This window comes from Manihot esculenta, chromosome 12 (genome assembly GCF_001659605.2).
Source record: "Manihot esculenta cultivar AM560-2 chromosome 12, M.esculenta_v8, whole genome shotgun sequence".
Classification (NCBI taxonomy): Eukaryota; Viridiplantae; Streptophyta; class Magnoliopsida; order Malpighiales; family Euphorbiaceae; genus Manihot; species Manihot esculenta.
The window spans coordinates 1198467-1259414 of record NC_035172.2 but is presented as its reverse complement, the minus strand read 5'-3'; the positions used below and the strand labels follow the sequence as shown (position 1 = coordinate 1259414).

General features: G+C 37.7%; 5 protein-coding genes, 1 non-coding gene and 1 pseudogene across 11 annotated transcripts; 4 read left to right on the top strand and 3 right to left on the bottom strand.

Moving 5' to 3' along the window:
* Positions 1-3865: 3865 nt before the first annotated feature.
* Positions 3866-7343, top strand: LOC110628757 (probable arabinosyltransferase ARAD1). Its single transcript, XM_021775556.2, has 4 exons — positions 3866-4510; positions 5469-5765; positions 5843-5938; positions 6583-7343. Exons 1-4 carry the CDS (start codon positions 4028-4030, stop codon positions 7006-7008), a joined length of 1302 nt encoding a protein of 433 aa, XP_021631248.1. The 5' UTR covers positions 3866-4027; the 3' UTR covers positions 7009-7343.
* Positions 7344-12949: 5606 nt separating this feature from the next.
* On the top strand, positions 12950-17646 carry LOC110627891 (ELMO domain-containing protein A). 5 transcript variants are annotated; one of them, XM_021774270.2, is made up of 9 exons: positions 12951-13159; positions 15248-15357; positions 15920-15988; positions 16223-16338; positions 16431-16485; positions 16583-16703; positions 16934-16981; positions 17196-17290; positions 17378-17646. In XM_021774270.2, exons 1-9 carry the CDS (start codon positions 13060-13062, stop codon positions 17474-17476), a joined length of 813 nt encoding a protein of 270 aa, XP_021629962.1. In that variant the 5' UTR covers positions 12951-13059; the 3' UTR covers positions 17477-17646. The 5 variants fall into 5 exon arrangements, with proteins under 5 accessions (XP_021629963.1, XP_021629962.1, XP_021629965.1 ...); XM_021774273.2 differs by having other exon boundaries at positions 13120-13159; positions 15248-15433; XM_021774272.2 differs by lacking the exon at positions 12951-13159 and adding an exon at positions 14393-15072.
* A 2317-nt stretch (positions 17647-19963) lies between these two features.
* LOC122721409 lies at positions 19964-20058 on the bottom strand (annotated as a pseudogene).
* A 2336-nt stretch (positions 20059-22394) lies between these two features.
* LOC110628881 lies at positions 22395-22497 on the bottom strand. The gene has a single exon (XR_002490132.2). It is a non-coding gene; the product is annotated as a U6 spliceosomal RNA (small nuclear RNA).
* A 1957-nt stretch (positions 22498-24454) lies between these two features.
* On the top strand, positions 24455-28597 carry LOC110627883 (65-kDa microtubule-associated protein 8). 2 transcript variants are annotated; one of them, XM_021774259.2, is made up of 11 exons: positions 24455-24966; positions 25056-25259; positions 25507-25764; positions 25842-26054; positions 26359-26514; positions 26588-26747; positions 26834-26985; positions 27081-27168; positions 27482-27555; positions 27705-27779; positions 27953-28597. In XM_021774259.2, exons 1-11 carry the CDS (start codon positions 24883-24885, stop codon positions 28274-28276), a joined length of 1788 nt encoding a protein of 595 aa, XP_021629951.1. In that variant the 5' UTR covers positions 24455-24882; the 3' UTR covers positions 28277-28597. The 2 variants fall into 2 exon arrangements, with proteins under 2 accessions (XP_021629951.1, XP_021629952.1); XM_021774260.2 differs by lacking the exon at positions 24455-24966 and having other exon boundaries at positions 25120-25259; positions 25511-25764.
* Positions 28598-29094: 497 nt separating this feature from the next.
* On the bottom strand, positions 29095-29676 carry LOC110628830 (dr1-associated corepressor). The gene has a single exon (XM_021775644.2). It carries the CDS (start codon positions 29600-29602, stop codon positions 29183-29185), a length of 420 nt encoding a protein of 139 aa, XP_021631336.1. The 5' UTR covers positions 29603-29676; the 3' UTR covers positions 29095-29182.
* An 18872-nt stretch (positions 29677-48548) lies between these two features.
* Positions 48549-51303, top strand: LOC110627849 (transcription and mRNA export factor ENY2). The gene is made up of 5 exons (XM_021774224.2): positions 48549-48769; positions 48870-48966; positions 49093-49187; positions 49937-50013; positions 50826-51303. The coding sequence occupies exons 1-5, from the start codon at positions 48759-48761 to the stop codon at positions 50894-50896; spliced, it is 351 nt and encodes a 116-aa protein (XP_021629916.1). The 5' UTR covers positions 48549-48758; the 3' UTR covers positions 50897-51303.
* The last annotated feature ends 9645 nt before the right edge of the window (positions 51304-60948 follow it).

Here is a 60948-nt window from a genome sequence, read left to right as displayed (position 1 = left end):
TAAAATATTGTGCTGGAACATGTAAAATATTGTAAAAGGTTTAAGTATTATTTACACTTTATAATTCTGTAACCAATAATGACTGCAAAGCTATAAATACAGTGAAAGCAGTGCAAAAAGCTCTCGATTTTGGCGTTGATCCAGTTGTAATGATTGATAATAATTAATTGCTTGCAGTAGAAGTGAATTGTCGTTAAGCTAATTTTAGAAAATCATTTATAATGGCATTGTTGTAATATTTATAAAGGATTTGGGTACTTACCTCCCAATGGCTGAGATCCATGTGGCAGACTTTGTGTACCTTAAAGTAACTCATGTCGCCAGCTCCTAGTTATGCCCTTTCTTGCAGATGTTAGGCTTCACGTGTAACCTTGCATGTCTGGCGACTTGGCCGACCTGCCCAACCAGGCCGTCGTTCTCTACTAAATTCCCCCCAGAATCAAGCCCTTCTAAATGAATGGCCCACTATAACAAAACGTTATCCCCCCGGATAAAACTCGGCTCAGAATCCACAAAGTCCATTTCCAGTCATAGCGCCCCCGTCAGGAAGGCGTGACCAGTAACCACCGTGATTTCACGCTCTTTTTCCAGCTTTTGAGGTCCTAGCTCCCAACAGATCTCTCTCTCCATTTCTTCTACTCTTTCTCGTGTTTTCTGAGTTGTTAAGCATCGACCACAAGCATGCATTTTGCTTCTCCATCTTCAAGCTGGCCAACACGTATAACCCGAATCTCTCTTCGATTAGTTTGGGCATCTGATAATTTTGTGTTGTCTCCCTGTCGCCCCGATGCTTTCCATCTGTCCTGAAATGCGAGTCCGACCTCAAACATGGCTTCGACCTCGATCACATCTAAGCTCGCGCATGGGTCCGACCTCAACGAGCAACCTATCGCTGTGGTCGTCGGGTTTGCCGAGTTCCTTTCTGTCTTGCTAAACACAGCTCCGACCTCCCTTTTTCTCACGGACTCCTCTTCTCTTTCTCTCGCCTTCTTCTTTCTTTTTTTTTTTAATATATATACGGCCGACCTCAGAATTTCAATAAATACATATATTACTCACCCTTTTTTCCTTTTACAGAAAATATTCACCAGACTTCAAAGAAAAAATCAGCCGTAATAAAATCTAATAAATATTAAAATAAATTATCTGAAAGACCATCAAAATATTCTTTAGCACAATGAACATTTCTTTTCAGCTGGGTTATCCGCTCAAACTTTCGTACCTTATGTGGATCTCAATGGGTGGATCTGGAAACTTTAGAGATAGTAAAATCTCTTTCGTTTTCCCACAGACGGCGCCATTTGATGACGTTGAGTCATCTGGGTCCTGGGTCCACACCAGTGAATATTGTCCGCTTTGGCTCAAGGCCGCACGGTTTTGCTTAAAACACATCCACTGGGGTTTCAAGGATAGAGACTTATAAAGCCTTCTTCCTTTCAACCTCTTTCCGATGTGGGATACCTTTTTTTGATCCACCCGCACAGGGGGCCTTCTCCCATACAGGACTGAGCGTGCTCACTCAGCGCACCATACTCGTGAGGACCAGGATTATGTTTTCCCACAGACGGCGCCATTTGATAACTCTAAATCTCCCTGGACTCCATATTTGCTAGATCTGGTCCTTCCTCGTCCCCTATTATATGGATCTGATTCCTTTTTGGGCTCCCTGACGGATCTGTTGAATGGGTCTCTACATGTTCTATCTGATGAAAGGGCCTACAAAATAAGAAAAAATGGTCAGGGGTCCACCGAGAATGCCTCGGCGGAGACCCTCCGACGTTTTAGTCAGGTTTCATGAATAAGAATAGTATATCCAGGCAAGAGTTGCAGAGAGAAAATAAAAATGGAGTCCAGGCAGGAGGAGAGAAAGAAGAAGATACCCCCTTGCAAGAGAAGACCCCCCGGTATATAGTGCTTCCTGTCCTTGTCACTCAGGCTCGTACGTACAGGCGTGTCAGGCACCTGCTTCATGCATAACGGCCATTTAATGCTCTCCAGAACGCATGCGGATAGGGCTGGTGAGTGATTGGGCCTACTCCCTTATGGGGCTTGTGCTCATATCTGATCCGGATCATCCTCGGTTGCCGGCCCAGGCTCGTGAAGTCGAGCCGTCTCTCGAGTGTATGATCTGATGGACTTTGGACCTGTGGCCTTCTTTTGGACTCGACCTTATTCCTGGGCTATGAAAGATCTGGAGATTATCACTTTCAAATTTACTTAAATATTTAGCTAACTCGTAAGTGCTTTAAATTATATGTCCATACGCACTAAATTATCCTTTATATCATTTTTTTTCTCTTTAACCGTACAAGTTATCTTGCATTAGAAAACCCATTGAACAATATCAACACCTATCAAGACCCATCAAGATCTAGTGGGCCACAAAAGACAATAAACACAAAGCCCATAAGATCCAAGAAGCCGACATAACAGCCCATCAAATTTTAGAAAGACACTTGCATACAACCATCCGCCATTGACTCTAGAGAAGCAACAAATCCGCAAAAGAAGATAGTAGAAGCAAAATGCTTGGCAAAATCGATAATTAATAATCAAGCCCATACACTCAAAAACCAACAAAGGACAATCAAAATGAATCTATAAATCTCATGAGCACATCTAGCAGATTTAAAATTTTTAAACAGCGCTATAAAATTATTAATAAATTTGGATATGAATTCAATGTAATCTCCTTCTAATCTATCATGTATAACAAGTCAAATACTCTCAAAAAGTTGATATGTGGCAATTTAATATTTTGACATGTAGAACTTTTTAATTATAATTTAAGTTTTTATATTTAATTTACTAATTTTAATTAATGATAATTTACTTTATTTAATTAGTGGGAAATCAAATTATCAGTATTAATATTTATTTTAGATGATCAATTGGGAAAATAAAATTTCAAAATTATTATATTTTTATAATTACTGTTGATAACATAAAAAATTTTAATAAAATATAAATAAATTTTAATTTATAAGTATGTTTAATAGATAATTTTCTAAAAAATGATTTATTAAGTTATTAATTATTTTCCTTTCTAAAAATTTATAAATAGTGAATAATTTATACAATTACTCAATTTCTAATTTATATTTATATAAATAATTTTAAATTACTCTGTTTAATCAATAAAAACTATTTAAAACTGTGAATTAAATAAATATATTAAAATTAGTAACGCATTATTGACAGAAATATAAATCAATGTAATTACATAATAAAATATTAATTTTTATATTTATTATAAATTTTAAATTTTAATATATATTTAATTATAAGTGAGATTTAAAAATAGTTACAATACAATATAAATATTTAAGTTTTAATTGCGATAAATAATTATATAACAAGATACAAATAATTGTTTAAAAAATTCTCATTAAGAATATATATTTAAACAAAGTAGAAGATAATTTTTTTAAGAATTTATCGCTATATATACACATGTATTTTAACGTTAACTGATTAAAACAGTGAAATTTAAATTGCTTTAATGAATAATAAAATTTTTACTATATTTATAAATAAATATGCATTAAAATATAATTAATTTGTACAAAAATTAAATAAGATACTTTTAATTAAATATCTCAAAAACAAACTAAAAAACTTAAATATATATTAAAAACTAAAAAACTAGATAAAAACTTAAATTAAACTAATTAAAAACTAGATAAAAGTTAATTTAATTATAACAATAATACATTTAAAAATAAAAATTAAACTATAATTAAAAATATTATATTAAATACAATAAATATATATTAATTTGTGCACCGGTATTCATCTAGTATTAATGAAAGAATCAGATTTTAATTAATTTGATCCCATTTTAGATTTAACTGGGGACTCGCACCCCTGCTGTTCACTCCATTAAGCAAGGCTTTGCTTTTGATTCCTTGCTTTAGGTAAACGGGTAGTTAATTTTGGAGCTACTGAAATGACGTATTAGCAGCTGCAGAGGTCTAAAAACGACACCCAAAACAACTGGAACGGCGATGGCAAGAGATCTTCCAAAATGTATGGAAAAGTGATTTTCTCTATAGGATTCATCTTCCTGCTGGTGTTCTCCTACTCCATCTTCATTGGGACCCTTGATTTCAGATCATATTTCTTGCCTGGTCTCCAACAGTTGCCGATTGGTGCTGTCTCCGTGTGTGCAACTGGGCCTCGTCTTAAGGTTTACATGTATGAGCTTCCGCGGAGATTCCACGTGGGGATGATGGATCACAAGAGCAAGATTGATGATGATGTGCCGGTGACGGCGGATAATTTGCCGCGGTGGCCGAAGAATGTTGGGATAAAGAAGCAGCACAGTGTGGAGTATTGGTTGATGGCTTCGCTTTTGTACGATGGTGGTAAAGAGGAGAGGGAGGTGGTTAGGGTTTTGGATCCGGAGGCGGCTGATGCGTTCTTCGTGCCGTTTTTCTCGTCGTTGAGCTTCAACACGCACGGCCATAACATGACTGATCCAGAGACCGAGAAGGATCGCCAATTGCAGGTAATTCTATCGTTTATTCAGTAGGTTACGTTTATATCTTAGAGATTTTTCATTAATAGCAATTGGGCATTGAGTTTTGATATAGTGTGTGTTTAGCAGCTTTAGAAACTGAAGCGAAGAGAGTCTAAGTAGCCGAGTTAATGGTGTCAGCTTTTAGGCACAAAGAGTTAACAAATGCGACTCTAGTCGTATTTTTCTTGAAAATTAAACAGATCCATTTCTGATAGTAGGGAAATTCAGAACTCAATGAGGCATAGATGCCATTACTGGCTGATGTTTGATTGATTAGTGTAAATTTGGAAACATGGAATGTGGAAACCATTCGGTGGATACTGAATTGTTGAAGCAGTTTTGCGTAGTGAACTATTTACGTCTGAACTTGTGGAATAGTGTGGTATGGTCTTCATAGATCTCCTAAAGAAGGGAGAGAACTACTATAACTATATCAAGTAATGGGACAAATACAAGTGCTCTATATGTTTATAGTTGGTAAAAGAAAGAAAGAAAGGGAGGGAGGAGGAAAAGAGGAAATCAGGTTACCATTTTCTGCATCAGTCAAGTTGAGATGTTGAGGCAGATATATAATCACCATCCTTCCTTCACGATATTTTAGTACAGTGTTTATATTGTGAGAAGGGTTCCAGATACGTTGAGAACTATAACAAAAAAGAAGGTTCATGTAGGGTGCAGGGGTCTCTGAAGGGATCAGAATTTAATCTCCTTTATAATTATGGTCACAAGGATATCATAGATGTCTTCCTCTTTTCTGCTTATTATTTTCATTTTTTTAAATGTTCTTTTGAAATACAATTCGTCTTCATATTAGAGTATGGAGACCTTTTCCTCTTCCTATTAGAGTCTAAAAGTGTTGCAACAGGGTATATAAATTTTCTGCTTGATCATAATCTGAACTTCAGTGACATTATCGAGGTTAACTGTGGAGTGCTTCTGATTTCAGGTTGCTTTAATAGAATTCTTGTATAAATCCAAGTACTGGCAGAGGTCTGGAGGCAGGGACCACGTGATCCCCATGACACATCCTAATGCTTTTAGATTTCTGCGACAACAGTTGAATGCATCTATTCTTATTGTTGCAGATTTTGGCCGCTATCCTAAATCCATGTCAACTTTGAGGAAAGATGTGGTGGCCCCATATGTACATGTTGTTGACTCTTTTACAGATGATGAAATTTCTGATCCATTTGAATCTCGCACCACCCTTCTTTTCTTTCGTGGGAATACAGTTAGGAAAGATGTATGCTACTTCTAATTCATTCTAAAACCTGCTGTTGGATGTCAAAATGGTTGTTAACAATCTTCTTGTTATTGCAGGAAGGCAGAGTTCGTGCTAAACTGGAAAAGATATTAGCTAGTTATGATGATGTTCATTTTGAGAGAAGCACACCAACAACACAAACAATAAAAGTGGTATGTACTGGGGTTATGAGGATGATGGAAATTGATTATGTCATTGCATATCTAAGTCTTAAGTAGTCTTTATAGTACTTTCCTATTATGCTTTAAGGGCAGGTGAGCACGAAGTGGAGGGTTGGGCCCCCGATTTCCTGCACTATGTGCAACTAACCATCTGTTAGTCTACCAGTCCAATTTCAAGTTTATCATCCTTTATAATCCTTAAAAGTTAAACATTTTGAGACAGACACAATTGTAACTCTTATTCCTTGCTGCAGTCTTTAGACTTTTTATTTTGTTGTTGGCTTTTAATAATCCCTGAACATTCAACCTTATCAACACTCCATGCCTCTTCCTAGTTGTCTGGGATTTCTACATTATATAGATGAGTTTTACAGTAATATGGTGAACTTGACATTTAGTTAGCTATAAGTATCACGTTATGTTTGCCGTCAATTAAATCTTCTTTTAGGGCTGGAAGGGAAATTGGGTTCCCCTCGAGGGCACAGAAAGTGCAATGCCATACTTGAGAAACTACTTTTAGAGGAATAGTAAATGGATGCCCTAAATAGCTACTGTACTTTTCAACTTATTTATCACCATATTTTCATGTAATTGTTTTCCTCCTGTCTCATTTGTTTCTTCTTTTGACATACCAGTCAACACAAGGAATGCGTTCATCAAAGTTCTGTCTACATCCTGCGGGAGACACTCCATCTTCTTGCCGGCTTTTTGATGCTATTGTAAGCCATTGTGTCCCTGTCATTGTGAGTGATCAAATTGAACTCCCTTACGAGGATGAAATTGATTATAGCCAATTCTCAATTTTCTTCTCTGTAAATGAGGCAATTCAACCTGGTTTCATAATTAATCAACTACGGCAATTTCCAAAAGATAGATGGATTAAAATGTGGAGACAGCTTAAGAACATCTCTCATCACTTTGAATTCCAGTATCCGCCAAAGAAGGAAGACGCAATTGACATGCTATGGAGACAGGTAAAACACAAGCTTCCTAGTGTCAAATTATCTGTACATAGAAGCAGGAGATTGAAAGTTCCTGACTGGTGGCAGAGGAGAAGATGATTCTGTAGCTTCCTTGTATGATATAGAACATTCATGATTTTTTTTTCATCATTTATAACAATAACCCTTTTTAAAGGGAATAATTAGAGGTAGTTGTAATGCCACTTCATCACCTGACTTGATAGTTTATATCACATATACTCTCCGGCAACTGTAAGTCAAAGGGGATTATTTTCTCGATTATGTAAGAGCTGTGGCCTGCATGCACAAGATCCTTTTTTTTTTTCCTTTTTCGTTTTTCTCTTATTGTAATGCTACAGAACTAGTTCTCAAGTATGAAATGGCATGCAGCTGTACACATACTAATAGCAAGAGTAGATTACTCAGGTTTGCAATTGGGTTCTGAATCTTTATAGTTCAATAGGGGAATGATGAAAGATCCATTCACAAACACAAAGTTGATTGCGATTTCCTTTTTTTTATCGAGTTTTGTGCCATATCAATATGGCTGAAAGCAACCAGCTCAATTAAAATAAAGTTGCAGGCTGGTGGAATAATGTATTGGAGTAGCTTCGTGGAGAAACCCCTGTGAAGTGAAAAAAATGTAAAATCATTCTTCCAGGGACACATGCTGATGCTTCAATCTTTAATGACAAAGGGTGGAAGGAATATCAGAAGAGAAGGTTGCAGGGGATCTCTGGATTGGGATCAGCGATTTCAGTCCATATGGTTGAGCCTATTTGAAGTTGATTTCAATTTTTCTACCTGTTTGGATAAATAACTGGGGAGGAAGGAAAATATTACTTTATTTTCTAGCTATATGTTCGGATGGATAGAAAATAAAATAAAAAGTGAGAAAAAGATGACAATCAAATAAAATAAAATAAAATAATAATACTTTATTAAAATTATCATTTTGCCCTTATCACCTATATAGAATCTTTCGTATAAAACCAAAAATTTCATACAATAAAATCATTAGAGAACCAAATTATTATAAAATAATAATATATTCTCATACCATCAAAATTTTATAAATTATATTTTTATTATATAATTAAAATGAAAAAAAAAACTAAAAATTAACCATGTAATAATAACATTCATAAAATTTTTAAGACCTATTTATTTTTATTTTTTAATAATGAAAATCAATAAATATATTATAGGATACTAAAAAAAGTACAAGTAAAGCATATATTTGAAAAAAAAAAATTTAAGGGATATGCATGTCATTTTACAAATATCAAAACACTTTTTACTTTAATTTTCTTACTTTCTCTCTGTTTTAGAGAGGAAAAAATTGATGAAAAAGAACACATATTTTCCTGTCCTAGTTTATTTTCCACTATCTTTTTAAACAATGAAAAGTAATTTTTCCCTTGCTATTTTTATCGGCTTATTTTTCATTTTCTCATTTTCCACAAATCCAAACAAATAAGTTCAATCCACACATTTTGATCAATTTAATGATTTTTTTTTGAAAAAGATAAAAATATCATTAACTTAAAGCGATCAGAGAAGGACATAAATTTAAATTTAACATAAACTCAAACTTTTTCATCTTTTTATCTGATTTAAAATGAGTCGATATTACTAGAATATGAATAACATCATTCGCAAATCTAAAAATAAAATTATTATAAAAAAAAATTAATTTAAACAGCACTAAAATCACCCGATCTAGTTCAAAGGAGGTGAGGGAAGCAGCTCCCCCAATTGGGTTACTGAAGTGCTTCAAAAGGGGAGCTCAAGCTGAATACAAGCTCTGGAGAACAAAAAAAAAGGCTAAATACACAAGTAATTTCAGCTATTATTTATTTTTTTTCGACAAGAAAACAAACTGCCAAATAGTAATTTAATAATTATTATAAATTCGTAGAGGCCACTTATGTGTACAAATTTGAAAGGAATTATTCATGGGTCGGGCCAATCTCCAATGTTCCATTCTACCGAAATTGGACACCTGTGAAAGACCCGTGCTTTCCGGAAGTTTCATTCCCTAAAAGTTTCTAGCCACTGGACTTCTGAAACAGTGCTTAACTGTTCATTGACAATTCAAAGCATCCAGGTAACTGTTTCTCCAGCAATATGCTCTTCCTCTTATGCACTCAATTTTGGTTTTTGTGATTAGAGCCATATGGAGGGGACCGTTGCTTATCCTATTCTTTATCTTAATATATGTTATTCCCTTAATTAAACGAAATCTTCATAGGCATTTCAGCATAAATCCTTAGTTTACTGTAATTAGCTCTCTCTTTTTTTACCTGCTAATGATACTGAATAACAAAGGATATGTAAAGTTAATTTGTAATCAGAGATAATTAAATCTTGTTGGATAAAGAAATCAAATTCATATAAAATTCTCACAAGATTAATTTAATCAGGTTAGGAATTGAAATAATATATACTGTATTAGAATTCAATTCAGGGATGGAATGATTTACAATTGAGAGATCTAAGTTCTTAGCCATCATCAGATTATTTCGGCTGCAATTTTCAAATTTTTAAGATTTTTTTTCTCTAAATGCATGCTTCATAATCTTTAAATGGTAGTTATTTTTATTTATTCATCGGAGGTATTGTTCTGGACGCTATCCACCTAGCGCCAAATTTATGGAATATTTCATTTCACTATGTTGATAGGAGAGGTGGACAATCGGTCGGATCAGTCGGTTCAGTTTAAAATTGAATTAAATTAAATAAATTAAAAATTAAAATTTTAGTATTTATAAAAATTAAATCAAATTGATTTTGATCAGAAATTAAATTAAACCAAACCGATTTGATTCATTTTGATTCAGTTCGGTTTGATCAATTTAAATTTTTAATAAATTTTTTATTTTTTACACTTTATTTTTAGTATTTAAAATTTAATTAAAATTTTTTAACTATTTAATCTTTCTATAATATTGAAAATAATATATTATTATTGATCGATTTGATTTAATTTTTTTAATTTTTTATGATCAAAATCGAATTGAGTCGAAATAACTGAAAATTTTAAAATTAAAAATTAAATCGCAATAAATAAAAAATTAAATTAAAATAAAAAAATTAAATTAAAATTTTAAATTAATCTGATTCAATTAATTTTTTTAATTTAAATCGAATAATATGCGCTCTGATCGATCGATGGGATAAAAAAATCAATTGCACTTTGTTTTTTACAGCAATATCATTTTTTTTTCATAAATTTACAATTTCCAAATCGTCACTTACTATTACTTTTTTATCCTTCACTTTTGTCTTTTTATCTTTTTACATCTAATAACTAATCAAACAACTCTTTCCACTCAATATTCCATTTTAAATTATTATATAAATAATTAATTATTAACAATTAATATTAGCAATTAATCGTAGTAAAATAATTAATAATTATTAAAATAATTAATTATTATAAAAATTTTAATATGTCGAACAAGAATATGAGCTACGGAATTGCATTCTGAGACCTTATTGGCTTATTCAATTTTGGCTCAACGCCATGCAGGCAGGTACTATTTTATAATAAAAAATTTTAACCTTTTGATTAAGAGCTAAAATCTTTTGGATTAAGATTTGTTTAACCATAAATCTGTGAGCCACCTACTGTAATAGCCATGTGGCTGTTGCTCAAAGCAAATTGGACCAGCATTATAGATGGTGATGGGGTGGGGTGACACTCCCTTGGAGTATTTTTTTTTTTTTAATTTTGCATTTGTGGCCACGTGTAAGTCATATCGAATCTAAAATAGTTTTGGACCAGTAGATTGACGTACCACAATAAAGTGATTAGCTAACTCCAAAACATGAGCCCTTTTTCTTAGCTTTTGTCGTCAGATCAGAATTCCCATAATTAATTTCTTCTTAATCATATGCCTTTGCCCATGCGCTGTTCTTTTCTACAACCTCTCAACAACCAATGGCATTTTCATGGTCCAAAATAAAATTAATAGGAGATATTATTTTTGTCTAGCAAAATATCCACCAATAAATATCTTGCAAAATTAGTGAAAATTTATTAAATTAGCAATTTAATGATCAATTGGGTCATGTCATCCTGTAAAAAATATGATTATTTTTAATTTTATTTGATATAAAAATAATTTCATTTTTTAATTATGTACAAATTTTGATGTTCGTTTGATCCTTATGAATGTAAAAGTTTAATCATATTACACTGGTTTAATATTTTATATTAGGAAATAGTTAAAATTAATTTTGTTAATTTCCAAATAATTAGCATATAATATTTCCATCAATGAACAAATAACTATTAGGTGATATATGCAATTAAAATCTAACGTTAATAATAATTAATTTTTTTATATTTATTTTTAATTAAGATTTAATTCATTCAATTGTATGAACAGCCAATGTGCATGTAGTCTACGCCTATAAAAGTATCAAGTTAACCTTGCTTGGAAAAAAAAAAAAAATAAATCTTTCTTTATTTCATGAAAAATATTTTTTAAATAAATATTTTTATAATAAAAATAAATTATTTTAAAAAATAATAATTTTTTAAAAATTATTTTTTATATTTTAATATTTTTATTAATATCTTTATTGAAAAATTTATTAATAAATTTTGTTTTTTAAATTAAAATTAAATAATAAAAAATAAATTTATCTTATTAAAAAAATATTTTTCATATAAAATATTTTTTAAATATATATGTATATTTTTTTACAAATAAAAGTTAAAAGAAAATAAAAAAAAATTATAAAAAGAAAAGGACAAAAGAAGGTACTATCTGGTGGGGTGTGGTTTACAGTGAAATGTGGTGATAGCGTCATCCAGCCGTTGATCGTTCGACGTTCATTGACTGGTCGGCGGCTCCACTCTTGGGGTTAGAGTTTTCTGTAGACGGCCTGCCATGTGTGGAATCTGAAGACTTTCTGTCACCGAGAACCTACACATGTCTGCTTCCATTGGCAATACTACAAAACACTCAGGTTCCTATTATTTATTCGAATTTCTTAAATTAGTTTAATATTATATTTATTGAATTTTATTTAATATAATTATTCATTGTGTATTAATACTGAAAAAAAATTTGTTGGAAATCGATCAAAATATGAATACAAGTGATTGAGTTATTAATTTGATATATAGATTAAAATCTTGTTTTTTAATTTAATATATGAATTAAAGAGTTGTTCTAATTACAAAGTGGTTTTTTAAGAATGTATTTTCTTTTGTATTGCCATGTTAAAAAAAATTATGTAAGAAGATTTTAATGGAATAATAAAAATTTCAAATTTTTAAAAAATAAATTTATTTTCATTTTTCTTAATGTCTTAAATATTAAATATGTATTTTCTTTTCAAAAGAATGTTTCTAGTATAACAAACGAGACCTTAGATATATAAACAAAAACTTCATATTTCAAAGTTTAAATGAAAATCAGTTTTAATTATTTCCATTTCATATTTTAAAATTTTTATTAAGAACTATATATATATATAAATCTATTAATATATTTTATTTTTTAAAATTAAAATTAAATAGTAAAAAATAAGTTATATTATTTAAAAATATTTTTCATTAAAAATATTTTCATAGAAAATATTTTCTACATATAAATTATTTTGTACAAATAAATGAAATTTTATTGAATTATTAATTTTATATATAAACATATTTAATAATTTTAAACTACATAATTATGTCAAATTTATATATTTATTTATTTATTTAATTATTTTACGCATGTTAGTTAAACGTGCATGCTTTGATTTTCTTTTTTCCTCTCTAAAATTTATCCTTGATTTTATTTGTTTCCCAAAGTCATAAAATCAGTATCAAAGACTTCCAACTCCAAATATATATTTAATAAAATATTTCTAAAAATTTTTTGTAATTACTACTAATATGTATCTTAATCAGAAACGCGACAGCTGGCGCTGGCCTATGTTTGGGCAAACCAGAGGCTTCCTACAGGAGCCAAACGTGACTAGAAACAGGGGCATTCTCGTCATTTCCTTCTCCCTTCATCACTTCCACTCGCTCACAAAATCCGGGACCAGGGACCAGGAACCCACTCTCGCCCTTTCTCTCTCTCTCCACTTCCCTCCTAACTCCTTTCTTCTCAGCATCTGCAACTATCAAGCGTATCTGAGATGAGCGTCGTCAGAACTCAGGGGAATTGCGTCGCGATCCGTGCTCTCTCTCATCAATCTTCCATCCCCCGGTGCCCTCACGGCTCTGCTTCCTCTTCAGGTTCTCTCACTATCTCTCGCTCTCGCTCTCTGCAAATGTGATTAGTTTTTTATTCCTTTGGAACTGAAAACGATCTTACTCAGCTCTAGTTTCTAATGCGCTGTGTTTTCGATGTATATTAGAGCATTAAACAATTTGTTTTCTCTCCATATGTCTTCTGAGATTTGCATCCGTCATTTTATTGTTCATACACTCTGATTCTGTTATAGGAAAAGAAAAAGAAAGTTAGAGTTTTGGTTCTGCACGAAAACAGTACAATTTTTTGGTACTCTAGATATGGATCCATGTTTACTGAGAACAAGACCTATGTGTTATATCATCCAATTACTGGTGGGCATGGTTGCACTGAATCTGTATGATTGGCGATATATCTTCTACAAGTGTTTATTTATTTACTTTTTAAAAGAAAAATATTTCTATTTATTAAATATTTCGATTTTGGGAGGATGGAGAAAATATAGGAGTTAATTAAGAAGCTTTAACATCGGCGCAAATGAGGGGAACTGAACTGTGGGGAAGCAAAATTCAAGTACCGGTTCAAATCCATCATTGTGACATCGCATTCTTCCGTCCGATCGTCCGTTCTTCTATGTTCATTGTCTAGCAGGTCCCACAGGTCTTACTTGATAATCATATGAGTTCCTGACGGTCCTTGATTGGACTGGTGGTCCAACTGTACCTCTGGGTTTTGTTAGCATTAGGCGAAACCACCATGGTTTACCTATCAACGCCATCTTCTATCTAACATCAAGCATCAGCCATTTGTTTCTTTTTTTTTTTTTTCCTTTTTTGGTCTATTAAAACATTATATTTTAACATAATACTAACCCTTCTCTTGGGATACACACGCATTCATTTATATGTTTTTCTCATTCAGAGATTGCTAAATTTCTAATTATTTAAGATAAAAAAGGGCAAATTATATTGTGCAGCTGGTGTACCATGTGGCCATATATATTCTCACAAAAAATTCAGTTTTTCAAAAAATAGATGGTGATGACGGTCCATTGCTAGTGAGGGTGCATATAGACCACGGCACCTAATAATACCTAAAAGATTTATGAGATGGGAGGACAATAGCAAATTTTACGTTTTAGTAATTACATAAAATTATAATTTTCTAAAATTAAAATATAAAGTTTTCTTGTGCAGTCGTTTTTTTTTTTTGATAATTTTGGTACGAGGGAGGAAAGCAACAGTGAATCAAGTGAACTGACCGGCTTTTTTTTTTTTTTTGGTTTGTCAACACCGTCTGGGCTTCTGACGAAAAATATGAGATAAACACCGTCTGGGCTCACGCTACTTGAGAGTGCGTGTGCTACGCTGCCGACCACATAGGATCAAGTTCTCACAAGGATGCCATATGTTCTCATGTGGTCGGATTGTGGTCCCACGTTACCAGCTCAGCGCGTGTCTTCACTCTCCTTACTTTATGTTTGTCGGGTAAACGACGACACCACCACTCATGTTTAGAGATTGTCTTCAAAAGAAATCACTACACTACACGCAAAAATACCTAACTCTCGACTGTGTCTGGTACAACTACAATATATGCTCTTATACGTATAAAATAAAATGATGTTTATCTGTATTCGCGTGCACACTAGATGAAACCTCCCTCACGAGGCACGGGGCCTTTATCTCCAGACGCTTCGTCGGATGGCTTCGAAGGCCCCCATCACAGCTTTCTCGACAAAAATTGGTTTATAGAAGCAAAGGCAGACAGGGAGAGAGGGAGCTCCTCAATCCACCATCAGTCCTCCACCGCCACAACCACCAAAAGTGTCTCCAATTGTGCGATCTTATGTGAACCTAAGACCACCTGATTTGTATTTACCTTGTTGGGATTGATTGTACCTTGCTAGCATTTTCATTTGCTGACATGAAATGCTTTGGTGTAGTTATAAAATCAGGTGGCTAAAATATTATTCCATTTCCTCTGCTTGTTTGTAGGTTCTTGTTTTAATCTTTCTTTCTTTCTCTTCTTTTTGCGCGGGAACTTTTTTGTTAAAGCATTGACTGCAAAGTACCGTGCTAGCAAGTGGTTGACGAAATGGTTAACTTTAATGGTTGTAACTTTATATGCAGATGATGCAACTAGTGGGACGCCCACTTGGATTGGTAAGGGCCTCACTTGCGTATGCTTCAAGCGAAAGGGAAGTTACGAACGTATCTGCATTAACTTGACACCTCTACAGGCAAGTACATTAATCATAAAAGAACATTGCCGGAGGACATGGAAGCAAGATGGTCTTGAAATTATTCTTCCAAAACGTAACCACTTCTCAATAAGTCCTCAGGACTATTATAACGTATTATGATTACATATGCCTTGGTGCGTGCGTAGGCCAAATGGTGCTGAGCTCAACTTTGCTCAGAACAGTCCGGTACTGATAACTCAGCTAGAGTTGGGTATAGATAACGGCATTTCCGTTAGTCCCTATGGCATAGATATATAAGTTAATTGCTTTTGGAGCAATTTTAAAAAGTTAGAATTTAATTAGTAAAAGAAAATTTGTACGGATTTATTTGCAACACACTACATGGTTTTTTTGGTAATTTTCTCTAATAATATTTTTTTTTTATTTGATTTTATTGGGAATACAGAAATGGGCTGAATTTACCACTGCTTAATTCTGTAACTGGAAGCCAGTTTGTAAAAGATTCAAAATTGCCACATCATTCAAGTTGAATATTATTTTGTAGTTTTAAGATGTCGTTCTTTCCTCTCCTTACTAATGATTATTCAAAATCTTTCAGGAAGAAAGATTGAAAAGGTTGAAGCATAGGATGAAGATTTATTTCGATGCTTCCAGGCCAGATCACCAGGTGTGGCACTTTTTGCATTCATTTTTTTGCTGTTTTTATTACGTCTCCTATTTACCTAATTCCAATCCAGACTTACCGCTGCAGTCCATACGCTATTTCTTACATAAGTTCAAATCTCTCATGACACAAAGATGCGATTGTTAAAGCTAGAAAGCAGTGGAACTTGCTATCTTACAAATTTTCTGGGTTCTATTTATACTTAGGCAACTAATACTGAAATTTTCACGAGGGCAGGAAGCTTTAAGAGCACTGTGGTCTGCCACATATCCTGATAGGGAGCTACATGGATTGATATCTGATCAATGGAAGGAAATGGGATGGCAAGGAAGAGATCCATCTACTGATTTCAGGTAGTTTCCATTACTAATCATGTCCTTTGAATGATCATAATTGCCAATTTGTCACTTATGCAGTTGCACTCTCTTCTGCCCATAATAAACAGAGGAGCTGGATTCATTTCTTTGGAGAACCTATTATTCTTTGCCAAAACATTTTCGGTAAGTGTCACACGGTGTAAAAAGAATATCTCTGAACCTAATAAATAAACAATCCTCTAGCTATTTTGGCTGATGATTTCAACCTTTTCCTTTTCAGATATCATTTCAGCGTCTACTAAAAAAGCAGGGAGGAAAACGCTCTGCTTGGGAGTATCCATTTGCTGTTGCTGGTGTAAATATCACTTTCATGATCATGCAAATGCTTGATCTTGATGCCAGTAAGTGCAACATGAACATTTCTGTTTCCCTGTACTTTCAATTTACATAAGATGATTATTCTCATCCCTTGGGCTGTCTGTCTAAATGTCAAGCTACTGTGAGTCTGTAGACCCATTGCCACAGGATTACCTAGACGATCCAAGCATGGTCTTTGGTTGTCCCAAAATCATTTGTATTCCTTTGAGGAGAATGCTAGTTTAGCCAAATCATTATTTTTTTTTCTTTGCAGCAAAACCTAGGACATTTGTCAGATCAGTTTTCTTACAAATGCTGTCAGGTAAGAAGCAGCAACCGTATCCAATAATCATTTTTCTAAGTTAATACATAATCATGTCTGAAGGCATCTGGAGCAACTCCAGTATTAGATAGGAAATGGGTGGGGAAAGTTATTCCTAGTGAGTACCATTTTGGCTATTGCTGGTGATATATATGAATTTGTAATATGCTCTGATTCTTTATGGCTGTCTTGTGGTTCACAAATGTTATTTCAGAAAATGAATGGGCTTTTGACTTGCTCTATTGCGTGGCTTTTGTGGTCATGGACAAGCAATGGCTGGAGAAGAATGCAACATACATGGAGTTTAATGTGAGAATGAAATCTACATATAGGTTAACTGATCCTTTTTATGAAGTACGTCAATATCAGACTAATGAAATGAATATACATATGCAGGATGTTTTGAAATCCACGAGAGCGCAAGTGGAAAGAGAACTTCTAATGGATGATGTCCTAAGGATAGAAGACATGCCTTCTTATGCCCTTCTCTCTTAACAGAAACTATCTAATGCTCAATTTGCTTTGTCTGCTCAAGTTGCACTTTTTCTTTAATTTTTTATTTTATTTTATTTAGAAAAAAAAAAAAAAACAACTTTAGCAAGTTAACCAAATGAAAAAAATTTTCAGGCTGGATTAGTTTAAAACCACTGATATTTATTTTAGCCTTAATGTTGTATAATCCCTTCCCTCCGATCTTGTTTCTTTTTTACAGTTCATGTCCCTCCTCTCTTTCTCTAAAAGTGAATCCAGGATCTCATTTCTTCTTTATTCGTGCCAAAATATAAGGGCATTCCGTGCCACTTTAACTAGCATATTCTTTTTAAAAATGCAGTACCGAGTTTGATTGAGACTGGTGGAATTATTAAGTGGATGGGCAATTATTGTGTTGTCTTTGGCGTCGGTTCATAATTCCCATTTAAGAATTTCAAACCAGAGACCAAAATCAATGCTAACTTGAAATGAAGGAAAAAAAAGGATTGAAAACAAATTTGTGTATTACTGTTGCAGGATGAAAATCCATTGCAAATCATCAGGGATCTTGTTACTTGGAAATAAGCCGTTCTGAAACTAACCTATTAATATCAAACAATTCTGATACATAACTAAAGAGATGAGGATTAAAAGATTTATTCCAGAAAACAGATTTTTTATCTCCTCAATCTGCAGTTCATTCTTGCAACATACTATTACCAAGAGATGGTAGGGGACAGGGAGCGCAAAAGTATGTACAACTTGCCGGATCAAGAACTGTGTAGTTGTTTGCCTCAATCAAAGCTAAACATTTTCCACATAAAATTGTGTAGTTGTGTTTCTCGTTGTCACAATATGCATAATTTAGCTACATTGAAGGTCAGTTAGCTACTATTATTATCCTTGTTTTAGAATTCAATATGCTTCTGGACCAATAAAAACCAACTTTGTCTCAAGATCTCAAATGAAGTCAGAATCCATAAAATATTTGCCAAGCTCCAAGAACTTTGCGTTGATTAGTTTATACAAGAGTTTCAGGGATGATATAGCCTGAACTTTAGGATCAAGAACAGAAGATATAGTCTTGATGTTAGGCTCAAAATGGGGAAATCTAAAGTCACAGAAAACACATACTTCTATATCGATATTGCATCTCTTGCCCAAATTTTATGCCAGGATTTACTTTTCCTTAATAGAATCAATTCTAAGAATATCTAAAATGGCATTAAATTTTGCTTTTGGAATGACAACTGCCAACACTTTTCCCATAAGCCAGCAATTTTACCATATAACCATTATCTATATAATGATTTTATAATAGCCATTGATCATGGTGGATCTTGAGTAGATCCCATCATGATCAATGGTCAACATTTAACATTTATACATACAATTATTATATGCACTAATTTTCCTCCGGTAACCCCCTTAAATCAGACAAATACATGTAATTTTGACTTTTTAAGGCCTTAAACTGAAATGTTGCTCAAACATAATATACAAAGTTTCATACAACCAAAGACAAACTATTCCAGGACCTCAAAATTTCATTATTTTTGTCTAAAAATACTTCTACATAATTATACTCAAAGATGGTCTACCAATAGCAATTGCTAATGCAGGGATTAATAATTGAAGTAACACAAAAGTCGGAAATCAATAAAGAACATTCCATGTGGGCTGTGGCTAAGTTATCAGGAAATGTTGGTAACTAAGAATCCTGTGAAATGAATGACCACAATATCCTATTTAGCCTTGCCAACCTTTAATTTCATCCCATTATATGAGTGAACTAAAACCAATAACACGAACCTATTTTAGCAAATATGAAATGGAAAATCCTTTTCCACATATCAGCCTATATACTATTTGAGCTTTGACCCACGAAAAACAAATTTGTTCACTTAGTAGTACACAGAATTCCATCTAATCACTGTGCTAAAGCTAACGAATACATCAAAACGATTGGCTTAAAAAACTATGTGTCAAAGACACTTTTCTATAGGAAACCCAGATAAGGATGGGTAGGTGGTATAATTCCTCCACATAGTTTCCACAATCCCAGTTAGAATCTCATATACACATGGCTATTACAAATTGCTTTCGGATGAGCTGGAATTCTCAGCTCTTCACTATACTTTTATGGCACTTACTACTACAGCTGCTTAGTTGATAAACGTCCCTACTACTACAGCTGCTTAGTTGATAAACGTCCCTTTGCAATAAAAAGGGAAGAAAAAAGCCCCCTAGAATCCAATATCTCTCCTCTCATGAGTACCGGCAGGGACAGTATCAACAAGAATAATGTTAAAAAAAAAAAAAACAAAAAGCATAACATCGAACAGAAAGAATACGAGAAAGTTTTATTAGAAAATGAAACCAGCTCACCTGTTTATGCATCAATTTACTGAAGCAAAGCTCGATTGTGGGCTGGAAAATTAATTTCAGAGAGAAGAGAAAGGGAACGGCATTGAAGAATAGATTCAGATTGAGGGTAAAATCGTTGGAAAAAAAAATTTAGACCATTTCTCCATTAGTAAGTGTCATCCTTGTCAAGGGCCATGCTAATCTTCTCGTTCCAATTTTATCGGATTCCCCAGAAAGGACTTGGGTGCTCGCTTCGTTGCTTACCATATTGGCAAGCGAATGCCTGAAAACTAGCGATGTAGGATTTAGTTCTATTCTGACTGTAGGCGTCGGCATTCACTAACAAGACCGCACCAAGCAAGTTTTAGACTCTCTATGGGCTACAGCCTATTCATCATGAGGCCCAATTGCTAGCAATTTTCGGCTTGCTTTGTGCAGAATAATGTTTGGATGAAGAATGCTAGAATGGGGAGATCAGAACCATGACCAGGCCGAAGAATCTCAAACTTTGTTTAAGGAAAATATATTTTTCAGAAAAATATTATCTGTATTTTCTAATATTTAAAGCATTCAAGAAATTTAAATAATAAAAAATATTTTTTTAATAAAAAAAATTCATTTTTAAAAAAATAACTCTCTTTTTTTTAAAAAAAATTTACATATTTAAATATCTCATCAAAATTTCTATGTATAAATTCTTTAATATATTTTATTTTTTAAATTAAAATTAAATAATAAAAATAATCTTATAAGAAAATAATTTTATTAAAATATTTTTTAAGTACAAGTTGTTTTTTCAAATAAATAAAATTTTAAATTAAAATTAAATAATAGAAAATAAGTTATATTATTAGAAAATATTTTTTATAAAAAAATATTTTACATGAAATATATTTTTTAAATACATTTTATTTTTTATAAATAAATAGAAGCGTAATTTCTTTTTTTTTTTTATTTTCATTTGATCTGACTTTAATTAAGTTTAATAATTATCTTTTAAAAAAATAAATCTTATCAGAAAAATGGAACTAGCTAGTTTATATTCAAAGTTTAATTAATCTAAGATTTATTACGTTAAATTTTAAGTTAGATCCACTCGAATTAAGTCCTAAAATAAACATATGAGCTGGTTTCATTTCTTTTGAGAACCTATTATTCTTTGCCAAAACATTTTCAGTAAGTGTTACACGGTGTAAACTGAATATTTCTGAACCTAATGAATAAACGAGGTCGAACCTTAGCTATGTTGGCTGATGATTTCAACCCTTTTCCTTTTCAGACATCCTCTCAACGTCCACTAAAAAAGCAGGGAGGAAAACGATCTGCTTGGGAGTATGCATTTGCTTTTGCTGGTGTAAATATCACTTTCATGATCATGCAAATGCTCGACCTTGATGCCTGTAAGTGCAACATCAACACTTCTTTTTCCCTGTACTTTGAATTTACATCATGATCCAATAACCCTCTTGAATCACACAAATACATGGAATTTTGACTTTTTAAGTCCTTATACTGGAATGCTGCTCAAACATTGTAGATAAAGTTGCACATACCCTCAGACAAACTATTCCAGGATCTTCACATCTCATTGCTTTGTCTATAAATGCTTCTGGGCAATTTTACTCAAAGATGTCTACCAAATACCAATTGCTAAAGCAGAGACTAAGAATTGAAGTGACAGAAACACTCGAAGATCAATAAGAACATTCCATGCACAGATATTCCACGTGGGCTGTAGCCAAGTTATCATGAAATGATGGCAATAAAGAATCCTGTGAAAGAAAAGAAAATTGATGAATGAACCAATATCCTATTTGGCCTCACCAATCTTTTTCATCCCATTAAAATTAGTCAACTAAAACCAACAACAGCAACCTATGTAACACATATGGAATGAAAATCCTTTTCCATATGTCAGTCTAGACTATTCCTGGCCTTGAGCCACTCAAAATAAATTTGGTCTTGAAGAAAGCACATTTAGCAGTTCACAGAATTCTAGCTAATCACTGGGCTAAAGCTCATGTACACAAGAAAAAGGTTGGCTTAAAAACTATCTAGATTGAGAGATACAGACTGACCATAAAATTAGTTGGAACACCTATCCACCAGGAGTATTTACACAGTTTTTCTATGGGAAAAAGGATGGGTAGGTGGTCTCCTTCCTCCACAGAGTTTCAATAATCCCAGTTACAATCTCACATACAGCGCTAATACAAATTGCTTCTGGAGGAGCTAGAATGCTCAATTCTCCATTATAATTACTACTGCAACTGCTTTAAACGTCCCTTTGAAATAAAAACGGAATAAAAGAGCCCCACAAGAATCCAACATCATTCATCTCATCAGTACATGCAAAGACAGTATCAAAAACAATAATGTAAAACAGAAGCATAAGATCGAACATCAAAAATACAAGGAATTTTTCTTAGAAAATGAAACTTTCAACTGACCTGTTTATGCAAGTGCATCAGTTTACTGAAGCAAAGCTCGATTGTGGGCTAGAAAATTAATTTCAGAGAGATGAGAAAAGGGGAGGCATAGAAGCATAGTTCAGATTAAAGGTCACAGTGGAGAAAAAAATTTGGACCATTTCTCGATTTGTGCGTGTCATCCTTGCGCAGGGGCCATGCTAATCTTCTCTGTATCGTTCCAATTTTATCGGATGTCCCCGAAGGGACGCTGTCCTCTGCTTCGCGGTTTCTTATAAAGCTGCCAATTACATGTAATCAAGCGATGTGGGATTTGATTCTCTCCTGACGCGCGTTCACTAGCAAGGCTGCACCTAGCAAGTTTTAGACTCTCTATGGGCTACAGCCCAATTTATCATGAGGCCCAATTTCTAGCTATATTTGTTTAGCCTTGTATAGAATAATGTTGGATGAAGAATGGGGAGACCAGGACCAGGCTGAAAATTCTCATCTTTAACTCAAGATTTTTTTTTAAAAAAAAATTGATTTGTGCTGATTTCGATTAAATTTAATATTATTTTTTAAAAAATAATTTGTTGCTAAAATGGAACTAGCTAGATTACATTCGATTGATTTCCCAAATTTCACTTATTTGGACATCAAGTAGAGGAAAAAAATATAAAAAAATATAGGCTTTTTATATTTAACCCAAAACATTTCTCTAGTAAATAATGAAAAATGCGTGTTTATAATATTAAAATATTTAAATGTGCTCTTGTTTTTTTTAAGTTTTTCTTACTCAACTTGTGAGATTATATTAGTTATAATTTCTATTATTTTCTTTCCTTTTTCTTCATTTGTCTTACTTAATTTCACTTCATCTCTTCAAGCATTCAAATAAAGGGTAAATGAAGTAGCTAAACCCCAGAAGGTCTACGCCATAGCCTCTTTTGCGACAGAAACTGAGAAAAGGGCGACAAGGTGACGTTCTCTTTTGGTTTAATTTTAAACTCAGCTACGGTTCCTTGGTAGATGGGCTATGGCATGAAATGATTTGGTCCTTCACACTCTAGGAACCTTATCTTGTGTTCTACCTCCACTCTTCCCACCTATACTGAATCTTATGATTACAGCCATGTGACCAGAAAAGGACTGCTTACCACTGAAAGAAAATTTGCTACTTCTCTCCTTTTCTTTTTATAATAAATAAACAGACGCCTAATATGGTGTTGGAAAAGGTAAACAAGGTGTGGGTTCTGTTGAAAATGATTCATTACCAATCCTCAATCAAATGATTTAGAATTTCTAATAAAGTACAGCATAAAAAGAAAATAAAATAATAAAGACAGAACATACCTTTCGTTTTGCTTTGGTTCGCTTAATTGGTAAAAATACAATTTATTTAGCCTCAGCTACCTTTGAAGTAAAATATAAAATTGCTATTCGTTTAGATGTTGAAAGAACGTCTTTAAGAATTTTTTAGAAACCGGAAGATAAATTATTTTTACTTTCAAGGAAAATTGGCAACTAGGAGAGAGGTAGCCCTTCAAAGAAGTTAGCAACTATTAATTTTAAAACGTATCATCCACTAAGTGTGTGTGTATATATATGTATATGTACCTTAAATTTCTATTTTTCTGAATTCTTAAATAACAATATATATGTTGAAGTTATTTCTTTAAGGTCTTAATTTCAAACTAGATGGAACCAAATGGGAAAAAAAATCCCATGGTGAAAGAATTTCCTAAAGAAATAATAACTAAAATTAAGATTCAAAATTATCTTTTTGTAGTTCACTTGTTTTTAGATGAATTTCCTAGTTAACTTAGTTATCCTTAAATTGAATATTGAAATTGATATCACATCTACATCTGTACGTATTTTTTCTTGATAAAATAATATATTGAATATTGCTTATGAAACAGTAAATCCTAATCATCATTGGAAGGAAGAACACAAATTGCTTCTCTTACCAAGCTATAATGCAAATGATATGTACGAAGAAAATCTAGATTAATGATGATCAATCAATCAGAAGCCAAGCCATTAAATTATCTATTTATTACAACTCATTCTCGATATCCTTAGCAGGCTACCCAATTAAAACAAAAATTTGATGTCTATGTGGGCCCAGTTTATCAGGCTTAGTTGTTATTAACTCTTATCTGCAGATTGATTTAAACATGACAACCTTCATAGATTGCTTAGAAATCAAGTTCACTCAAATGCTACAACACACACTTGTATGCTGCCAAAAAAGCCATACATCTGTGAATGAGATACTCTAACTTCATGCATAAATTAAGGTAATTTTTTTTTCTTGGATGTCTAAAATTTAAGTTAGAGAGGAGAGTGAAAGGTAGAACCTGGGAATGGATCAATACTTGATATGAAGGGCAGATACTTGAACCCAAAGCTTCAACTTTACCAAACTCTGTACCCTTTTCTTTTAAGCAAATACTCGCACCAAAGTTCCCGACCATCATTCTCTTTCTCTCTCCCTCTCTTTCTTTCTCTCAATACTTAGTGGCTTCGCTGTGAACTCAAACCAAATGCCTTCAGCTACCAGTAGCCGAACTATCTTACAGAGAGCTCACATATTCTAGTGATTCAAGTACCTTCAAGAAGTTCCAGCCACACTGAAGGGCCTGTCAGATGGGTTCGTTTCAAACACCTATTGGAATGCGAAGCTCTGCATTATTAGAAACATCATGTGGATATCTGCTCCAAGAATTGCAGGCAAGAGTAGGATGATGATAGTCATTTCTGAGTAAATCTGGTGTTTTATTTGTTCTCAATCTCTTGTATTTCCTCCTAAATTGAAACAGATCATCTGGGATGAAGTTGGTGAGGATCAGTTTGAAAGAGAGAAGGTTCTCCTGGATTTAGAACAGGAGTGTCTCGAAGTTTATAGAAGAAAAGTGGACAGTGCAAATATATCAAGAGCTCGCCTGCATCAAGAATTAGCAGAATCTGAAGCTGAATTTACACATCTCCTTCTGTCACTTGGTGAACGATCTCTCCCCGGAAGGGTACCTTATCCAACCATCTGTTTCCATTTGCTCAATTATCAATTAGGAATTATATGGTCTAGTGATAATATAGCATAGAACATTAAGTGCACAAGTAGTCAAGAGTCGCTCAGCAGTCAGCAATCTGTTGCTCTATCAAGAAAAGAAAATACACTGGTAGTTTAAAGAGTAACTATAGGCACCTAATTTGAAGCCAAATCCAGTAGTCCAAATAAATTTACAATGTTATTAAACATTGCCTGCACAGCCAGAAAAAAAGTCCGGAACACTTAAGGAGCAGCTGGATGCAATCACCCCAGCATTGCGGGAGATGAGGTTGAGGAAAGAAGAAAGAGTGAACCAGTTTCGAGCTGTGAAAGGGCAAATTCAAAAAATTTCTGCAGAAATTGCAGGTCAGTCAGTGTATGACGACTCAATAACAAATGTCATAGTAAACGAGAATGATCTTTCCTTGAAGAAACTAGAGGAATACCAGATTGAGCTACAAACCCTTCACAACGAGAAGGTAAGATAAGTGATTAAGGTATTGCTTTAAGGAACTCATGTGTTCAATCTTTTAATACTCTTTTGCTGACTTCAAAGAATGACAGGCTCCAGCAAGTGGAGACATATATAGACACAATTCACAGATTATCCACAACATTAGGGATGGAATCTTCCATGATTGTAACCAAAGTTCATCCAAGTTTGAACGAACTGTGTGGCATATCAAAAAATATAAGTGACAGTATTCTGGCCAAACTCAACATCACCGTGGAATCTCTCAAGGAAGAAAAACAAAAGCGACTTGAAAAGGTGAAAACTACTAATTCACTGTGCTATCATTGGAATTCCACAAACCTTATTGACAGGATCTGGCAACTCAGCTATAGTGATGCATTACACAGTTAGCATATGATAAGGGTGTAGAACTGGCTATAACTACAAATGAGAATAATAAGAATTAATCAGAACTGTGATAGAAAACAAAAAAAGAAAAATGAATGGTTTGCATGTTATGGTTTTTCATTCTACAATCATTTTGTTTCCATTTAGTTTAAGAAAGATATTGCCTGTATGATAAAAGAATGAAATACCAGAATGTTTGTGAACTTGGCAGCTTCACCATCTAGGAAAAGCATTGACAAATTTATGGAATCTTATGGGTACACCCTATGAAGATCGCCGGCTGTTTTCTCATGTCACTGGCTTGTTACCTGTCTCATCAGATGAAGTATCTGATCCTGGAAGCCTTACCCTGAATATAATGCAGCAGGTTAGTGTATAAGATTATCGCACAAAATTATCAGAAACAACTAAAACATAACAGCTACTTAAAATGTTTCAAGGCTGAAGCAGAAGTAAAGCGACTGGATCAATTAAAGGCAAGTAAGATGAAAGAGCTTTTCTTCAAGAAGCAGAATGAGCTAGAGAATATATGTAATAAATCACACATGGAGATCCCTTCACGACCTGAGATTGATAATATCATTACACTTATAAACTCGGGTAGGTTCGACTGAATCATTGTCCCAGTTACCCATTGTTATTCTTGTTTATGACTCTAGTTTGTCTGCTTCCTGGCACATAAAAAGGGGAGATAGACCATGCTGATCTCCTCATGAGCATGGACGAACAAATAGCAAGAGCAAAAGAAGAAGCTTCTAGTAGGAAGGAAATAATGGAAAAGGTTGAAAGGTGGATGTTAGCGCGAGATGAGGAACGCTGGTTAGAAGAATATAGCATGGTATTTTTCTTAACCACCGGGCTACATGATTTCTTTGCCTCCATCCTCTTTTATATACATGCAAATCATGTGATATATCTCATGAATATTTTCAGGATGAAAATCGATATTCAGTTAGCAGAGGTGCTCATAAGAATCTGAGACGTGCAGAACGTGCTCGAGGAATAGTGAACAAAATCCCAGGTAACGTGTTAAAGTTCTTATAGAATCAGTTGCATTTAGGCAAACAATTAATTTCAGAAGGGCCAAAAGACGTGCCAGCTGCTCCAAATATTAACACAAGCTCTATACAATACAAACTGAGTAGATTCTGGATGAATTGGTAACATCCCCCGAAATCAGGCAGTTATATGGCAGAAGTGAACTGTGATAGTGGAGTAAATGGATAGTGAAAGGCCTTTGAGATGCTACGGATATTTATCCTCTTGAATTTCAAAATTCAACTACAACCACCTATGGCAAGTAACAATAAATATCATAATAATCGATTATGCAGTTTTGGTGGCCTCGCTTATAGCAAAGACCAAGAATTGGGAAGAAGAAAGAAAGAAAGTATTCTTATTTGATGATGTAAGTTATATAATTTTTAGTCTCTTATTTTCTTGCATGATAAACGACCTGTATTGCCTATGTCGAAAACTGCAGAAAAGAAGCATCATTGAGTCAAGGAACTATATGTCATGCAAACAAAATAAATAATTACATGAATTGTTATCTAGGTACCTCTGTTGGCTATGTTGGAAGAATACAACATGTCAAGGCAGGAGAGAGAGGAAGAGAAGCAAAGACAAAGGGTTGGTATTATGAAACTTTAATGGCAGAATATGATTTTCATCACATGCATGCATAAATGATTTTCTTTCCCCTTTTTTTTTTTTATTTTCTACTCTCTATGACAAATAACAAGTTAGCTTAGTTGACCTTTATATTTTTACCTCTTGCTGAAAAAGCGACCTTTGCCTCACAGGAAAAGAAGAAGGTGCAGAGCCAGGTAGTAGTCGACCAAGATAATGCATTCGGGTCCAGACCAGGCACCAGTAGTCGACGTCTTTCAAACAGAAGCATAAACGGAGGCTTTAGCAATGCAACCCCTTTAAATAGAAGGCTTTCTCTGAGTATCCATCAGTTGGGAAACAACAGCATCAATTCTGCATCTCAAAATATATCTTTGATGAAGGACGGACGGAAAATACAGGGACAAAAGATGTTTGCTCGACCTGGCTTTGCTTCCCATCTTCGAGATGAAACAGCTTCAGTGGTCTCAACATTTTCTGGCCCTGTATCTCCCTGAATTACAAGTCAGATTGTTATCTTCACATGCATTGAGAAATCAAAAGGCACATATGGAGCAATACAACAGAATCTGCAGAAGAATAATTCGCTCCATTAAATCAGTTTGAAGATGTTTATAATTTATCTATGCCTGCCCCTACAGCCGGCAGTCGCGTCTATAACCAATAGAATTTTCAGCACGATAAAATCAAATAAGGGTTAGAAATTTAGAATTATTGTTTCGATCCCGTTGCAGGTGTAAGGTGCAGTACACCAATAAATTAAAATCTACAGGTCTATTGTAATCATGTCCATAATCAAGGAGCTTTGATTTTCTTAATTGATTGATTACATTCTTGTACACAAAAATGGAATTTCAGGGATTTGTTTCAGTGCTAAACAATAAACAATTGCTTCAAACCTCGAATTTCAGATAATACCATCCTGAGAGTAAGGGCGGCCACCGGTTCTGATTTCTGAAACTAGGAACTAGTGACCAGACCAGAGAATTTATTTCAATTCAGTTACGATTCATTTCAATTTTAATCAAATATAGTTTTGAATTTTTCCAATTTTATTTCCCGTTCAATAAAAAGACCAAGACAGACCGAGTCCTTATAATTCGACCAAGCAAAAACCAAAGTCATTTCCGGTCTTGGATTAGACCGGGACGATTTTCTGGTCGGGCAACAACACAAGCAGTGTGAACTCAGTAGCTGCTTTGATGCATACTTGCAGAAGAAATATGTCGTTAGACAAGATCATCTCAATCACTATTCACTTAATTAAGCAATCATCTATATATCAGATCATCAAATTAATTCAAGCAAAACAGAGTTAAAATGAAGATTCACTATATTATAATACTAAAAATATATTCTGGTACAACTAATTAAAAATAATTTGAAGATAAAAACAAGAGCATCTAGTTTTCATTTATCTGAACCGGAGCTTCATTTGCCGACTTAGCAAAGAAAGAGTCGATCCGGCGAGTTCCAGGAGGGAGCGATTTATCTGCCGCGGGAGTAGGACGAGTCTTCTCAACTGGTGGCTTACCGGATAAGTGAGTTGGCACAGGAAGCGAGTCGAGAAGGAAATCCCTGGTAGGCTGATGCCTCTTAACGGCAATTCGAATGTGATCGAGTTTCACGATCTTTCGCTTCTTCTCCATTGCAACTTCCGCCGATTTCTCTGCGAGGAATTGGAGAAATAGCTCGGTGGATCGGGAAACCATTAACAAAGCGTCTGAGGTGACCTTGTTGATGTCTTTGTCCAGTTTCACTATTCTCTTGACCCTTCCAGTTGGAAATTGGGGCCGCTTCACCTCTTCTGTGTTCTCTGCCATTTGATGAATGATGGTTTGATTGGAAGCAAGTACCGATTTCAAACTTTTAGTTTTGTGATAAATTCGATTTTTTAGGGATTTTAGATTGGCGGGAAAATTATGAATTGGGAAATTGCCCGCCACGATGTGCTTCTTTCGCGCTTAAAAAGAACAACAGTCAACAGAATTCATTGGAAAATAAAAAAATAAAATTACAATTTTAATCCTGAAGATTGTCATAGTTTATAAATCAATTTATTCATTTTCAAAAATCTATTAAAATTTTAACTTTTATTTCATCCGGTTATACTTATTTCTAGAGTTATACAATCCGTCTGATTTGAGTTAAAAACGTATTCAATTTTAAAAATATTAAAAATATAACTAAATTAAATGAATAAAATCTGTTAAATTTAATTTAGTTATATCAAAATCGAAATTTATAAATTTAATATGTTTGGACTTTAGCTATCCACAGGATTAGATAAGAGAGTGAAAGAAATTGCATTTAAATAACTAACTTAATTAAATAAAAATTAAAATCAACTAGTTCGATTAGTTGATTATTCAACACATTTAAACTGAACTGAATATCGAATAATATAAAAAGTACTAACATAATATTTTAATTAGTTAAATTATTACGCCAAAATTAATCAATTCAATTTAATTTTTTAATTTAAATTAAAATATACTCTCCTCTACTTATTTCTATCGTTAAAATACTAAATTACCCTTTCATATAATTTTCTAAGATAAAATATGTTCATCTCTTATAATTTTTAAAAAATAAAATCAGTTATAATGGGATATTTCCCGAGTTGTCAATAAACAATTACAAAACTTAAATTATATTCCAACAATAATACTCTTAAATTGACTTTGAATTAATAGCAAATCAAACCATTAACAAATATATGTGATGACCGCTGGATTCCTTCACCCCAGACCAGGGGCTTGACCACAGTCCAAGGCCCACGACGTAGGGGCCCGCATACCTGATGTACATAACAAGCCTGGCTCATCCAACCTTCAAGGCCGGGCTCGGCCCATCTTCCTCACTCAAGTCGGCCCGGCCCGCACGAAGCAGACCCTCCCCACTCAGGCTTAGCATCCGGCCCAACTCTCAGCCCAGCCCAGGATTCGGAGTAATATTCACCAGACAGCCTGGCAGATCCGCTCGAACGTACGCACGAGGAGAATCAGAGGCCGTTACGCATGGAGCAGGCGGCTGATACCCTAGTATGTAATACCCGGCTAGACTCCGGTATCGGAATTCCTACCGTGCGGTGGAACCTCGGATGTCGGAGACCTCTAGAAGGGTAGAATCATATTTTTATGAAATGTTTTCATGTTTTTTTAATGGTTTTAAGTATTAAATAAAATGAGTTTTTGCATGAAAATAGCATTGGAGGAAAACCCAGGTTCGGCCGCCGAAAGTCAAGTTCGGCCGCCGAACATGCATGCGTTTTGGAGGCACGTTAGGCCCCCGAAAGCATGAGTGAGGGAAGTCCAGGTTCGGCCGCCGAAAGTCAAGTTCGGCCGCCGAACATTGCATGGATGCGGAGGCACATTCGGCCCCCGAACGTGGTCTGGCCAGCCACTATAAAAGGGTCCCTTAGCCGAAAACGGGCGAGCTTTTTCCCCATTTTCGGCCAAGGTGAGCTTTCCGCCGTCTCTCACCCATTTCTGATGTTCTTCCTCTAAATCTTTCGAGATTTTCACTTGTTTTCACTTGGTTTAGAAGATTTAAGCTTTTGAAACAAGTTTTGAAGCTTTGGGAACTCAGGAGCTCATTTTCGTGGATCTCCAAGTTTAGGTCGTCTCCCTCTCGATCTTCAAGAGGTAAGAGCCGATCTTAAGCTCCTTATGTGTTTTAAATAAGTTTTATGCAAGATCTATGGGTAGAAATGCATGTTAGGTTATATGTTGAGTTATGGATATATATTGATGTTTTGAACAATGTGTGTTGTTTGTGTATGTTTGAAGTGTTGTAGATGGGGTATATGCATGTTTGAGGCCCCTAGGAACTTGTATGCATGCTTTGGTTGAAAAATATGCATGTTTGGAAGGTTTGGAGGCGAAATGTGCAAGGGAGCCAAGTTTCTGCCCTTTGGCAGAAACCAGGTTCGGCAGCCGAAGGTACTTTCGGCCGCCGAACATGGCTGGGGAGGCAGGCCTTTCGGCTGCCGAAGTTGCCCCCGAAAAGAGACTTTCGTCTCTGTCTGGCACTTTCGGCCGCCGAAGGTGCCGCCGAACCTAGCTGAGTTTCGTCTCTGTCCAGGACTTTCGGCCGCCGAAGGTGCCGCCGAAAGTGCCCTGTTCAGCCATTTCATGCATATTTTCTGTGATGTTTTCATGATGTTTTAGGGGGTTTTTGGGGGATATTTTAGAGTTATGTTCAGGTATGTTTGGTCCCTCATTTGAGTCCACCTGTGTAGGTTCGGACCCGAGGAACCGAGGACCCCAGCAGTGAGTTCAGCTGCTTCGGTATTGTCAGAGTCAGCCAGAGGTGAGTAGGACTAACTCAATCTTTTAAAATTAAATGTTTTATCATGTTTCATGCATCATGATTATGCAATAGGATGATTGCATTAGTATCACGAATATGTCGCATTGCATCTATTGTTGTTGATGTGGGTGAATGTAGGATGACCCAATTAGTCCAAGACAGGAAGACCAGGACCCCATGCTACGGCCTGGCACAGAGTAAGCAAGTCCAGGCCCCAGTCTACAGGCCTGGCACAGAGTAAGGTACGGTTATGGGACTCGAAGACCAGGAGCCCAGAGGAGGCCCTGGGAAAATGGTAAGTAATGTATGTTATGACAGGAAGACCAGGCCCCATTCTACAGGCCTGGCACAGAGTTAACTTGGACTATTTGGTGACGAGTTCACCCAACCCTTATGTGAATTGTTTGTGTTATGATGCATTTCATTTGAGCATAGTGTTAATGTGTTTTACTAGCTCTACTCACTGGGCTTTTAGCTCACCCCTCTCCCTTTTCCCCCAGGCTTACAGGTACAGGATATAGTGCGGGAGTCCGGATAGAGTAAAGAAGTCTTGCATATGTAATAGCTAGCAATGGACATGATCAAATTGTAATGTTAAAGTACAGTATAGTTATGTAATAAGCTTTATGGATGTTAGTATGTGCTTGACCATAGATTGTTGTATCCCTTTTATACATGATCTTAGAGATTTTGTTGTTTATGTAAACCAACTCAACAGATGTATGTTACCCATTGAGGGCACAGATGAGATCCCACAGAGGGATCAAGGTTATGTTAATGTTTATGCACAGGTTGAGTTTGGTTGATGAGTAAGCAAAGGAAAGTTTTAATTTTTATGCTTATTGTTGATCATGAATGGGATTATACAGGTTTACAGGTCTTATGTCAGGCTTGCTACGGGTCCCGGCGGCCTTAAGTCGACCCGGATCCTAGCGCCGGTAGCGGTCCGATTTTCGGGGCGTTACAGAATGGTATCAGAGCCCTAGGTTCACATGGTCGGACCTAGAGTGTCGGGCTCATAGATGTTATAGAAGGTCAAGCACAATAGGAAAAGATCATGTCCACTAGGATAGGATGTGGAGATCCAAGAGGATCTCACCTATGTTGAGCAGCCGGTACGGATCCTTGACACTCAGATCAGAAAGCTGAGGAACAAGGAAATCCCGATGGTGAAAGTCCTTTGGAACCACCACAATATTGAAGAATGCACCTGGGAGACACGGGAGTCCATGCTCCAGCAATACCCCCATTTGTTTTGAGGTGAGTGTTAGTTATTCTATGTGTTGCATGTATGATATATTGTATGCTATGTTGTATGTTATGATTGATGCCATGCTTTGTATGTTAGTTGAGGAACATTCGGGGACGAATGTTCTTAAGGGGGGGAGAATGTAATACCCGGCTAGACTCCGGTATCGGAATTCCTACCGTGCGGTGGAACCTCGGATGTCGGAGACCTCTAGAAGGGTAGAATCATATTTTTATGAAATGTTTTCATGTTTTTTTAATGGTTTTAAGTATTAAATAAAATGAGTTTTTGCATGAAAATAGCATTGGAGGAAAACCCAGGTTCGGCCGCCGAAAGTCAAGTTCGGCCGCCGAACATGCATGCGTTTTGGAGGCACGTTAGGCCCCCGAAAGCATGAGTGAGGGAAGTCCAGGTTCGGCCGCCGAAAGTCAAGTTCGGCCGCCGAACATTGCATGGATGCGGAGGCACATTCGGCCCCCGAACGTGGTCTGGCCAGCCACTATAAAAGGGTCCCTTAGCCGAAAACGGGCGAGCTTTTTCCCCATTTTCGGCCAAGGTGAGCTTTCCGCCGTCTCTCACCCATTTCTGATGTTCTTCCTCTAAATCTTTCGAGATTTTCACTTGTTTTCACTTGGTTTAGAAGATTTAAGCTTTTGAAACAAGTTTTGAAGCTTTGGGAACTCAGGAGCTCATTTTCGTGGATCTCCAAGTTTAGGTCGTCTCCCTCTCGATCTTCAAGAGGTAAGAGCCGATCTTAAGCTCCTTATGTGTTTTAAATAAGTTTTATGCAAGATCTATGGGTAGAAATGCATGTTAGGTTATATGTTGAGTTATGGATATATATTGATGTTTTGAACAATGTGTGTTGTTTGTGTATGTTTGAAGTGTTGTAGATGGGGTATATGCATGTTTGAGGCCCCTAGGAACTTGTATGCATGCTTTGGTTGAAAAATATGCATGTTTGGAAGGTTTGGAGGCGAAATGTGCAAGGGAGCCAAGTTTCTGCCCTTTGGCAGAAACCAGGTTCGGCAGCCGAAGGTACTTTCGGCCGCCGAACATGGCTGGGGAGGCAGGCCTTTCGGCTGCCGAAGTTGCCCCCGAAAAGAGACTTTCGTCTCTGTCTGGCACTTTCGGCCGCCGAAGGTGCCGCCGAACCTAGCTGAGTTTCGTCTCTGTCCAGGACTTTCGGCCGCCGAAGGTGCCGCCGAAAGTGCCCTGTTCAGCCATTTCATGCATATTTTCTGTGATGTTTTCATGATGTTTTAGGGGGTTTTTGGGGGATATTTTAGAGTTATGTTCAGGTATGTTTGGTCCCTCATTTGAGTCCACCTGTGTAGGTTCGGACCCGAGGAACCGAGGACCCCAGCAGTGAGTTCAGCTGCTTCGGTATTGTCAGAGTCAGCCAGAGGTGAGTAGGACTAACTCAATCTTTTAAAATTAAATGTTTTATCATGTTTCATGCATCATGATTATGCAATAGGATGATTGCATTAGTATCACGAATATGTCGCATTGCATCTATTGTTGTTGATGTGGGTGAATGTAGGATGACCCAATTAGTCCAAGACAGGAAGACCAGGACCCCATGCTACGGCCTGGCACAGAGTAAGCAAGTCCAGGCCCCAGTCTACAGGCCTGGCACAGAGTAAGGTACGGTTATGGGACTCGAAGACCAGGAGCCCAGAGGAGGCCCTGGGAAAATGGTAAGTAATGTATGTTATGACAGGAAGACCAGGCCCCATTCTACAGGCCTGGCACAGAGTTAACTTGGACTATTTGGTGACGAGTTCACCCAACCCTTATGTGAATTGTTTGTGTTATGATGCATTTCATTTGAGCATAGTGTTAATGTGTTTTACTAGCTCTACTCACTGGGCTTTTAGCTCACCCCTCTCCCTTTTCCCCCAGGCTTACAGGTACAGGATATAGTGCGGGAGTCCGGATAGAGTAAAGAAGTCTTGCATATGTAATAGCTAGCAATGGACATGATCAAATTGTAATGTTAAAGTACAGTATAGTTATGTAATAAGCTTTATGGATGTTAGTATGTGCTTGACCATAGATTGTTGTATCCCTTTTATACATGATCTTAGAGATTTTGTTGTTTATGTAAACCAACTCAACAGATGTATGTTACCCATTGAGGGCACAGATGAGATCCCACAGAGGGATCAAGGTTATGTTAATGTTTATGCACAGGTTGAGTTTGGTTGATGAGTAAGCAAAGGAAAGTTTTAATTTTTATGCTTATTGTTGATCATGAATGGGATTATACAGGTTTACAGGTCTTATGTCAGGCTTGCTACGGGTCCCGGCGGCCTTAAGTCGACCCGGATCCTAGCGCCGGTAGCGGTCCGATTTTCGGGGCGTTACAGAATGGTATCAGAGCCCTAGGTTCACATGGTCGGACCTAGAGTGTCGGGCTCATAGATGTTATAGAAGGTCAAGCACAATAGGAAAAGATCATGTCCACTAGGATAGGATGTGGAGATCCAAGAGGATCTCACCTATGTTGAGCAGCCGGTACGGATCCTTGACACTCAGATCAGAAAGCTGAGGAACAAGGAAATCCCGATGGTGAAAGTCCTTTGGAACCACCACAATATTGAAGAATGCACCTGGGAGACACGGGAGTCCATGCTCCAGCAATACCCCCATTTGTTTTGAGGTGAGTGTTAGTTATTCTATGTGTTGCATGTATGATATATTGTATGCTATGTTGTATGTTATGATTGATGCCATGCTTTGTATGTTAGTTGAGGAACATTCGGGGACGAATGTTCTTAAGGGGGGGAGAATGTAATACCCGGCTAGACTCCGGTATCGGAATTCCTACCGTGCGGTGGAACCTCGGATGTCGGAGACCTCTAGAAGGGTAGAATCATATTTTTATGAAATGTTTTCATGTTTTTTTAATGGTTTTAAGTATTAAATAAAATGAGTTTTTGCATGAAAATAGCATTGGAGGAAAACCCAGGTTCGGCCGCCGAAAGTCAAGTTCGGCCGCCGAACATGCATGCGTTTTGGAGGCACGTTAGGCCCCCGAAAGCATGAGTGAGGGAAGTCCAGGTTCGGCCGCCGAAAGTCAAGTTCGGCCGCCGAACATTGCATGGATGCGGAGGCACATTCGGCCCCCGAACGTGGTCTGGCCAGCCACTATAAAAGGGTCCCTTAGCCGAAAACGGGCGAGCTTTTTCCCCATTTTCGGCCAAGGTGAGCTTTCCGCCGTCTCTCACCCATTTCTGATGTTCTTCCTCTAAATCTTTCGAGATTTTCACTTGTTTTCACTTGGTTTAGAAGATTTAAGCTTTTGAAACAAGTTTTGAAGCTTTGGGAACTCAGGAGCTCATTTTCGTGGATCTCCAAGTTTAGGTCGTCTCCCTCTCGATCTTCAAGAGGTAAGAGCCGATCTTAAGCTCCTTATGTGTTTTAAATAAGTTTTATGCAAGATCTATGGGTAGAAATGCATGTTAGGTTATATGTTGAGTTATGGATATATATTGATGTTTTGAACAATGTGTGTTGTTTGTGTATGTTTGAAGTGTTGTAGATGGGGTATATGCATGTTTGAGGCCCCTAGGAACTTGTATGCATGCTTTGGTTGAAAAATATGCATGTTTGGAAGGTTTGGAGGCGAAATGTGCAAGGGAGCCAAGTTTCTGCCCTTTGGCAGAAACCAGGTTCGGCAGCCGAAGGTACTTTCGGCCGCCGAACATGGCTGGGGAGGCAGGCCTTTCGGCTGCCGAAGTTGCCCCCGAAAAGAGACTTTCGTCTCTGTCTGGCACTTTCGGCCGCCGAAGGTGCCGCCGAACCTAGCTGAGTTTCGTCTCTGTCCAGGACTTTCGGCCGCCGAAGGTGCCGCCGAAAGTGCCCTGTTCAGCCATTTCATGCATATTTTCTGTGATGTTTTCATGATGTTTTAGGGGGTTTTTGGGGGATATTTTAGAGTTATGTTCAGGTATGTTTGGTCCCTCATTTGAGTCCACCTGTGTAGGTTCGGACCCGAGGAACCGAGGACCCCAGCAGTGAGTTCAGCTGCTTCGGTATTGTCAGAGTCAGCCAGAGGTGAGTAGGACTAACTCAATCTTTTAAAATTAAATGTTTTATCATGTTTCATGCATCATGATTATGCAATAGGATGATTGCATTAGTATCACGAATATGTCGCATTGCATCTATTGTTGTTGATGTGGGTGAATGTAGGATGACCCAATTAGTCCAAGACAGGAAGACCAGGACCCCATGCTACGGCCTGGCACAGAGTAAGCAAGTCCAGGCCCCAGTCTACAGGCCTGGCACAGAGTAAGGTACGGTTATGGGACTCGAAGACCAGGAGCCCAGAGGAGGCCCTGGGAAAATGGTAAGTAATGTATGTTATGACAGGAAGACCAGGCCCCATTCTACAGGCCTGGCACAGAGTTAACTTGGACTATTTGGTGACGAGTTCACCCAACCCTTATGTGAATTGTTTGTGTTATGATGCATTTCATTTGAGCATAGTGTTAATGTGTTTTACTAGCTCTACTCACTGGGCTTTTAGCTCACCCCTCTCCCTTTTCCCCCAGGCTTACAGGTACAGGATATAGTGCGGGAGTCCGGATAGAGTAAAGAAGTCTTGCATATGTAATAGCTAGCAATGGACATGATCAAATTGTAATGTTAAAGTACAGTATAGTTATGTAATAAGCTTTATGGATGTTAGTATGTGCTTGACCATAGATTGTTGTATCCCTTTTATACATGATCTTAGAGATTTTGTTGTTTATGTAAACCAACTCAACAGATGTATGTTACCCATTGAGGGCACAGATGAGATCCCACAGAGGGATCAAGGTTATGTTAATGTTTATGCACAGGTTGAGTTTGGTTGATGAGTAAGCAAAGGAAAGTTTTAATTTTTATGCTTATTGTTGATCATGAATGGGATTATACAGGTTTACAGGTCTTATGTCAGGCTTGCTACGGGTCCCGGCGGCCTTAAGTCGACCCGGATCCTAGCGCCGGTAGCGGTCCGATTTTCGGGGCGTTACAGAATGGTATCAGAGCCCTAGGTTCACATGGTCGGACCTAGAGTGTCGGGCTCATAGATGTTATAGAAGGTCAAGCACAATAGGAAAAGATCATGTCCACTAGGATAGGATGTGGAGATCCAAGAGGATCTCACCTATGTTGAGCAGCCGGTACGGATCCTTGACACTCAGATCAGAAAGCTGAGGAACAAGGAAATCCCGATGGTGAAAGTCCTTTGGAACCACCACAATATTGAAGAATGCACCTGGGAGACACGGGAGTCCATGCTCCAGCAATACCCCCATTTGTTTTGAGGTGAGTGTTAGTTATTCTATGTGTTGCATGTATGATATATTGTATGCTATGTTGTATGTTATGATTGATGCCATGCTTTGTATGTTAGTTGAGGAACATTCGGGGACGAATGTTCTTAAGGGGGGGAGAATGTAATACCCGGCTAGACTCCGGTATCGGAATTCCTACCGTGCGGTGGAACCTCGGATGTCGGAGACCTCTAGAAGGGTAGAATCATATTTTTATGAAATGTTTTCATGTTTTTTTAATGGTTTTAAGTATTAAATAAAATGAGTTTTTGCATGAAAATAGCATTGGAGGAAAACCCAGGTTCGGCCGCCGAAAGTCAAGTTCGGCCGCCGAACATGCATGCGTTTTGGAGGCACGTTAGGCCCCCGAAAGCATGAGTGAGGGAAGTCCAGGTTCGGCCGCCGAAAGTCAAGTTCGGCCGCCGAACATTGCATGGATGCGGAGGCACATTCGGCCCCCGAACGTGGTCTGGCCAGCCACTATAAAAGGGTCCCTTAGCCGAAAACGGGCGAGCTTTTTCCCCATTTTCGGCCAAGGTGAGCTTTCCGCCGTCTCTCACCCATTTCTGATGTTCTTCCTCTAAATCTTTCGAGATTTTCACTTGTTTTCACTTGGTTTAGAAGATTTAAGCTTTTGAAACAAGTTTTGAAGCTTTGGGAACTCAGGAGCTCATTTTCGTGGATCTCCAAGTTTAGGTCGTCTCCCTCTCGATCTTCAAGAGGTAAGAGCCGATCTTAAGCTCCTTATGTGTTTTAAATAAGTTTTATGCAAGATCTATGGGTAGAAATGCATGTTAGGTTATATGTTGAGTTATGGATATATATTGATGTTTTGAACAATGTGTGTTGTTTGTGTATGTTTGAAGTGTTGTAGATGGGGTATATGCATGTTTGAGGCCCCTAGGAACTTGTATGCATGCTTTGGTTGAAAAATATGCATGTTTGGAAGGTTTGGAGGCGAAATGTGCAAGGGAGCCAAGTTTCTGCCCTTTGGCAGAAACCAGGTTCGGCAGCCGAAGGTACTTTCGGCCGCCGAACATGGCTGGGGAGGCAGGCCTTTCGGCTGCCGAAGTTGCCCCCGAAAAGAGACTTTCGTCTCTGTCTGGCACTTTCGGCCGCCGAAGGTGCCGCCGAACCTAGCTGAGTTTCGTCTCTGTCCAGGACTTTCGGCCGCCGAAGGTGCCGCCGAAAGTGCCCTGTTCAGCCATTTCATGCATATTTTCTGTGATGTTTTCATGATGTTTTAGGGGGTTTTTGGGGGATATTTTAGAGTTATGTTCAGGTATGTTTGGTCCCTCATTTGAGTCCACCTGTGTAGGTTCGGACCCGAGGAACCGAGGACCCCAGCAGTGAGTTCAGCTGCTTCGGTATTGTCAGAGTCAGCCAGAGGTGAGTAGGACTAACTCAATCTTTTAAAATTAAATGTTTTATCATGTTTCATGCATCATGATTATGCAATAGGATGATTGCATTAGTATCACGAATATGTCGCATTGCATCTATTGTTGTTGATGTGGGTGAATGTAGGATGACCCAATTAGTCCAAGACAGGAAGACCAGGACCCCATGCTACGGCCTGGCACAGAGTAAGCAAGTCCAGGCCCCAGTCTACAGGCCTGGCACAGAGTAAGGTACGGTTATGGGACTCGAAGACCAGGAGCCCAGAGGAGGCCCTGGGAAAATGGTAAGTAATGTATGTTATGACAGGAAGACCAGGCCCCATTCTACAGGCCTGGCACAGAGTTAACTTGGACTATTTGGTGACGAGTTCACCCAACCCTTATGTGAATTGTTTGTGTTATGATGCATTTCATTTGAGCATAGTGTTAATGTGTTTTACTAGCTCTACTCACTGGGCTTTTAGCTCACCCCTCTCCCTTTTCCCCCAGGCTTACAGGTACAGGATATAGTGCGGGAGTCCGGATAGAGTAAAGAAGTCTTGCATATGTAATAGCTAGCAATGGACATGATCAAATTGTAATGTTAAAGTACAGTATAGTTATGTAATAAGCTTTATGGATGTTAGTATGTGCTTGACCATAGATTGTTGTATCCCTTTTATACATGATCTTAGAGATTTTGTTGTTTATGTAAACCAACTCAACAGATGTATGTTACCCATTGAGGGCACAGATGAGATCCCACAGAGGGATCAAGGTTATGTTAATGCAGTGGCGGAGCCAGGAACTTCCCTTTGGTAGGGCACCACCGGCTGCGCCGCTGCGGCACCTTCATCCCCCTTCAAAACATTTTTCGGTCGCAGGTACGTCACGTGCCCTTGCCGTACCCTCCCTCCGTCCCTGCCTAATATATAAAAAATTGAAATAGTGAATATTTTCAGTACTAAAATATGAATAAGTACATTCATGAAGTATCAGAAAAATCACTCTATTTGAATTTGATTAATATAATCCATACTCAGAATTCATTTTAAATTTAATTGAAATTTATTATAAATTTAATTGAAATTTATTATAAATTTAATTGAAATTTATTACAAATTATTCAACCCGTCAAAAATTCAATTATTATAAACTGAATATACTAAATTTATTTAATTTTATATATTTTAATTAATAATTTACATAAAAATGCATTTTTCATTAATAATTTTTAGTTTTTAAAAAATTTAAAATTTATTTTTTAAATAAAAATATAAAATAATTGATAAATATTATTATAAAATATATATTTTATATGAAATTAATTATTTATATAAATAACTTCAAGTAAATTCATATGTATAATATTGTCCTAATCTTTGTAACGTACAAATTGGAGTCCATTTAATAAGGCTGATTTTACACAACTTTATTTTTTGTATTAATTATTACACTAATTAAATTCCTAAACAGAGTCAATAATGAACCACATAATCACGTGAGACATGACGTGGCCCAATTAAAACCCAAAATTCGGTGAACGTGCAGTGACCTTATTATTTCTCTCTTTTGACAGAATGAAATGCGCTGCCACCGTCTTCTGTTACAACAGCAATAGAAAAAAGATTTCACTTTTCCAGCTAAAAGAAATTCTCAATTTGCTCTCCCTCGAAAAAGCAGGCAATGGCGACTGCGGCAGCTCCAGCAGCGGTGAACGGAGGAGGCAAGGTGACTTCTCAAGCTTATTTGGAGAGTATTGCTGTGAAGGACACGAGGGTGTTAATCGCTGATCTCTGCCGCCAGTTCTACAACCTTGGATGGGTCTCTGGGACAGGTGGAAGCATCACCATCAAGGTCCACGATGATTCCATCCCTAAGCCTCAACAGCTTATCTTAATGTCCCCTTCTGGTAAATATTGTCGTTGCTATGCTATTCCCAAAATTGAGCTCCTCTGTTCATCTGTTTACATGTGTTGTCGGATTACTGCGCGGCACCACCGGGGGACGCTGCAACTGCACTGCTGCGGCACCACCGGCTGCGCCGCTGCGGCACCTTCATCCCCTTCAAAGCATTTTCCGGTCGCCGGTACGGCACGTGCCCCCCCTTGCCGTACCGTCCCTCCGCCCCTGTGTTAATGTTTATGCACAGGTTGAGTTTGGTTGATGAGTAAGCAAAGGAAAGTTTTAATTTTTATGCTTATTGTTGATCATGAATGGGATTATACAGGTTTACAGGTCTTATGTCAGGCTTGCTACGGGTCCCGGCGGCCTTAAGTCGACCCGGATCCTAGCGCCGGTAGCGGTCCGTTTTTCGGGGCGTTACATAGTACCTCCGAATCCGCATGGCAGAGACGCGTGGCCCAATCCTGGAGAGACCTTTACACGTCACCAGCAAGCAAGACAATGTATAAAAGAGGAGTCCCCTCCTCAGAAAGCTTAGGCCTTATTCAGTAATACAAAACCCTTGTAAAACCCTATTCAATTGGATCTCAGATCATCAATTGGCGCCGTCTGTGGGAAACGAAGGAGATCTTTTCATCACCGGAGTTTTCATTTTCAAAACCCACTGAGATCCACGATGGCAAACCACCAAGATAGTAACCTTAATATTCCAAATGACCTGAGCTCTGCCCAAGATGGGCAGCAGTTCTCCTTTTCTAGCCCTACAACGTTGAATAACCAAACACCTATTTCTCTTAATCCCTCGCCAAGCCTGGCAGGGAATACTCCCACCATGACCCTGTCTAACCAAGACATTCAAACCATGGCTCTCCAGCTACAAACCACTGCTCACTGGTTGGGCCAGATAATGCAACAAAGGGGACTTAGCACCCCAGTAAACGCACTCCCAGTAGTGGAGGAACCCAGAACCGATGAACCCCAACCTACCTCTGCCCGCCTCCGAACTAATAACCACGATGCTGGAGAAGAGGAAGAACCGGAGGCCCGAATTCATGGGCGAAGGGCAAGAGAGTTGATAGAAAATGAAGAGGTGAACGACTATTCTGCCGAAACAACCAGAGAAACGGGAACTGAAACAGAGGGGCAAGTCATGAAAAGACTTAAAAGTACAAGCAAATGGGAGCATGATAAAGGTCAGACTCACGCATCACTTAAAAAGTTATAAGATTTGATTTACCGCTACTAAACAAAGGGTGGAAGATCGGAAAAAGGCGCCAAAAGCACCTCTGAGTCATACAAAGCTGAGAGCTTAGAGTTCAACTCATATAAAGCCGAGCTCAGAGGTCAGATTAGTCCAGCTCAGACAGCATGACTTGAGAGCTCGGCCAGCTAAAGGAAACTCAGAGCTCATTTCACTAAGCAAAGACAAAACTCTCAGGTCGGTCAATTCAGCTCGGACAACATGACCTGAGAGCCCGATTGGATGAAGGAGACTCAAAGCTCAATTCATCGAAGTAAAGACCGAGCTCACAGGTCGGTCAGACAGTCCAGTTCGAAAACTTGGAAGCCCTGTTGACTAAGTGGATCCGGAGTTCAACTCATCAGAGCTCGCAGATAGGTTAGATTAGCTCGGGAAAAAGCAGGACAAAGCTCAGTTGGTTAAAATGATAAGGCGAGCAATCTAAAGTATTTCACACATAATAGAAGAAGAACAGCTTAAGCATGAGAGCAGAACAAGAGCTTCATTAAAAGAAAAGCACATTACAGCACGTTACAAAGGCCTACACTGCGGGATAAAAGACTATTCTTAAAGAATTTACATATCCATATACTTCCTCATCTACGACTATTACCTACCCTACTATTCTAGTCTTCAGCTCGGAGGACTTCTCGTAGCTCGGAATGAGAGTTTTTCAGAAAAGGCCAAGATCTGTCTCGCTATTACAGGGGAACTGAACAAGTTGATTCCCATAAGCATTTCTCACTGTTCCCCTGGGCGAACGTCCGGTTATCCAAGTGTGATGCACGATACATTCGAACTAGCTCAGATATGGTATGCCGGCCGTGCATCACACATGAAAAACATAAGTCTTCGAGGCTATGGCCCCGAAGAGATCGCGAAGTACACATTCGAAGAAATTGCTGGAGACCTGACTGAGTGCAGCAGATCCCAGTCTCACGTAATACTGGTACTTCACACCAAAGGGAATAATAATACTGGTACTTCACACCAAAAAGAACAGCAAGCTGAGCGCCGGCGCCACTCCCGTTTATATCAAAAGAGGACAACAGGGGCATCGAGGAAATTCCCTGTTTCTCTGTGGAAAAAGGCAAAGTAAGATCGAACCCCTCAACAGTCCAGAACTTCTCTAGAGCCCGGACAACAAGCAGAGGAGGAGGCCGGCCAGACGACCTGGGTAAATCAGTTTCAGCAGCTTGCTGAATGGTCTCGCCCTTCGCCTGCCATATCCGAAGAATCTTCAATGCACCATCCAGACGCCTTAGAGGTAACACTGAATTTTCAAGAATTTTGAACTGACCCATTTTTATCTCAGGAACTGCCAAAAGTTTCAAAACAGGGACAAGTCAGAAACAGTTCTCCCTTAAGATGATGAGAGCACAATCAAGGCAAACCTCTGGGGCGCAAGGCAATCTGTTTGAAGAAGGCGTCGGATAGACCTGCCACAGATAAAACAAGAATTTCTCGCTTCAACAGAAGGCCCAAGAATGAAGAAAAGCTGGCGCTGATATATACTCGGAGCCTGAGGACTTAGCATGGGGCAGAGTTACAATAGACCCTAAGCTAATGATGTCAGATTTCTAAAAGATATTCACAGAAAAGGAAAGAAAGGAGATGTCCAGATAATGATGACAAGAAAGTAAAGGCGGCAGAGGACAAGAAAAATAGAGAAAAGACAGAAAGAGGAAAGAGCAGATAGAATTCAGAAACTGCGCAACGACTGAAAGATGAAAGGATGTTATTAAGGCACCTGAACCCGAACAGACGCGATCATAATAGTTCTTGATATTCACCCCCTCGGCAGTTGGAGCAATAACAGCCGAGAAGGTGAAGGGGCAATTGATGACCGCTGGATTCCTTCACCCCAGACCAGGGGCTTGACCACAGCCCAAGGCCCACGACGTAGGGGCCCGCATACCTGATGTACATAACAAGCCTGGCTCATCCAACCTTCAAGGCCGGGCTCGGCCCATCTTCCTCACTCAAGTCGGCCCGGCCCGCACGAAGCAGACCCTCCCCACTCAGGCTTAGCATCCGGCCCAACTCTCAGCCCAGCCCAGGATTCGGAGTAATATTCACCAGACAGCCTGGCAGATCCGCTCGAACGTACGCACGAGGAGAATCAGAGGCCGTTACGCATGGAGCAGGCGGCTGATACCCTAGTACCTCCGAATCCGCATGGCAGAGACGCGTGGCCCAATCCTGGAGAGACCTTTACACGTCACCAGCAAGCAAGACAATGTATAAAAGAGGAGTCCCCTCCTCAGAAAGCTTAGGCCTTATTCAGTAATACAAAACCCTTATAAAACCCTATTCAATTAGATCTCAGATCATCAATATGAAAATCTAATTTTTCTTCAATTTTATATTTACATAACAATATGCTTAAAAAATATTTAATCGTACTGTTTGTTATTCTTTTTTCAGTTTGTTGCATATTTATTTTCTCCCCAATCTTTGACTTTGAGCCATACATCTTCAAGCTAACCCCATTTTTGTTCTCTTTAACACACTTTGCTTAGAGCTTTGCTTCTCTCATGAACTTATCAACCTCATCAACGACAAATCTGCAAAGTGCACATGCAAGTTTTCTACCGGAACCTTTGAGAGGAAATTTAGAGGTTTAATGATTTAAGGATTTAGATAAAATATGGAAGACCTACTTAAGATTTTGGAAAAAGAACAAAATGAATAATAAGGAGAGGACATGCAACTGAGACAAGGGGCATAGGGATGATGGCGATAAGGGGCAACAAGGGATGGTGATTGTGGTGATGCTGCTAATGGAAGGGATGGTGATTGTGGTGATGCTGTTAATGGATGATGTTGGTTATGGTGGCAATGCAAATAAACAATGAGAGCAATAGTAAAATTAAATGATTTGAGAAAAGTGAGTTTTAAAGAATTTTATTTTTCTAGAAGGGTAATTTATAATTATTCTCTTTTTTTTACTATATTTATAACTATAAAAGATATAAAAAATGAGTGAAATGATTATTTTATTAATGAAAATAAAAAAAAGATATTTTAATATATTTTAAAAATGTATAAATTTACTTGTAAATAATAATAATAATAATTAAGTTGTAAATCTTAAAAAAAAAAATTATCATTTGATTAAACTTGTGATTAATTAAAAAAATTTTATTTGGTTTATATATTATGGAAAACTCATTAATTAGTTTATAAATTTTTTAAAAATATATTAAAATATCTCTAATATTTTAAAAAATTTATTAATTATTTTTTTAATAATTTAACTCTTAAATATTTTACTATTTAATCATATAGTTTGAAAAACATCAATTTTTCAATATTGTAAAATGTTACTAATTAATTTTTTTATATTAAGATTATTTTAATTTTTTTATAATATTTAATAATTAAAATTAATAAAATAATTAATTAATAAACTTTTTAAAATATTGAAACAAAATTGACTGACCAACAAATTAATGTTTATATAATATAAATAGTAAATAGTAAGAATGTTTCTAAAATTTTTTATAAAAATTTAATGTAAATATTTATATACTTTTAGAACGCAGTGGAAGTGTATCTGTGGGAAAGAGTAGATACATAAATGTTTAATTTCACTCTTGTATTTATTAGATATATTCAATTAGTCTATTCTATTTAGTTTAAAAGTTTAAATCTAATCTTAATTTAGTCTTAAAAAAAAAGTTCTAAAGCTATTTTTTTATTTATTCAGTTAGCCCATAATTAAAAAGCTCAATTTATTAGTTTCGAATTAAGGTGAAGTTAAATTAAAAGTTTTAAATTAATATATATAAAAAAATCAGCTAAGTAAATTTCAGCATTACCTCTCTCTATATACACATATAAAGCTTTAACAACGACCTACAACATTAAGAATTTTGGCTTCATAATATACTTAAAAAAAATTACTATGTGTTATAAATTTAAATTCCAAATTTAAATTATATTTAGCATAATTAATTCAAATGTAATTCTGAATAAAATTGTAATTAATAATCATCTAATAAAACAATTAATTATATCTATAATTTTAGCTTTAAGAAAAATAACTAAGAAATATAAATTTTATTTTTTATTTGTTATGATTCAGTAATATAAAATAAATTTATATTGCATTTAATAAAATTATTTAAAATTTTATAATATAATTTAAAATTATATATTGATGATGGTTAGAAATAGCGTTGAATTTCTATCGTTTAATTTATAAAAGAAAATAAATGAAATGATTGATATTTATAAAATAAATGAAATGATCGGTATTTATAGTCTGTCGTTTTAAAACTTAAGTTAAATAGTTAAATATAATAAATTATTAAGTTAATTTAGAATTTGTGTATAATAATATATATTTTAATTTTTATGCATATTTATTATTATATTGTAAAAAAAAATAATTATGAAATTTTTTTAAAATATATTTAATATTAATTAGTAAATAGGGTACTTGTATTTATAAGTATTGTGGAATATGTCAGTGTTGTGGAATATATTAAATTATAGGGTAATTTATGATTTAGTCCCTGAGTATTACCATTATTAACAAGTCAGTCCCTGTATTTTTAGAAACCTATTAAAACGTCCTTATGTTTTATTTCCGTCAACGAAATAGTCCTTCCGTCCTATTTTCCGTTAAAATTAGATAAAGGATGAGTGAGAAAATTTTTAAAATCTAATTTTACCCTCAAATAAAACTATTTATTTAATCCTTGTATATTACAATTATTAATAAGTTAGTTCTTACATTTTTAAAAATCTATTAAAATATTTTTATCTTTTTTCATATCTATTAAAACGTCCTTATCGTTTTTTCATATTTTACGTTTTAATAGGTTTCTAAAAATACAGGGATTGATTTGTTAATAATGGTAATATTTAGGGATTAAATCGTAAATTAACTATATTTTTAACGGTAAAAATAAATAGAAGAACTATTTCGTTGACGGAGAGAAAATATAAAGACGTTTTAATAGGTTTTTAAAAATACAGGGATTGACTTGTTAATAATGGTAATATTTAGGGATTAAATAAAGATAATTTATTTTGAATATTCAATATGTTCAAAAGAGAGTGAGTATCAATAGAAAATTAAAATAGTAAAAAATAAATTATTTTATTAAAATTTTTATATATAAATTTATTAATAAATTTTATTTTTTAAATTAAAATTAAATAGTAAAAAATAAATTATTTTATTAAAAAATATTTTTTAAATATAAATTATTTTTTAAAAACCTTATTTCTAAATAATAATTATTAAAATTTAAAAATTATGAAAAATCTCACCGCATAAAAACATACTTTTAAAAATCTTGTCTTACCCCCAAACGAATTAAAAATCTCTCATAATATACAGCGTGTATGAATGAACTTCTGTTCGCATTTATCTCCACCGACTTAACACCGTTCAAACGCTTCAAAATAGAACGGAAGCTATTAAAACGACCCGAGTCCACAAAAAGCCAGCAGCGAGTCCAGCTCCGGCAAACCGTCTTAAACGAGGAGTCTAATAATAAGGGCAAAATTATACTCAGAAGCTAGTTCCGGCCGCCATACAAAATGACTCACAAGTGAGTTGTTGGTAAATTTTTTTACAAACTTTGATTTTACGTCATCGTTAGCGCATGCATGATGGATCAAATTACTTTCTCTTTTTATTGAATTTATTAGGAGGGCTTCTGTCAAGCGCCCACCAACTCCTGTTGCAGACCAAGTTCATGCTCATTCAAGCCAACAGCTCACCCTTCAGGAAATCATCAATATTAAAGTAATTTATTTTATTAATTTTGAAGGGCTCTATAATTATTTATTGTATTAGAACTTGGAGGATGGGACTTCTACATAACGATGGCTGGTTGATTGTTTGTCAAATTTGATCTGGTTGCTTATGCAGTTGATTGAGAGTGGAGAGAAAGAGAGGCTAAAGGAGCTTTTGAGGGAAAGGCTCATAGAGTGTGGTTGGAGAGATGAGATGAAAGCTCTCTGCAGGTTTCTTCCTTTTTTTTTTCTTAATTCTCCTTTAGTCTTTAAGTTTACCTGAATTCAATATGGCTTTACTTGTTATTGTCATCTGATGATAATTGTTTATCTTTCATGATGAGTTATTTTCAAGCAACCATTCTGATTAGTATATTAGATCTTGTAAATTTCCATAATTGTTTCGCACTATTTTTTCAGTAGTTAATGTTTCTTGTTGTGTGTTTGTGAGGGATCTTTTTCGTCAGAACATTTGACTGAATGAGGGATTATAACTGTACTTAAAAAAAACAGAAATTATAAATTAGCATCACCACACAGTTTGATTCACATGCCAAGTAATGTATTTCGAGTCCTATATATAGATGCTGATGAGACCCTGAAAAATAAATGAATTTGTATAAAATTACTGTATGTACAGTCTAATTATGTGAACTGAAATTAAAAATTTTATTAGGAAGGTTCTAAGTTATAGATTGTCATTTTTTTGGGTGTACGAAATAGGAGAGTGGCCTGTAGCATTAGGCAGCCAAGAAAATAATTATATAGATGGAATTGAAAGTATGCATTTGCAAATTTCTTTGTAAATTGAAATTATCATGTCCTTAAAATGCAAAACTCTAGTGCTTTTCCACTACTAGTTGGGTAGTCATGGCTCGATCTTTATTTCATTTTTTTAAGAAATATGATCCTTTTGATTTGCTATATTTCATTCATTGCATGACATCTGAAAAATCTCTGTGCAACTTGTTCTTCAAAAGGGCATTCACAAGGAGGAAAGGAAGGAATAATGTTACAGTAGATGACCTTGTACATGTCATTACTCCGAAGGGCAGAGGTGGGTATATATCTGTTTATGTTTCCATTTTCCATAATGAACGAACAGGGTGTTTTTTGGGTGCATGTGGTCATCTGCAATTCTCATGCTGATGCTTCTGTTGTGAATCTTATATATTATGCAGTTGAAATTGGCTGTCTTTAGGCATTTGTCCTCTTATTGGGGTTTTTTTTTGGTGGAAGATAATCGGCTCGAATATTACCAGTACATGGATTTTCCCCTTAGGGGGCTGGGGCAATTGCATGTCTGAAATTGCTTAATTTGTCAATTGATTGATGGTGCTAGATTTTTATCACTCCAAACTGTGATATTGTTAATAATGCATCCCACTTGAAAGTTAACTTGGAAAAGCAAGTGAATGGTATCCAACTTCAATTATCTGTTATCAGAATTCAAATTGTGTGCCTATTGCTGTTATGAAGTAAGTTGCATGTATCCAGAACTTCTCTTCCATCCCCTTGTGTTGGTTTTAACACCTAAAACTCCACTATTTAAGTCTTACATTTGACAAAATATGAAGAAATACAAGTACAACTTAAGCAAATCACTTTTTGGTGTATCTGGATGGGTCTCTGTATTCAAGCTTGATAAGCATTTTGTTGCCTGGAGCCATCAGTTTGGCATTCAAATTTAATTGTGTTACAACTTACAGAAGCATTCATGTACATTATGATCTCCTGTTTCAATCAAAATTGGCAAGCTGATGTCTTGATTTTCATTTTGATAGTCACTTTATTTATTGGTTTTGATATTTTTATTGCTAATTTTTTTGGTATCTTCACATTGCAATTATATTATTCTGTCTTCTACAGCCTCTGTTCCTGATTCAGTGAAGGCAGAGTTACTTCAAAGTATAAGATCTTTCCTAGCATCGGCTATTTAACATTTTGAACCTAATCTCCCAGTCTCCTTGTGGAGTCACATTCTGGTTTCTAGTCCTTTAGTTTGGTTAATGAAGCTTATCAAAGCACATGCTTTCAACGGGACAAGATTAACATCTCACTTTTATCAACCGATGGCTGAGGCGATTGTTCTACAAGAATCAGTATTACAAGAGCCCTTGTGAGTAGTTTTTGTTAGTGTTGTGAGTTGAGTGTTATCAGCAACCCATTGGACTTATATGGAATGGGTGCGTTGCTGCATTCCATTGTTAATATTTGGTGCCTTTTTAATTCTGATTACGCATCACTAACTGTTTTTAGCTATTATGTTTAAAGCTGGTTCTATTTAAGATTGTGGTTATATGAATTTAATTAATTTGTTTTGAGCACTCCTAAGTGAGTTTGATCTTCTTTGTTTGGTTCAACTCTTTTAGGCTTAACACAATGAGACCATGCCAAGTTGCCTTGCTGATCTCTTCTTCTGGGTTGGGTTCATTCTTTTAAAATAATGTAAAATTTTTATTTTTTTAAATAGAAAAATTAAAAAAATTGAATTTTTTCATTCTAAAAAAATTATTAGAAAAAATTAGTGAAATTAAATTTTTGTGAAATATTTTTTTTTCCCTCGAAGTTTTACCAAGTTGTGGCTGAATTTTCAATTTGTAATTTGTTTGGGATTATTAGTTTCTCTGTCTCCTCCTCTTGTTTTAAGTGAGTGAAAAGAGTCCAAAGAAATACTCCAATGAGAACATTGCAATTTTTGTTTATAAAACATTGGATGAATTTCCATTGCTGGCCTTCTTGAATTAAAAATAATAAATAATATATTTTGAGGTATATTTAGTGCTTATGGAAATAAAAATATATTTAATAAGTATAAGTTCTTATTTGAATAAAAAATTTTATAATAATCTAGTTTTTTTTTTTATTTGGAATAAAAAATTTAATATTTTTTAATTTAAAATATTTTATTTTTTTAAAAAATTACATTTTTGTATAATTTTATAAAATTTATTTAGTTTTTTTTTAAATAAATCATGTTAAATAATATATAAAAAAAATTAGTGTATTATTATGAAAATTCTGAATTCATAAAACTTTACCATTTAATTTTGAAGGTATTATTACGAAAATTCTGAAATTCGTAAAACTTCACTGTTTAATTTTGAATGTAATATTTTTCTAAATTGAACTTTAGTCTATCTATAATTTTTTTTAAAACATGTCTTAGGGATTGTGTAGAAGCATCGTTAAGAAAAATATTTTTGACCTTTAAACCACAATTCAAAATATGCACTTAGAATTGTTAAAATTGTTATTAAGAAAAACTGTAATATCCGGCTAGATTCCGGTATCGGAATTCCTACCGTCCGGTGGAATCTCGGACGTCGGAAACCTCTAGAAGGATAAAAGTATGTTTTTACGATATGTTTTCATGTTTTTAATAATTTTAAGTATGTTTTTAAATGAGTTTTTGTATGAAAAGTTTTTGGAGGAAAACCCAAGTTCGGCCGCCGAAAGTCAAGTTCGGCCGTCGAACATGCATGCGTTTTGGATGCACGTTAGGCCCCCGAAAGCATGAGAAAAGGGGAGTCCAGGTTCGGCCGCCGAACATGGCATGCATGCGGAGGCACATTCGGCCCCCGAACGTGGCCTGGCCAGCCACCTATAAAAGGGGCACTTAGCCGAAATGGGGGAGCTTTCTCCCATTTTCGGCCACAGCTAGCTTCCGACCTCCCTCTCCCCAAATCTTGTGTTCTTTTTTCAAATCTCCTCCATTTTTCTTGAGTTTTAACCTCACATTGCAAGTTTTGAGCATTTTAAACAAGTTAGGAGCTTTGGAAACTCAGGAGCTCATTTGCTTGGATCTCCGAGTTTTGGTCGCCCCTTTCTCGATCTTCAAGAGGTAAGAGCCGATCTTAAGCTCAATGTATGTTTTAAACAAGTTTTATGAAGTTTTATGGGGTAGAAATGCATGTTTAAGTTAGTTGAGCTATGTTAGGTTTTATGTGATTTATGGACAATGTATGTTGTTGATGTGTGTTTGAAGTGTTGTAGTTGGGGTATATGCTAGTTTGAGACCCCTAGGTGTAATGTATGATATGTATGCATGTTTTAGAACAAGTTTATGCATGATTTGAGGCTTGGGGAGGCAAGAGGCTCGTTTGAGCCGAGTTTCTGTCCATTTGGGAGAAACCAGGTTCGGCAGCCGAAGGAACTTTCGGCCGCCGAACCCCCTTGTGGAGGCAGCATTCGGCTGCCGAAGCCTGCCCCCGAAAGAGGACTTTCGGATCTGTCTGGGACTTTCGGCCGCCGAAAGTGCCGCCGAAAGTGCCTGACTTTCGGATCTGTCTGGGACTTTCGGCCGCCGAACCTGCCGCCGAAAGTGCCCTGTCCAGCCTTTCTTTGCATGTTTTGCATGGATGTTTTGAGATGTTTTAGGGGGTTTTTGGGGGATGTTTTTAGAGTTATGTTCTAGTATGTTTGGTCCCTCAATTGAGTCCACCTGTGTAGGTTCGGACCCGAGGAACCGAGGACCCCAGTAGTGAGTCTGCTGCCCCAGTGTCTGGTCAGAGCTACCCAGAGGTGAGTGGAATAACTCTTATGCTTTTAAATAAATAAATCAGTTTTAGCATGATTCATGCATCATGAATGCCATGAGATATAATAGGGTGCTTGCATTAGAATTCACGAATATGTTGCATTGCATATTATGTTGATGATGCGGATGAATGTTGAATGATCCTTTAGTCCTCCTATGTCATGATATGATGATGATACGGTACGGAAGACCAGTGAGGCCCATTCTATGCCCCTAGCACTATGTAAGAGAAAGACCAGTGAGGCCCATTCTACGCCCCTGGCACTATGGAATGTTATGTTATGTTATGTATGTAAGAGAAAGACCAGTGAGGCCCATTCTACGCCCCTGGCACTATTGGAATGTGTAGAGGACTATTGGTGACAAGTTCATCCTTGATGTGATTAGCTGTGATGTGATGCATTTCATGTTATCATATGTTTTAAATGTTTTACTATTCTGCTCACTGGGCTTTGTAGCTCACCCCTCTCCCCTAACCCCAGATGTGCAGGTACAGGGTAGACCAGGAGGTTAGCCAGAGTTTTGAAGTATGTTTATGTAATAGGTTAGATTGTGGACATGATAATTGTACTATGATGTAATGTAAGAGATTATAGTATGTTATGTAATGAGGTATATTGAGGTTATAGTTGTGCTTGACCCTATGAGTATTGTAATCCCTTGTTGATACATGATCTTAATGTCTACTGATGTTTATGTTTTACCAACTCAACTTATGATGTATCGCCCATTGGGGCAATGATGAGATCCCACTGAGGGGTCAAGTTTATGATTATGTTAGTGCATGCACAGGTTGAGTTTGGTGTATGAGGAATGATGAAAAGGAAAGTTTTAAATTTTTATGTATGATTGTTGATCATGTATGGGATTGAACAGGTTTACAGGTTCTATGTCAAGCTTGCTACGGGTCCCGGCGGCCTTAAGCCGATCTGGATCCTAGCGCAGGTAGCGGTCCGATTTTCGGGTCGTTATAGAATGGTATCAGAGCCCTAGGTTCATATGGTCGGACCTAGAGTGTCGGGCTCATAGAGGTTATAGAAGGTCAAGCACAATAGGAAGGATCATGTCCACTAGGATAGGATGTGGAGTCCTGTCTTGTATGATGATGTGAAATGCCATGATAATAGGCATGTGCATTAATGATATGCTATGATATGTGATGTATGTGATGAGGGTTCATGTGTGCCCACATGAACCATATGATGCTAATGTTTATGTGATGTGTGCTGTTTCCCAGAAAATAGGATGAGAGGAACTCGTCGATCTGCACGATTGACTGGAGTGCCACCTGAGGATGAGGGCATGAGTGCCCGTCCTCCTACATTGCCTAGGGCAATGTCTAGCAGGTCCAACAGGGACAGAGCAGTAAGGGACCCTAGAAGGTCTTTGGATCTGGGTAGAAGCAGATCAGTCAGAGGAACAGTTCAGGGAGGAGCATCAGAGGATATGGGGGATGATATGGATGTAGAGCAGAGGAGGGATGGCAGTTTGGGAGTTAGTATGTCAGAAGAAGGGATGGGAGAGTCCCAAGGAGGCACTCAGGCCTCAGGATTTGTTCAGCCACCCCACTACCCACACTTCTCACAAAATCCCGGGTATTCGATGGGAGGTACATCGGATTACCCTAACTTCACCCCTTATCCCACACAGATGCCATACCCACCCTACTACCCACCATATTCACAGTACCCAATGTATCCACCTCCACCTTACTATCCAAATCCAGCAAACCCTACCCCAGGGGATGCTACACCTCCTCCTCCAGCAGAACCAGCAGCCCCAGTTACCCAACCTCCTAGACCTAGCTCAGCCAGTGGGAGCAAGGTCAAGATGACCGACTATATGAAGTTGGGTGCTGCCCAATATGAAAAAGGGGATGACCCGTTTGTGTATCTGGAGAGGGTCAAGGTGATTACAGATGAGATTGGGGCTGATGATAGTAGAGTCATTCAGATGGTTGGGTTCACACTTAAATGCAAGAAGGCACGAGAATGGTTCAAGAATTATGTGAACCCGAAAGTGGATAGCATGTCTTGGGAAGAGTTCGCAAACGAGTTTGCAGGATGGGCTTTCCCCGATAGCTCGAGGGAGCTAAAATGATTGAGTTTGAGCAGTTGAGGCAAACTGATGAGATGGGTGTAGAGGAGTTCACAGACAGATTTCTGGAGCTGTTGCCTTTTTCAGGGCAAAGCCTTGACACGGATCAGAAAAAGTCAAGGAGGTATATCATGAAACTCCACTCCAGATATTCCTCCTTGATCCAGTCAGCAGATAGGGAGAGCTTCCATGCCATAGTGGATATGGCCCGGAAAATGGAGGCCAGTGCCATCGTTCAGGGAACAGTTAAGCAGTCAGTGGCACAGCCTTCTGGTTCTAAGACCCCAGGCTCTTCTTCTTTTAGTGCAGTGGCTTCAGGCAGCAAGAGGTGGAGCAGTACCACCAAGAAGTCGAAGAAGAACAAATTTTGGAACAAGGTTAAGTCCAGTCTGGGACTAGGGAGTGGCTCAAGCTCTGGTGCGGATAATGCAGTTTGTGCAAGGTGTGGTAAACCACACAGGGGAGTATGTCGGTTTGGGACGACGGCCTGTTACAGATGTGGTCAGGAGGGGCATATGTCTCGAGATTGTCCAAGAGCAGCCCCGATGGCACAGTCCCAGCAGACAGCTTCAGGCAGTGTAGCGCAGCCAGCAGCTCCAGCCATGACGCAGGCCAGTGGCAGAGGCAGAGGGAGAGGGGCAGCCTCTTCTTCAGCGGGTTTCAGGGGTGAAGGTCCATCAGCTCCAGCACGGATCTTCACGATGACTCAACAGGAGGCAGATGCATCTAACACCGTGGTGGCAGGTAACTTAGTCATTGGTTGTTCAGATGTGTACGCCTTGATGGACCCTGGTGCATCTCATTCTTTTGTTACACCGAGAGCCGTCCAGAGGTTAGGGTTGATGATCTCTGAGTTAGAGTGTCCTCTCTGGGTCAGTGGACCCAAGTGTGATCCATCAGTGGCAGAGTCAGTTTGCCAGTGTAGTCCTGTGTTTGTTGAGGGAAGATGCATGTCCGCCGACCTTGTGGTTCTAGACTTGACAGATTTTGACGTCATTCTAGGGATGGACTGGTTATCTACCCATGGTGCTACCTTGGACTGCAGAGACAAGGTAGTCAGATTCAGAGGTCAGGATGGGTCTGAGGTTGTCTTCAGAGGAGACAAGAGGGGTACACCTAGAGGTCTGATATCAGCTCTTCAGGCTCGTAGGTTGCTTAGGAAGGGATGTCAGGGGTATTTGGCTCATGTGAGAGAGCTTAACAATCAGGTTAGAGAGCCCGCCTCGGTGCCAGTGGTTAGAGAGTTTCTAGACGTCTTCCCAGACGAGCTGCCAGGTTTACCACCTGCTAGGGAGATAGAGTTCGAGATAGAATTGATGCCTGGAACCCGACCGATCTCTATCCCTCCCTACAGGATGGCGCCAGCAGAATTGAAAGAGCTGAAGGAACAGTTGCAAGAGTTGGTAGGAAAGGGCTTCATCCGACCGAGTACCTCACCTTGGGGTGCTCCAGTTTTGTTTGTGAGAAAGAAGGATGGATCCCTTAGACTTTGTATCGACTACAGGCAGTTGAACAAAGTCACTACCAAGAACAAGTACCCTTTGCCAAGGATCGACGATCTATTTGACCAGCTAGCAGGAGCGGGTTGTTTCTCCAAAATAGATCTGAGATCTGGGTACCATCAGCTGAGGATCAGAGATGAGGATGTGCCAAAGACGGCTTTCAGGACCAGATATGGGCATTTTGAGTTCCTTGTAATGCCGTTCGGGTTAACCAACGCCCCTGCAGCATTCATGGATCTCATGAACAGAGTGTTTAGCCAGTACCTGGATCACTTCGTTATTGTCTTCATAGACGATATCTTAGTGTATTCCAGGAATGCAGAGGAGCATGCCCATCATCTGCGGTTGGTCTTGCAGACCTTGAGGGAACATGGCTTGTATGCCAAGTTCTCTAAGTGTGAGTTCTGGCTAAGGAGCATTTCATTCTTGGGGCATGTAGTGTCAGAGAATGGGATAAAGGTAGACCCTAAGAAGACAAAAACTGTGGCTAACTGGCCTAGACCCATTTCAGTGACAGAAATCAGGAGTTTCTTGGGTTTGGCAGGTTACTACAGGAGGTTCGTTCAGGACTTCTCGAAAATAGCAGCTCCTCTGACCAGACTAACCAGGAAGAATCAGAAGTTTCTGTGGACCGACCAGTGCGAAGAGAGTTTCGAAGAGCTTAAGAAGAGGTTGACTTCAGCACCAGTTTTAGCTCTGCCATCTAGTGATGAGGACTTTACAGTCTTTTGTGATGCGTCCCGTGTGGGACTGGGTTGTGTGCTAATGCAGAATGAGAGGGTGATTGCTTATGCTTCTAGGCAGCTGAAGAAGCATGAGTTGAATTACCCCACACATGACCTTGAGATGGCAGCAGTCATCTTTGCACTCAAGATGTGGAGGCACTACCTCTATGGGGTAAAATGTGAGATTTTTACGGATCATAAAAGCCTGCAGTACATCCTGAGTCAAAGAGATTTGAACTTGAGACAGAGAAGATGGGTAGAGTTGCTGAGTGACTATGATTGCAAGATTCAGTACCATCCGGGTAAGGCGAATGTCGTGGCAGACGCCCTAAGCCGGAAGTCACTAGGCAGTCTATCCCACATCACTGCAGAGAGGAGACCAGTGGTGAAGGAGTTTTACAAGCTCATTGATGAAGGCCTACAGTTGGAGTTGTCTGGTACCGGTGCTTTAGTGGCCCAGATGAGAGTGACACCCGTGTTTCTGGAGCAAGTGGCTCAGAAACAGCATGAGGACCCAGAGTTAGTGAAGATTGCCAGGACTGTTCAGTCAGGCAAGGACAGTGAGTTCAGATTTGACAGTAAGGGGATCCTCCGCTATGGGAGTCGACTGTGTGTACCAGATGACATAGGGCTAAAAGGAGACATTATGAGAGAGGCTCATAATGCAAGATACAGCATTCACCCCGGGGCCACCAAGATGTATCAAGATTTGAAGAAGGTGTATTGGTGGCCAGCGATGAAGAAAGAAGTGGCACAGTTTGTGTCCGCCTGCGAAGTATGTCAGAGGGTGAAGCTGGAACATCAGAAGCCGGCTGGAATGCTTAACCCGCTACCTATTCCAGAGTGGAAATGGGAGAATATAGCTATGGACTTCGTAGTGGGGTTACTGGCAGCGTCCAACAGATTGGACTCCATATGGGTGATTGTGGACAGACTCACCAAATCTGCTCACTTCATCCCTGTCAGGAGTGGCTACTCTGTGGACAAGTTGGCGCAGGTATATGTGGATGAGATCGTCAGGCTGCATGGGGTCCCTGTTTCGATAGTGTCAGATAGAGGGCCCCAGTTCACCTCCAGGTTTTGGCGGAGTCTGCAGAGTGCTATGGGTACCAGGTTAGATTTCAGTACTGCCTTCCATCCCCAGACTGATGGGCAGTCAGAGAGGACCATCCAGACTATCGAGGATATGCTCAGAATGTGTGTGCTGGACTTTGGCGGTTCTTGGAGGCAACATCTACCCTTGGTGGAGTTCGCCTACAATAACAGCCATCATGCTAGCATCGGGATGGCTCCATATGAAGCTTTATATGGGAGGAAGTGCAGGTCACCTGTTTGCTGGGAGGAAGTTGGAGAAAAGGCCTTGGCAGGGCCTGAGTTAGTAGAGATCACCAGCAGGGTGGTGCCCATTATCAGAGAGAGAATCAAGACTGCTACAAGCAGGCAGAAGAGTTATGCAGATATCCGCAGGAAACAGGTAGAGTTTCAGGAGGGGGATCTAGTATTGCTCAAGGTGTCTCCAATGAGAGGAGTGGTTCGCTTTGGGAAGAAAGGTAAACTAGCCCCGCGATACATCGGACCCTTTGAAATCTTGCAAAAGGTCGGGAATGTGTCGTACAAGCTGGATTTACCTGCTTCAATGCAAAGAGTCCATCCGGTTTTCCATGTTTCCATGTTGAGGAAGTTTGTGTCAGATCCGGGCAAGGTTCTTAGTGAGCCTGATGTGGAGATCCAAGAGGATCTCACCTATGTTGAGCAGCCAGTACGGATCATAGACACCCTGTAATACCCGACTAGACTCCGGTATCGGAATTCCTACCGTCCGGTGGAATCTCGGATGTCGGAAGTCTCTAGAAGGGGAAAACCATGTTTTATGAAATGTTTTTAATGTATTTTATGTTTTTAAGTGAAAAGGAATTGAGTTTTTAATGAAAAAGACCAAAGGAGGCTTTGCCAGGTTCGGCCGCCGAAAGTTAAGTTCGGCCGCCGAACATGGTAAGGTTTTGGGAGCGCCTTAGGCCTCCGAAAGCCTTGTTTGAGTGAGCCAAGGTTCGGTCGCCGAACCTCATGTTCGGCCGCCGAACATGCATGAGATGTGGGGGCATGTTAGGCCGCCGAAAGGTGGCAGAACCAGCCCTATAAGAGGCCCCGTGACCGAAATGGGCGAGGTTTTCTCTCCCATTCCAGCCGACGGTGAGTTCTAGCCTCCTATAGTGATTTTAAGTGTTTTCCCTCAGATCTTTCAGATTTTAACGAGTTATGTTGGTTTTTGAAGAAGTTTTAAAGAAAAGAGCAAGTTTTGAGCTTGGAGACCCAAAGAGGTGAAATCTCTCCCATCTCCAAGTCTAGGTCGTCTCTCTCTCGATCTTCAAGAGGTAAGAGCCGATCTTAAACTTTTAGCATGTTTTAAGTGAGTTTTAAGTAGATCTAAGGGGTAGAAATGCATGATAGGCTTTAAGTTGAGTTTATGAGTTTGATGTATGTTCTTGAGCAATGTGGCTTGCTTGTGTGTTGTAGTTGGGGTTTAAGTTAGTTTGAGGCCCCTAGGAGCTTGTATGCTTGTGTATGAGTGTTGTAGAAGAGTTTTATGCATGATTAGGAAGTTTGGGAAACTTGGAGGCAAGAGGAACCAAGTTTCTGCCCTTTGGCAGAAACCAGGTTCGGCAGCCGAAGGGAGTTTCGGCCGCCGAACATGGCTTGGGAGGCAGCTTTAGGCTGCCGAAGTTTGCCCCCGAAAGTTGGAGTTTCGGCTCTGTCCGAGACTTTCGGCCGCCGAAGGTGCCGCCGAACATGCATGAGTTTCGTCTCTGTCTGGGAGTTTCGGCCGCCGAAGGTGCCGCCGAACCTGCCTGACTTTCGGCTCTGGAAGGACTTTCGGCCGCCGAAGGTGCCGCCGAAAGTGCCCTTCCCAGCCTTTTCTTGCATGTTTTCTAGGGATGTTTTGAGGTGTTTTTAGGAGGTTTTTGGGGGTATGTTTAGAGTTATGTTCTTATTGTTTGGTGCCTCATTTGAGTCCACCTGTGTAGGTTCGGACCCGAGGAACCGAGACCCCCGGTTGTGAGATAATCGTTCAGAGTCCGTTGTTAAAGCTTCAGTCACCAGGTGAGTGGAACAACTCCTTAAGTTTTAAA

Excerpts from the sequence above, each read along its gene's own strand:
- LOC110628757 (XM_021775556.2), top strand. The coding sequence starts at position 4,028 with ATGTATGGAAAAGTGATTTTCTCTATAGGATTCATCTTCCTGCTGGTG. Across the intron at positions 5,766-5,842 it reads GGAATACAGTTAGGAAAGAT|GAAGGCAGAGTTCGTGCTAA; the intron begins GTATGCTACTTC and ends TTGTTATTGCAG. Across the intron at positions 5,939-6,582 it reads CAACACAAACAATAAAAGTG|TCAACACAAGGAATGCGTTC; the intron begins GTATGTACTGGG and ends TTGACATACCAG.
- LOC110627891 (XM_021774270.2), top strand. The coding sequence starts at position 13,060 with ATGAGCGTCGTCAGAACTCAGGGGAATTGCGTCGCGATCCGTGCTCTC. Across the intron at positions 16,486-16,582 it reads TCTTTGCCAAAACATTTTCG|ATATCATTTCAGCGTCTACT; the intron begins GTAAGTGTCACA and ends TTTCCTTTTCAG. Across the intron at positions 16,982-17,195 it reads TTTCTTACAAATGCTGTCAG|AAAATGAATGGGCTTTTGAC; the intron begins GTAAGAAGCAGC and ends ATGTTATTTCAG.
- LOC110627883 (XM_021774259.2), top strand. The coding sequence starts at position 24,883 with ATGGGTTCGTTTCAAACACCTATTGGAATGCGAAGCTCTGCATTATTA. Across the intron at positions 24,967-25,055 it reads ATCTGCTCCAAGAATTGCAG|ATCATCTGGGATGAAGTTGG; the intron begins GCAAGAGTAGGA and ends AAATTGAAACAG. Across the intron at positions 26,986-27,080 it reads GGTTAGAAGAATATAGCATG|GATGAAAATCGATATTCAGT; the intron begins GTATTTTTCTTA and ends GAATATTTTCAG.
- LOC110627849 (XM_021774224.2), top strand. Across the intron at positions 48,967-49,092 it reads AGGAAATCATCAATATTAAA|TTGATTGAGAGTGGAGAGAA; the intron begins GTAATTTATTTT and ends TTGCTTATGCAG. Across the intron at positions 49,188-49,936 it reads GAGATGAAAGCTCTCTGCAG|GGCATTCACAAGGAGGAAAG; the intron begins GTTTCTTCCTTT and ends GTTCTTCAAAAG.
- LOC110628830 (XM_021775644.2), bottom strand. The coding sequence starts at position 29,602 with ATGGCAGAGAACACAGAAGAGGTGAAGCGGCCCCAATTTCCAACTGGA.